Source organism: Cimex lectularius, unplaced genomic scaffold, assembly GCF_000648675.2.
Source record: "Cimex lectularius strain Harlan isolate CLEC.00 unplaced genomic scaffold, Clec_2.1 scaffold62, whole genome shotgun sequence".
In the NCBI taxonomy this organism is placed as follows: domain Eukaryota; kingdom Metazoa; phylum Arthropoda; class Insecta; order Hemiptera; family Cimicidae; genus Cimex; species Cimex lectularius.
Window position 1 is genome coordinate 1762955 of NW_019392785.1, and position 71404 is coordinate 1834358.

The 71404-nt window shown below is 36.4% G+C and overlaps 4 protein-coding genes across 7 annotated transcripts; 3 read left to right on the plus strand and 1 right to left on the minus strand.

Moving 5' to 3' along the window:
• Positions 1-9061: 9061 nt before the first annotated feature.
• On the plus strand, positions 9062-15263 carry LOC106666295 (collagen alpha-1(V) chain-like). Its single transcript, XM_024227840.1, has 24 exons — positions 9062-9142; positions 9214-9477; positions 9653-9817; positions 9882-9956; positions 10016-10126; positions 10185-10320; positions 10384-10508; positions 10563-10760; positions 10823-11128; positions 11186-11347; positions 11400-11444; positions 11502-11555; positions 11612-11764; positions 11825-12076; positions 12132-12293; positions 12371-12532; positions 12587-12803; positions 13030-13190; positions 13263-13694; positions 13760-13975; positions 14032-14440; positions 14493-14677; positions 14834-15049; positions 15112-15263. The coding sequence occupies exons 2-24, from the start codon at positions 9265-9267 to the stop codon at positions 15253-15255; spliced, it is 4299 nt and encodes a 1432-aa protein (XP_024083608.1). The 5' UTR covers positions 9062-9142; positions 9214-9264; the 3' UTR covers positions 15256-15263.
• Positions 15264-16663: 1400 nt separating this feature from the next.
• LOC106666412 (DNA-(apurinic or apyrimidinic site) lyase) lies at positions 16664-24489 on the minus strand. Its single transcript, XM_014393600.2, has 7 exons — positions 24151-24489; positions 19913-20210; positions 17739-18032; positions 17544-17670; positions 17333-17476; positions 16926-17250; positions 16664-16851 (listed from the first exon to the last, which is right to left on the minus strand). Exons 2-7 carry the CDS (start codon positions 20087-20089, stop codon positions 16734-16736), a joined length of 1185 nt encoding a protein of 394 aa, XP_014249086.1. The 5' UTR covers positions 20090-20210; positions 24151-24489; the 3' UTR covers positions 16664-16733.
• LOC106666426 (up-regulated during skeletal muscle growth protein 5) lies at positions 24089-31147 on the plus strand. Of its 3 annotated transcripts, none has more exons than XM_024227831.1 (4): positions 24089-24111; positions 27903-27996; positions 28060-28155; positions 30997-31147. In XM_024227831.1, exons 2-4 carry the CDS (start codon positions 27922-27924, stop codon positions 31072-31074), a joined length of 249 nt encoding a protein of 82 aa, XP_024083599.1. In that variant the 5' UTR covers positions 24089-24111; positions 27903-27921; the 3' UTR covers positions 31075-31147. The 3 variants fall into 3 exon arrangements, with proteins under 3 accessions (XP_024083599.1, XP_014249105.1, XP_014249106.1); XM_014393619.2 differs by lacking the exon at positions 24089-24111 and adding an exon at positions 27740-27765; XM_014393620.2 differs by lacking the exon at positions 24089-24111 and adding an exon at positions 27740-27765 and having other exon boundaries at positions 27903-27978.
• A 741-nt stretch (positions 31148-31888) lies between these two features.
• Positions 31889-55319, plus strand: LOC106666373 (histone-lysine N-methyltransferase EHMT2). 2 transcript variants are annotated; one of them, XM_014393537.2, is made up of 16 exons: positions 31889-31964; positions 37898-39097; positions 39222-39278; positions 39342-39376; positions 40358-40806; positions 43489-43680; positions 43741-43808; positions 43870-44090; positions 46317-46648; positions 46730-46936; positions 46996-47140; positions 49864-49975; positions 50035-50206; positions 54239-54317; positions 54379-54557; positions 54613-55319. In XM_014393537.2, exons 2-16 carry the CDS (start codon positions 37954-37956, stop codon positions 54761-54763), a joined length of 3543 nt encoding a protein of 1180 aa, XP_014249023.1. In that variant the 5' UTR covers positions 31889-31964; positions 37898-37953; the 3' UTR covers positions 54764-55319. The 2 variants fall into 2 exon arrangements, with proteins under 2 accessions (XP_014249023.1, XP_014249022.1); XM_014393536.2 differs by lacking the exon at positions 31889-31964 and adding an exon at positions 32078-32359.
• The last annotated feature ends 16085 nt before the right edge of the window (positions 55320-71404 follow it).

The window sequence follows — 71404 nt, forward strand, 5'->3', positions numbered from 1 at the left end:
ACAATCATTGGTGACTACATGGAACGAGCTTCAATTGTTTGGAGTGGCCAGCATGTAGTCCCTACTTAAACCTTATCGAAAGTTGTCGAACGGGGTAAAAAGTCGCCCAGTGATGCAAGAGAATTTGCAGGAATTAAGATTGGCGACAATACTAAGGTACTGGAGGTTTCTCAGGAAAGCATGGATCAGGTCGTCATCGTGTCACATATCAGAGAAATGATTTTGTCATCATCGACATTTTAACGCTGTTGAGATCAAACAAAAAGTTCAACAAGTTAGTAGTGTATGGAGTCGAACAAGAGTGAGATATATCCTCTCTATATTTTCAATCCAGAAAATATGGAAGTAGTGGTGTTATGGTTTGAGCAGGCAACGGAATGACGAAAAAACCTGATCTTCATCGAGGGTTCCCTAACAGCTGAAAGATACATTGAAGATATGTTATATAAAGATGGGTTTTTTTTCTAATAAGTACAAGGCGATCAACCGCTTTGGGTCATTTTCCGCCTTAAAAACTTTCAAGCCGGGTGGTGAGTGGGCCACAGCGGAACCCCCCAATAGCGGAAACCAGGGCCCCGGCAGCATCACACGACCCGGACACCCCTTCACAGCCTCCACCAGATGGGCACCTAAACCGCACCCCAAGACACCTCCCAACAGTGGATTACAGATTATTGCATACTAAACTTGAATGATTTTGTATTAAATTATTATATTATTTTATCTTCATATTTCCGAAATTAGTGTTTTTAAGGAAAGTTACTAGTTCGTTTATTTGGTCGAAGTCGTCACCAAGCGAGTCTTTGATGTTGGTTGGAATTTCCAACCGATGTCTTTCTGCTACGTATTTTTTGCAATTTGTCAAAATGTGTTTAACTGTTATTCTTTCAGCGCAAACATCACAAAGCAGGGTCTCTTTTTTTGCCATGAGGTAAGCCTACAATGACCAATTCTGAGCCTAGCAAGGACAACATCTTCATGCCTGGAACCTCTATGAGATGAGGCCCAAGGTTTTACACTGTTTTTTATCTCCCTAAGTTTGACATTAGAAGTCGTTTCCCACTCCGTTTGCCATAACTGCCAGGACTTTCTTTTATGCCAAGATGCCACATCGGATTTTGGTTTTTTGTAAATTTAACTCCATTAAGGACGGCCTGCTTTGCCAATTAGTCCACCTTCTCATTGCCAAATATTCCGCAGTGTCCAGGAATCCACATGAAAACTACTCTATTTCCCTTATTTTGCAGAGATTCAATGGTAAATAGGATGTCTTGTATCAATGGATGTACAGGAAAGTTGTTTTTAAGTGCCAATAGCTCTGGCAAAGAGTCAGTACAGATGACAATCGTTTCCCTGGATGGGGCTAATGTAGTTAAGCATTTCGCTATTGCTATAATCTCAGCAGTGTAGCTGCTACATATAGATGGTAGTATATATTGTGCCTTATTATTATAAATGAAAAAAGCAGCACCTGTCCCTACATCATTTTTTGAGCCATTTCTAAAACATAGTGCGGGATTCGAAAAGTTATCTATTATTTTATAAAATTCTTGACTGTACATGTAGGGGGGAGTACTCTTCTTAGAAAATTTAGTAAGGTCTAAGCATAGATTAGGCTTTGGAAGCAGCCAGGGAGGTTTAGGTGAAATTCCAGTTTTATAGAGAGGGGGGATCGTAGCATTTATTAATTGTAAATGAGCAGCCACTCTAGATGGAAAATGCTTTCTTTGAGGGTATCTTCAAACGGAATAGAGTTTTCACTTGGAAAAAGGGACAATAGAGGGAAGGGCATGAGAGAATTTTAACTGCAAAGTTCAAATCAAGTCTTAATCTTCGATGTTTGAGGGGCAATTCTCCAGCTTCAGGATGCACACTAACAGATGGACTAGATCTAAATGCACCTATGGCTAGACGCAAACCTATGTTTTGTATCGGTTCAATCATGGGCAATGTTCTGTCACTAGCAGAGCCGTATGCACAACTCCCATAAACCAGTTAGAGCGAATGAGACATCGGTAGATTTTTAGCATGCTAGCTCTATCAGCACCCCATGTCGTTCCACTAATAATTCGGAAAAAATTGATAGAATTCGAGCATTGTGCTTTCAGTGTTTTCAAATGTTTAGACCAGTTAAGAGTACGATCGAAGATTATTCCTAAATATCGGACAGAATCAGCAAAGTCTACAGTTGTGCCATTAATTTTAAGTGACATATTAGTATGAGGCCTTCTCTTTGCAAAAAGGAGTGGTTTAGTTTTTGACAATGAAATCCTGAAACCATTTTTGGTTAGCCAATCGGAAGCAACATTCAGAGCTTCCTGAATATTTTCTTTCATTATACTTAGATCTTTCCCTTTAGATAGATAACAATGTCATCAGCATAAAGCATTATTTATTCAGATATCGTGAGATGCGGTCGGGTGTGATGTAGGTTTCAGAAAAACATTTTCTTTATTGTGCCAACGTTTCGATCTTTTATTGAGATCATCTTCAGGGCCTGGGATTTACAAACAATGTTTACATTTAACAATTACATTTAGGATGTGGAAAAGTGAATTTATACAATGCAAAATATATTTTATATTCAAACAAAGTATTTTGCATGGTATAAATTCACTTTTCCACATCCTAAATGTAATTGTTAAATGTAAACATTGTTTGTAAATCCCAGGCCCTGAAGATGATCTCAATAAAAGATCGAAACGTTGGCACAATAAAGAAAATGTTTTTCTGAAACCTACATCACACCCGACCGCATCTCACGATATCTGAATAACTATCGATTAACGGTCACTAATCTCTACACATAAAGCATTATCTGAATTGGTAACTTTATTTTTTTAGTTATATTATTAAGTCCTATGCAGAACAACATGGCACTAAGAACACATCCCTGTGGCACCCCATTTTGTTGTTGAAGTTGTTCCTTATATACCACTAATTGCCGACGGTTTCATTTTTATGTATGACATTGAGGATCGATGGTGGCTACATGAAACGAGCTTGTTTGGAGTGGCCAGCTCGTAGTCCCAACTTAACCTTATCGAAAGTTGTCGAAGAGGGTAAAAAGTCGCCCAGTGATGCAAGAGAATTGTAGGAATTAAGAATGGCGACAATACTAAGGTACTGGAGGTTTCTCAGAAAAGCATGGATCAGGTCGTCATCGTGTCACATATCAGAGAAATGATTGTTTTGTCATTTCGAATGTATCGACATTTTAACGCTGTTGAGATCAAAGGCATTTCTTTGGAAGGTCGCACAAACTTGATCCTCGTCGAGGGTTTCTTCAACAGCTGTGCCATACATGGAAGACGTGTTATCAGAAGTTGTTCCTTATATGACGCTAATTGGCGACGCTTTTATTTTTATATATGGCAATGCAAGGCACCATACAGCTAAGGATCGTTGGAGACTACTTAAAGCGGGCTTCAATTCAATGTTTGGAGTGGGCAGCATGTAGTACCGACTTAAACCCTATCGAAAGTTGTCAAAGGGGGCAAAAAGTCGCCCAATGATGCCAGAGAATTTGCAGGAATTTCACAGCACTACATTCAAAATCTAGAAGCCACGTCCATGCAAGGGTATCTGGCCAGGGTGCTTAACATTCCCAGAAAAACTGTCCCAAGGGTCTTCTATCGCTACCATGATACTGGAGGTTACTCAAGAATGCATGGATCAGGTCGCCATCGTGTCATATCGGAGAGATGATTGTTTTGATATTTCGAATCTATCGACATTTTACCGCTACTGAGATCAAGCAAAAACTTCGACAAGTTAGAAATGTTAATGTCAGTTTACTCCATGTAAGGACTCCATGTAAGAAGACTTTCAGAAGCTGGATTTCGTTCGAGAAAGCCTGCCACTGGTCCAGAACTGACAAGTCAAGGTTTTGTTTGAGGTCTTTTGACGCCCGAAAGAGAATATGGATACGAACAGGAAAGCTTTGTATCCCCGCTATATTTTCACTCCGGAGAAGCTATGGAGGTGGTGGTTTTATGGTTAGGTCAGGCATTTCTATGGAAGGACGAACAAACTTGATCTTCAAACTCTAACAGCTGAGCTATACATTGAAGATGTGTAATCATAAGAAGTGGTTCCTTCTGGCTATGGGTTTTTTGGTAACTAACTGGCGATGGTTTTTTTGTGCATGGCAATGCAAGGTCCCATACAGCTAAGGATGCTTCAATTCAATGTTTGGAGAGGCCAGCATCTAGTACCGACTTAAACCCTACCAAACACCTTTGAGACGAGTTGTCAAAGGGGGTAAAAATCGCCAAATGATGCCGGAGAATTTGCAGGAATTAAGAAATGCGCTGTTGGAGGAATATGACAATAATCCATACTGCTACATTCAGCACCTCATAAAATCGATGTCATCGAATGCAAGCGGTGATCTACGCAAGGAGAAAATACTCGGTGCTGAATTGAATATTTTCTTCATTAAATCCATTATATTTAGTGGTCTATTGACCAAATTACTTCTTTCAATTAATTAATCTTTTTATGTAAGGTTTTGGCTGAATTGAAAGCAAAAATGGCAAAAAGGAGGGAAAATTCAAAAGGTTGTAGGTTGTAATGGGGAGTTGGTGCCCGAGTGGATGAAGTCACGATAGCTCAAGTGGTAGAGCAGCGGCGTATTTAGCCGAAGGTCGGGGGTTCGAATCCCGCTCTTGACATTAACTTTTTCATTTCAGTCAAAACCTTACATAAAAAGGTTAATTTTCTTCATTATTTCCATAGCAACATTTTTTGGAAAAATGGTTTCTTTCAGTTTAACTATTTAGCTACATCTTATATTTTCCTTTATCCAGTAAACAAACAAAAACTAAAAATTTAACTATTGAAAGCATTTACTTATATTTAACCTATAGACTATAGCCACATTTTTGCCTTTAATCTAGTTTGAAATAAACAACAAAATACTAGTGATAAATAATTGGTTATTTTGTCTTTGAGTATATTACTGATTCACAGAGTTCTGTTAAATAAGAAGTTTATAAAGCGAAATAAGCAATTTTATAAATAAATGAACAGTGTCCGTACCGAAAATATCGGCTTTTTCGTCAGTCATAGTTAGAACAATCCAAGTCCGGGTGCCATGTCTTTGAGTTGATTTAAGTTCTTAATACCAATAGGCAAGATCACCACAAGTTCGAGGAGTGAATGTGTGTTTTAGGATTTCGTCTTGAGCCGTACAGGAAGAAGAAACATTCTTTACAAAATGGCCGCCCAGTGCACCTAGAAGTTTTAAAAAATTCTATGATAATATAATATCAGTACAATTCAGTGTTATTTTACACCTTTAAATTTCTCTGAAGATTATTAAACGACAAAATACGTAAAACTAAGAGGAGGTACTGCAACGAAAACTGATCATTGATCAACAATGATGTAACACATCATTTGAACTCAGAAATAAAGAGCAGTTCAAACATTGTTTTTCGGGCTAAAAATACAATTGTTTATTAATAAAAAATTAACTTTGTCTGAAACCTTTATTTTTGTTACGGAGACTTCAAAAGTGAGTGGTATTTACGTTTTTATTTGATCAATGAAGCAACATCAACAAAAAAATGAATTAGTGAACGCTTTTTTTAACATAACTATGAAGTTAATGATTAAAAATTGATTTAAACTTAAAATATATTGTGTGGTGATTAGTGACCGTTAATCGATATTTATTTAGAAATCGTGAGATGCGGTCTGGTGTGATGTAGGTTTCAGAAAAACATTTTCTTTATCGTGCCAACGTTTCGATCTTTATTGAGATCATCTTCAGGGCCTGGGATATACAAACATTGTTTACATATTACAATTACATTTTGAATGTGGAAAAGCGAATTTATACAATGCAAAATATATTTTATATATTCAATCAAAGTATTTCTACTCACTCAAAGTGTTTGTCTTCTGTGTATGAAATGACACAATTACACAGAAGACAAATACTTTGAGTGAGTAGAAATACTTTGATTGAATATATAAAATATATTTTGCATTGTATAAATTCACTTTTCCACATCCAAAATGTAATTGTAATATGTAAACAATGTTTGTATATCCCAAGCTCTGAAGATGATCTCAATAAAGATCGAAACGTTGGCACGATAAAGAAAATGTTTTTCTGAAACCTACATCACACCAGACCGCATCTCACGATTTCTAAATAAAAGTTAAAATATATTTTTTAAACTGAAAAAATTCCCACCAGTAACATCATTTTCAAATTATTTGCTAACGGTCAAATGGATTTGTTAGAAACGGAAATTAAATCATAGGGAAGAGGAATAGTTAAAAATGGAATAGAACGAAAGATTTATTCATTATTCTGCAGAACAAACTATGAGTCTTTCTGCATGACTTTTTGGGTGTGTGTACACATTCAGATTGGCTTGCCGCTTGTTTGAAACTTTTTCCAAATATCCCGTCGAAGATTAAACGAATATTGAAGCGTGGCTCATTTAGGAAAATCCCAGCTCGCGTCAAATTTCACCGGATTTCACCGCAGTATGTTATCTTCAGGACTTAATTAAGCCGGCGGCATCATGAGCTTTCCGTTAGATAATCAAGCAAGGATCAACGAAGTTGTTCGCCAATCATTAGACTTTCAGATGGATTTACGTCGGCGGTGCTTTTAACTAGAATTTAATTACAAAAAAATATACCCGGATTATTGACCAGCACTCAGCGTATCCGAAGATTTGTTTACGATGCAAAGTCACGTTTGCAAGATACTTGAAAGATACAGGAAAACGTTTTTCCTTTCTTCGAGTGACGTCCATCTATTCTCTAAGGGGGTTAACAGAGTTCCTACCCTTGCAAAGGGCCAATTTTTCATCTCCGTTATTTGTTGGTCTTTTTAATGGGTCATTTACATAACGATTTCAATTCCACTGAGACATGCGGTTATTTACGAAAAAATGAGTTAATAAACTAAGTGTAACGTTCCAATTTACATGGTGTCGTTACGTTTCTAAATCACGGAAATCATCACACTTTGATCTCCTGAATTATTTTTCAACGAGAAATTTTAATTGTTTTTAATCTTAAGGATAACAAAATATAATGAACTAAAAAAAAAGTGATGGAATAAATAAGAAAATTATCTAACAGACATCTAAGCATTACGTAATGTGCCCAATTCTTATGTTGAATAAAAACAATCATTATGTCATTGGAAGAAATGATGAGGTCAAAACTGAAAATCAAGTTGTACTGTTAAAAATGCAGATTCTTTTGGTTCAACGATAGGTGAAATGTGTGGTTCTGCAATAATAGGCTCAGTTCCCTTCCGGGGTGATGATGTGATGATGATGATACTAGGAAGTGACTTTTTGTTCCCCTTCTGGCTTATTGCACTTTCCTAATTCCTTATTTCAGTACAATACAGTACTCGATCCTTCTCCTAAGTATTGCTAGGTAATTAACAGTTGTTGCTAAAATTCCATTCCCTTGGTTTTCTTTATACCTCAAGTTATGTCTCCTTTGAGCAGTTGCTTCGCTTTCGAAGATGACATAGGTAGTTGTTTCTTCCTTTGTTTCCTGACACCCATAATGTTATCAGGTTGTTCTCTTTCTCTAGATTTTGTAGATTGTGAATGCATACACTGACCAATTTTGATGTGATTTTTTTACATACTCATACTTTAATAGCTTCGATCTTACGAGGATTTCTTGACAGTGCCACTTTTAAGATTTTCTAAGGGGCATTGATGACATGTATTTTAGCTTGAATGTGCTTGTCAGGAGTGCAACCAGAGTACTGGTTCTGTTGTGATTATCTTCCAGTAATTCTTTTATAAGTCTTGCAGATGACCCTTTTATAAAGCTCTTCACATGCCTCATGCCAGGACTGTTGCTCTACCAAATTTTGGACTCCTACACATTTTTTGATTTTGGATCTATCCTGTTTGTGGCAAGGTGCTAGGCCACAGAAGTGCTCAGGACCTAGAGAATTCATATTGGCTCTTTTTTTAGCCAATATGTACACTTTTTCATTGCCCCTTTATCCCGAACGCCCTGGGTCAGGTCATTGGTGTCATTGATGATGATGAATATGTATACTAGGAAATTATTATCCTCCTCTTAAGAATGACTGCATCAATGACTGCCTCTACAATTATTTTCCTTGGGTGTGGTGGTTGCTTCGTTTTCGTCAATGATATGGGTGGTTGTTTCTTCCCCCTCATTGCATAACGTACAAATGGGGTCATCATTGAGACATGTTAGTTGTTTTTTCATATGCCAGTGACACTCATCTGAGTTTAGCCTTCTCTAACTGTAGCAGTGAGTTTGTCTGCCTAGGTGAGGGTTGTTTTAACATAAGCTTACCGTGTGTAGCACCTCTAGAGTTTATCTACTTCGCCTTTTGTAATTTTTAGACCCATCCTGTGTTTGTTTTTGTTATCCCAAGAATAAGTTAAGGGCTTGCAGATCCTCCTCTGGCCAGCTTGTCTGCCTTTTGTTACCCAAATTGCTAGACCAAGATGTCATCAGGTTGTTCTGTTTCCCCAGATTTTGAATGCATTCACTGACTAATTTTGATGTGATTTTTTTACATAATAGTGCTTTAATAGCTTAGCTATCTGATCTTATTTTTGACTCCTTTTTTTTTGGCCAATGTGCCCACATTCTCATTATCTCCCAAATGCCCAGGGTCAGGTCATTGGTGTCATTGAGGGTTTATGTTCCCCCAAGAACTGTAGCCTTCTAGCTTATTGTACTTTCCTAATTCCTTAGCACAATACAATCAGCACGATCCTTCTCTTACGAATTATTAGGTCAATTATTGTTGCTACAATTATGTTCCCTGGGTTTTCTTTGTATAGCAGTTGCTTCATATCCGAAGATGACATGGGTGGCTGTTTCTTCCTAATTATTACATAACCTACAAATAGGGTCCTTATTAAATACACCCATGTTAAGTAGATGTTTTCTCAGAAGCCAGCAACCAGTATATAGGAGAGTAGTTTTCCAGTCTTGGTGAGGATTGCTATAACATAAGCTTACTGTGTCTAGCATTAGCCCTTGCATTTCTATGTTTTGTTTCCTTGGTAAATGTAATTACTGTACCTTTTGAGGGATTTGCTTTAAGTTCTTGTTTGGGGGGAGTAACTCGATTTGGTGTGAGAATATGTGAAAAGTCAGCACTTTTAATATCGCCAGCTTCACCTATTTTAGAGAGAAGTAATCCAAACTTGTTGCTTTTTTCAGTGTGAAATAGAATTGCTGAAAATAATTGGCACACCAGATGCTGCATATGAGATGTGCAAAAAGGACGCTAAGGACTGCCAAGCCGAGCAAGGTGGCGAAAGGCCGGTTGTAACTTTTGAAGAAAGGCCGGTTGTTACTTTTGAAGAAGGTACAGAAGATAGTATTGAGGAGGAAAGTACGGAACATCCATTTTACCCTACCGACGTTACGACAGCTTTGCCCACTTATGAGTACAATGAGACGTATTACAACACGACAACACAGGTAAACATAAATGTAAGCAGTTAATTATAGGCATTTATTAGGAAGGATCGAGGGAATGAGCAGAATTAGAAATTCATCACATGGTCTTTAACTATGTAGAACAACAGGTCACCCTCAGATAAAGAAGTTTCACAATTTAATATCATCCTAAATTTATGGTTTATTTATTTTTCAGGGGTATGATGAAGGAGGAGAAGGAATTGTTGTTTTTGGTCCAAGAGGATACGCTGGCCCACCAGGTCCTCCGGGACCTCCAGGACCAAAGGGTGATCCAGGAAGAGAGGGTCTCCCTGGATCTCATGGTGTCCCTGGACCACCAGGCCATGTCTTCCTCATTCCAGTAAAATTCCAAAGTATATTTCTTAAGTGACTCCAAGTATTACTTCTTAAATTCTTATTTTTAGTTAAATTTCCAAAGTAATGATAAGGGTCCAGACTCACAAGCTGACCAGTTTAAACAACTCCTAGCCCAGCACATGGTATTTTGTGTTATTTCTTTGTTTAGTTCCATGAGTTTGACAGTGTTTATTGTTTTCAGATGTCCATGAGAGGGAGTGAAGGGCCTCGAGGACTGACTGGTGTCGCTGGACCTGACGGGCCCCCTGGTCCAGAAGGACCAAAAGGCGAGACAGGAGAAATAGGGGAAATTGTCAGTTTCACAAGAAATCCAGCATCATCCAATAATTATTAACATTCTTTTGTTTTAGGGACCAAGAGGTTTCCGGGGCCTGCCAGGCCTTCCAGGCAGGGAAGGGAGGAGAGGAAGGCCTGGTAGAGACGGGGAAAGAGGAAGTACAGGTCTACCTGGTAATAAGGGTGAAATCGGCCCTATGGGACAGCAAGGTGAACATTTACAAAAGACCAAATTTCAACAGTGGTCATTTTAAAAATCAATTATAATTGTAGGGATGCCGGGAGAAAAAGGGGAAAGGGGATTACCTGGTATTCCAGGTACTCCTGGCCTTCCAGGACATGATGGAATGCAAGGTGAAGAAGGTGCTCAAGGTCTTCCTGGCCATCCTGGAGAACTCGTAAGAACTTTGGGTTAAATGATACGGACCATATGATAACAATACTTGCTTTAGGGACCAAGAGGCTTTCCAGGACCGAGAGGCTTTCCCGGCATGCCAGGACCTCCCGGAATACCGGGATCTGAAGGTGGCCCTGGTGTGAAAGGGCTTGCAGGTCCATCTGGACAGCCTGGTGCACCAGGACAAACTGGTGCAATGGGAGCTGTTGGGCCTCCTGGACCTCAGGGACCCCTTGGCCCTCCCGGTCTTCAGGTTTCTTCATGTTAAATAAATTGCAATTTTTTGGATTATACATTTTAAAAATCTGTTTTTAGGGTCCCATTGGAAAACCTGGTTTTCCAGGTCTTCCCGGAGCTGATGGTTTACCCGGGAGGCCTGGTAACCCCGGGCCACCCGGATCTAAAGGTGAAACAGGGGTTGCCGGTATACAAGGTCCTATTGGATTTCCCGGGCCCAGAGGATTAAAAGGGGATGAAGGAAAACGTGGACTTCGTGGTGAAAAAGGAGATAAGGGTGAAAGAGGTCATGAAGGTGAAAAAGGGGATATTGGAACGAAAGGGGATGCTGGACCACTTGGGCCACAAGGATCTTCAGGCCAGGAAGGTTCAGAAGGACCAAAGGTATTCTATATCGAGGTGTACTACTGAAAATGAAAGCTAAACTAAACACAATTGTAGGGTATGGAAGGTCCGAGAGGAGAAGTAGGTCCACAAGGATTGAAAGGGGAGAGAGGAAAACCGGGGTCTCCTGGTTTTCAAGGGTACCCTGGTTCCCCAGGAGACAAGGGTGACAAAGGTTCTGAAGGGAAACAAGGTTCAACTGGAGAAAAAGGAGAACAAGTAAAATGATATATTATTTCATTTAATTCTGTATAATAAAAGCTTTTTTTAGGGCATTCCTGGGCAATCTGGCGAAAGAGGAGAACCCGGTCCTAGAGTGAGTTCATTTTCAAATAATAATTTTATTTATAATACTCAATGTACCTGTTTTTAGGGATACAGAGGATTGAGGGGGAAACAAGGAATGGAAGGCTTAGTCGGACCTAAGGTAAGTCTCATCCGTGCTCAGTACATCTAACATTTATAAAATGTGGATGATTGTAGGGAGACACAGGACAACCAGGTCCTGCTGGCCCACAAGGTGAAAGAGGACCACAAGGTATGGAGGGTCCCAGAGGATTCATCGGACCTCAGGGCCCTACAGGAACTAATGGTAAGGATGGCCATCCTGGTCAGCCAGGAGAACGTGGACCACCTGTAAGTTGCAATACAAACACGTCACACAATATACGTATAACAACATTTGAAACTTTTCAGGGAGAACCGGGTGCACCTGGCCCCCCTGGAGTTGTTGGTGTGATCGGACCACCTGGAAATGCAGGAGAACCAGGACCAATTGGAGAGCCAGGAGTTGCCGGGCCAGTTGGAGCACCTGGTGAAGTTGGACCTCCTGGAGAAAATGGAAAAGATGGCCCTCCTGGTCCCCCTGGGCCTCAAGGTAAACAAGGACCAACAGGATCTTCTGGTTTGCAAGGCTTCCCTGGAGAAAGAGGACTCCCAGGACTGATGGTAATTATTTAAACAAAAAAAAATTCTAAATATAAAGTAATCTGTCTTTGTTCAGGGTCTGCCAGGATTAAAAGGTGAGCCAGGCCCTCCAGGCCCTTCTGGTCCTACTGGTGATAAGGGACAAATAGGGGAACCTGGAAAAGAAGGACCACTAGGACCTGAGGGAAGGAAGGGACAAACAGGTCCTCCCGGAGTTGCTGGATCAAAAGGAGATAGGGTAAGAATAACACTGTACACCTCTCTCATTACAAAAATGTCCAATTTTTAGTATTTTTAAATATCAAAGGTGTATAGGGACCGATCGGCCAACCCGGACCAGTAGGAAGAGATGGCCTTCCCGGTCCTAGAGGACTGCCTGGACAACCTGGCCCACAAGGTCTGCCTGGAGAGGATGGTGACAAGGGAGAATCTGGTCCTCCGGGGGAAAAGGGCTTTAAAGGAACAAAAGGAGAGATAGTAAGTATTGATAACTATCCATTGATACAACAGAAATTAACATTTTAAACCTAGGGATTACCTGGCCCGACTGGAACTCAAGGATTAAGAGGAGAACCAGGTCCAATAGGGGCCCCAGGAGAAAAAGGACCTCCAGGTGAAATTGGACGACAAGGCGCCAAAGGAGAAGATGGACCCCATGGCCCACCAGGACCACCGGGCCTTGCTGGATCCCCTGGGCTGCCGGGTCCACCTGGAATCAAAGGAGAAGTGGGAGATGTTGGCCCAAGAGGTAACATTTTCCCAATTATTTTGAAAATTGAAATATTAATAGTTTATATTTAAGGCTTTCTACAAAGGATTCCTTTTATTAAGTTATAGAGTAATGTTTGTTGTTCTAAAATACAACAATCTTGGAGAAACAAAAGTATAAAAATATTTGTTGCTTAAGGAATTATTAAATGTTTGTATAAACTAACACATTGGAGAATGTAATCTTAATCTATTTGAATTTTCAGGTGCAACTGGGCCAGCAGGAAGCCCAGGAGAGATAGGTCCAAGGGGCCCAAAGGGTACTGAAGGGCCAATGGGTTCTCCAGGCCTAGAAGGACAACAAGGCCCAGTTGGAGAGCCCGGAAACCCAGGGCCACCCGGTCCTCCAGGTCTCGATGGTAAACCGGTAATCTCTACAACCTAACATAATATACTGCTATTAAAATTTATAATTTATTAAAAATTCAATTGTTTTAAGGGTGAAAGAGGTCTTCAAGGCCCAAAAGGAGATGAAGGAAAAATGGGACCTCAGGGTTCAGTGGGGCCAAGGGGTGTACCAGGACCTGAAGGCCCAAAAGGCAATGTCGGTCCACCAGGGTTTCCTGGGCCCCAAGGAGAACAAGGTTTGCAAGGGGAGAAAGGCGATGTTGGTCCTCCAGGGCCAGAAGGTAAAACAGGAGAGCCAGGACCTCCTGGGGAAGCCGGTGAACCGGGAAAACTTGGTCCAATGGGCCCAGCAGGGAAATTAGGAGCTGACGGACCACCTGGCCTTCAAGGAAGTATGGGTCTCCCAGGAGACAAAGGAGATCAGGGTCCACCTGGTCCAATTGGTTTGCAGGGTCTTATAGGTCCTTCAGGCGAAAGAGGCTTACCTGGAGTACCGGGTCCTACGGGTAGCACTGGTCCTGCCGTATGTTCATTTTGATTTTATTAATATATTGTTTAAAAATACAAATTACATATTATAATTTTTAGGGGGAAGTCGGATTACCAGGAAGACCAGGATTGGATGGTCCTCAGGGAGCTATTGGAGAAGCAGGAGTAAAGGGTGCAAAAGGAGAAAGAGGTAGAAGAGGACCTAAAGGACACAGAGGTATCACAGGTGCTCAAGGATTAGTCGGCCCAATGGGCGAACAAGGGCCAAAAGGGGATCCAGGACCAAGAGGAAAGGAAGGTCCAAAAGGAGATCCAGTATGTTTTTAATTAAATAATAAATCTAAGCAGTTTTTACAATGATTCTTTTTTAGGGTCTACAAGGTATTGAAGGGATGAAAGGAATCGAGGGCCCTCCAGGTCTTCCTGGTCAAGAAGGTCCACAAGGATTAAAAGGATCTCAAGGTGTAGCTGGCCAAAAGGGAGAAACAGGACCACCCGGTCCTCCTGGGCCACCAGGTCCTCCACTCGATATGCCCATTTTGCCACCAGAACTGTTTCAAAATGATGGATTCAGATTTCGCCGAGATGCCTCATCTGCCACAACGGAGGATGGCCAATTTTTGAAAAATGAAATAGAATCTCCTAACTTCTTTGACGTCTACTCTAATATTTATTCAATGAGAAGGGATTTGGATAGGGCAAGAAAACCACCTGGTACCAAAGAAAATCCGTCTAGGTCTTGCAAAGATTTGTTCTTTGGATATCCACATTTCAAGAACGGTACTGAATTAACACTTCTTGCAACCAAAAAATTGACAAAATGTTTGTTTAGATTGGTACTGGATCGACCCGAACCTTGGAATGCCAGATGATGCTATATATGTCTTCTGCAATATGACAAACAGCGGTGAAACTTGCATCTATCCTGACATACATTCTAGTCAGATGCCGAATATCCCCTGGCGCAAAGACGGAGAAAAGTTAGACTGGTATTCAAATCTCAGAGGTGGTTTTAAGGTATTCTACATCATACGAAGTTTTTAAAACGTAGTTTGGCCATTTCCAAACATCCTGGTCTATTCTCACTGTCATTAGTAACAACCAAACTACAGGATCATGTTACAGACTTCAAGTAAAAAACCCAGAACTTTTTGTAATGTTTGTTCCTTTTAGATAACATATGAAACTATAGGAACTGTTCAAATGACCTTTTTGAGGTTGTTGAGTGAAAAGGGTTTCCAGAATTTCACATACACATGCATAAATTCAGTCGCCTGGTACAGCTCCAAGGATTTGAACTACAATTTGTCAATCAAACTGAAAGGAGAAGATGACACCATCTACTCAAATTCTGGAATCATGCCGAATATTTTGCTTGATGGTTGTAAGGTAATTGAAAGAAGAAATCAATTGTTATTTTGTTTTAATTTTTTTTTCTTTTGTAATTTTAGAATGGCAAATCAAAAAGTGAAACCATTTTTGAGATACTGACAGACAATCTTGAAACTCTGCCTGTGGTAGACTTCTTCCCAGTAGACTATGGCCTACCGCACCAAGCTTTCGGTTTTGAAGTCGGCCCAGTCTGTTTTAAATAATTTTTGAAAGTTGTAAATTATTTCCTGTAAATACAGTTTTTAAGAAGTTTGTCTACTTCATACTAGTCATGATTTTTTTCTATGTTTAGCCTGCCAAACATAGATCAAGATTTGGAATAACGCCAAATTCAATTAAAAACTGCTAAAAGTTTGTCATGTTTGAAATCCAAGCGAGATAAGCGGGCATTGAACAAGGGGGAGTTCTCGATATCCGATCGGGCTGAAGTCCTAAGAGGTTAGTCTTCAGAATATTGTCGGCCATATCTGCCAGCTTATCTTTAAGGGCGTCTAACTCGCCCTCCATTTTCTCCCAAGTTCCAAATTCAGCATCCAATGTCGAACAAATATGGGTAAGAATGCAAATGTTTTCAAGAAAGAAAAGAAAGTTTTTTCGTCTCCTCTCAACAAACGACAGTAAATCCGGCCCGGAGGACCACTTTATGTTGGAGAGGGGGGGTGTTTGTCTTTCTCGCACAGCTACCCCTCCGTTTCAACAATACCAGTCACTGTTCCTGGAGAAAAGGGGGAAAAGAAAATGGTAAAGAAAATAGAAATGATGCAAATTTAAATATTAAGAAAACTACAAATTTATTGAAGAAAGGATCTTAGGAAGAAACAGAGAAAAGGGAAACTGAATGGAGAAACTCTCCCTGTACAATACATAAAAAAATCAATTTATTATATAGCATACAAACAAAATATAAGTACCTGCAGGTTAAAGTTAAATTAAAAACAATGATTACTGTTATAAAATAAATCATAATATGTCCTTTGAAATCAGACCGATTTAAATGATTCCACCTGGGTAAACAAAATTTTAATGATATAAGCGAAATGTTTTTGGCCAGATTTTCACGATGCAGCCTATAACGATGAACAAAGGCTGGTGATTATATTCAATCTCCAGAAGGGTCTGCAAGCCGTTTTTGGTTGAAAATCTGCAACCAAGAAAAATGTTTTTTCTTCTCCTCCTTCTCAACAAACGACAGTAAATCCAGCCCGGAGGACCACTTTATGTTGGAGAGGAGGGTGCTCGTCTTTCTCACACAGCCACCTCTCCGTTTCATTGATGTCAACGATGATGATAATTGATGGATCGTATCGGTGTGAGGGATGAAAAAATCCCCGATCGACAAAAATTCTATATATACGATCGTCTTCGAGCGTGAAAGATCTGGATTGAGCCGGCGGCGGCCCTTTGACCCTCAAGGCCGGTACCCAAGGTTAAAAAATAATAAATAAATAGACTCTGTTGTTTATTTCAAAAAATATTAAAACTAAATTACAGATTCTTTCTTCTTTTACTTTGAAGATTTTCTTAATTATAACGAAAAGAAAGAAAAGGAGAAAAAAGGTTTAAAATTAATAGGGAAGGAAACAAAAAATGAAATAAGCACACCTACGACAATAACACGAAACTTACAAACAAGACATTTATTACATAACATTTATCAATAAAAACACTCAAAGTACTTATTCTAAACATGAACAAATAATGTTACAGGGCAGTGATCACTTCCATAGACTTTGTTTCTTATAACATTGTCACATACAGAAGGTAAAAATCTTTTGGAAACAATAAAATAGTCCAGTCTCCTGAAATTAAAAATAAATAAATAAACATATAAAAAATAATATTTTAAAAAGAAAAATGAATTTATAAATATTACCATCCAGTATTTTTAGCACGAGCATTTGACAGATAAGTCCAGAAGGTGTAAGCGCCTTTTTCCTCGGGGTAGAAATGCCGGAAAGTGTCGACGTAACCATCTTTTAAAAACTCTGTCATGCCTTCCCTTTCTTCCGGTGTGAAACCAGCGTTCTTTGTATTTCTTGCCGGGTTTGCAAGATCAATCTCTGCGTGAGCGACATTCATATCGCCACAGACAATAACTGGTTTCTGTGTGTCCAGCTCTTTAACATAATCCTTGAAATCGCTATTCCACTTGAGCCTTTTTGGAAGTGTTTTCAGGCCATTGCCAGCGTTCGGTACATCTGAAATTAATGTTTTTAAATTTCAGCAAAACGTGATGATTGAAACAAATTTTCTGCGTTTTATAAAAGAAAAACTACTCACAAGTAGTTATCAAATAAAATTTTTCATATTCAGCAGTTATCAATCGGCCTTCATTGTCGTGATCTTTTTTCCCAAGGCCGTATGTCACTTTTACAGGTTTTTTCTTGCTAAGAAGACCAACTCCAGCATACCCTTCTTTTTCACCTAAATCACAGAATTAAATTAAAGATCAAACCATTTCATTTTTTTTTTTTTTCCATGCTGTACTCACCCATGACCCAATATGTGTAATATCCCAAGGTTTTAATCTCTGGAGGGAGCTTACTTTCTGAACACTTGGTCTCTTGTAGGCAGACAATATCTGCATCTTCTTTTTTAATGTAATCAATGCCATTTTTCTAATACAAACATTTATTTTTTTACCGTGTAAATTAAAAATATATAATTATTGAAGTTGAGTATTTACTTTCACCCAAGCTCTGATTCCAGCTACGTTCCATGTGGATATCTTTAAGTTCCATTTGTTCCCGTCTGGTGTTGTCTTTTCACAGTGAAAATCCAGCTCTTTCAGTAATGGTTTTTCATCTTTCACAGGTTCGACCTTTGCCTTTTTCGATGAAGGCTCTTCGGCCTTGTTTGCCCCTCTTTTCTTTCCTTTGCCCCCTTTGTCTTCCGGCTTGGGAGAATCTTCCTTTTCACTGGAGCTAATGTCATGCTCATTTTCCTTTTGAGGTTGATCGTTTTTGGGTTTTGCTGCAGCCTGGAATTACAAAATTAAATGTAAATTATATTAATTAATTGCTCATAGTATCGAAAGAAAAATTTTCCAATAATTTCTTCAAATAAAATCAATGCAGCTAATTAAAACTCGATTCCGACTAATATAAATTTCCGTACACTTTTTTCAACATAAATCATCTCCACATTTTCTTGTAATGTACGATATGTTTTTACGATTTGCACAGTAAGTAGAAGAACGTAAAAACTAAACTTTAATGCGATGGTTTCTTAATATAAGTTTAATTAAATATTAAAACATTACAATTTTTTTTATTATTCAAAAGCCTTAGAGGTCAACCAATCAATTTTTTAGTTGTGTTTTTTTGGCACTCTCAACACGACACGCAAGGATGGCACAATTACACAGAAGACAAACACTTTGAGCCCTGAAGATGATCTCAATAAAAGATCGAAACGTTGGCACGATAAAGAAAATGCTTTTCTGAAATTTACATCACACCCGACCGCATCTCACGATATCTGAATAACGTTTTAGTTTTTGATGGACACGGATCGTTTGAGATCTAGTAAAGTTTACTTTTACTTTTTTTTTAATATTTTGTTTACCTATTTATTCTCTATTGTCTTTTTATTGTCTTATAAACTTTGTACAATTTTATATAAAAAAATTTATAATTTTATTTAAAACTTCGTCTCATCGCACTTTAGATGTGAAAGAAGCGAGTAAAATTCTCCTTGAACACATCTTTTTTTCCATGAGTCATGAACCCAAATTCTTCACCTTCTACGATGATTTCTTAAACAATTAACATCTTCTTCCTCTAAAGCAAGCTCTATCATCCCTAATTCACTATTTTTAAAACTTCTTAGCATTTTTTCTCAACGAAACAATTTATGCTTCGAACGGTGTAGCTTTGAAGCTACTGTACTACTGAATGTGTTGTCCAACATGGTACAGACATGTGGGGTCTTCCATCACAGTCACCGCTAGTGGGCCGACTGCGATGCGGTGCGGGCCAGGGTCATCATATGAGGTCCTGTCTTAACAGTTAGGCTGGTGCCATACTAGACGGAATGCGACTGATGTTTTTGTGATGGAAATTTCGTGATGAAAAATCCACTCAGCCCGAACAAGCCACATATACAGTGGAAATGAACAGAATGACTTCAATGACTGTTTGTATATACAGTTGATAACATGACTCAGTTGATCATGTACGATTCAATGAAACAACTTTTCATTTTGTGTATTTACAAGGCAATGGAGAAGCAGAAGAGAAAGACACATTTCACAAATTGGATTCATCCATTGAATACGAAAAGGGTATCACTTGATTAATTACACTGTCTGTACGGGGAACTTCGACATTATTCCAATACTAGGAGGACTATAGAACTTCCACAATAAATTGGTCCAAGTCTATCCCAGATCAGCTTCACTTGCAGTTTGTGTGCCCAACTGCCTATCTCTTCCGTTCTAAGCTTGTCCGTCGACAGAGTGGCGCACCCCATCCACTTTGCACTGTTTAAACAGAACCCAGTGGAACATTCCGTCAACAGACGCTGGTGCACCAACAGAACTCGACAGACATTGTGACTGAAATTTCTGCTACGGAATTGTTGTCTATTGCTGGCTGTGTTTTGAATGTAAGCTTATGCAGAGGAAATTTCCTTCATGAAAACTTTCATAACGTTCCATCTAGTGGCACCGGCCTTAAACCTGCACATGTCTAATTTAGTTCAACCAAGGTATAAAATCCTAAAACACGGTACAAAGGAGGGCTTGAATTACTGACAAAAACATTCAGTTGATTAAAAACAACAGACAACAGGTCCTTCTGTCTTATGACTTTTTCCCATTATTATTACATAAAATCGTTAAGTATGAACGGAATTTACCTTTTTTCCCTTCGGCGGCATGCTGAGAGCGGTTGTGAATAAGGCGAAACGTTCAAATGGGCTGCTGAGAAAGCGAGAAAAGCGTCTTGAGCTTTTTGAGAGAACGAGAAAAGCAAACGAGAGTCGTTTGTGAGCCGGGTCGAGGTTCGGCAGCTGCTGCAGTGGCGCCAAGCTCATTGGCCGCCGTGCTCCTCTCTGATAAGGAAGTAGACGTAAACGCTCCCCTTTTCTGTCTTCACCAATTCCCGATGAGTGATCATCATCGTCGCCGCGATGCCGTACGCTAATGTCGGAATCCCTGAAACCACATGAATTTGTCCGAAATAAAAATTTCATCACAAAACGGGGAAATTTTTTTTCTTCTTTTTTTAACAAGGGTTCGCAACAGCAGAGGTCATATAAACCCTCGGGGTGCCGGTGTTTTTGAAAAAAAGCCCATTTGTAAGTAAGTCGGGTTGGAATGCAGGGACGCTGGATTCGAACCCGGGACCTTTACCTTACAGTGATGAGCGCCGTGTCAGCGCCTAAACCGTCGCGGCCACCGACGCCCCTTGGAAATTTTTTTAAACTGCTTGAAATACGTTTAATCGTTTTTCCCACCGACTAGGGATGTGGATAGGGATAAAAGAGGTGGCCACAAGGCTTCCACCTGAGTAGATCTATTGTGCCTCTAATTTTACAAATTACTGGCTGGCTTCGATTGTTAATGAACCTTTCCTTGCCAGCAGCTAATTGTAGGATATTGCTTGTGGCTTTTTCTCTCCTAGTTGTAAGAATCTACACCTATATAGACCCTCACAAAAACATAAAACATTCTGCGGTCTCCTCTTCTTCGTAGCAGTATCTACACAGTGTTTCTTTTGTCAGTACTTCTATCCGGTGCAGGTGCTTTCTTAGAGGACAGTGCCCTATCAGGAGTTCAACCAGAATATTGGTTCTGTTGAGGACCTTCCAGTCAATATTCACATGGACCATTTTTTTTTCTTAATGGATACCAGGGACTGGAGGAGTTCCCTCTGAGCACTGCAGCTTTAGGGATGGGGGAGGGCTCTCAACACAAATGTGAACTTGAGCCCCCGTTGTACAGGTGTTCTTCCATCGATGAAACTCATTTTTGAAGGGGGTTTGGTCCCTGAGATCCGATCCCGCCCCTTCCATTGATGAGTGGAAATTTTTTTCAATTGCGGCCACCGGTCCCCTTAGGCGTCAGAAAAAGTCCAGAGGCGACAGTGGGGATCGAACCCACGACCGCGGGATCTACTAACCGAGAATCTGACGCCTTAACCACTCGGCTACCGCGGCCCCCCACATGGACCATATACTGTCTTGCAGATCCTCCACTGAACAGTGTGTCTGCCTTTTCTTTACTACTTTGTGTCCTGGTGTCAAAGATATCATCAGGTGATTTGAGTTTCCATCATGGCCATTAATACGTTTTGGAGCCACCTGTATACCACATCATTGTATCTGATGTCCTCCTGATTCTTTTTGTCCTTTGTAATCTGTTGAGACTTTATAGGAGTTGTACACACTGTTTCCAGGATGTTCTAGTTCCATTTCTAAGAATAGGTGCCTGATTTTATTCATTATTGTTGTGTGTCCAGAGTGTTTAGTTCCCATCCAGTTTGATTGTTTCTGAAGCTAAATGAGCTTCTCCATGCTTCTCATTGTACAATATAAATATTTCCAATAGGTTTATCAGTGTTATTGAAGAGATTGTTTTCATCGCCTCTGTGATACATAGGTTTGCCAGAATTTGTATGCTCCATGTTTGAGAGCTTGTTTTTGATTACCATAGCCAATGAACCATTTTCAGTTTTAGTCCCTAAGATTTGTTTACGGTTATTCTTGTGGTCATTAGCTATATTTTTTGTTATGTTGTACTACAGGTGATGGTTTCAGGTTATCATTTTATCAAAACCATTGTGATTAGTGGTCTAATTGACCAAATTGCTTCTTTCAATTAATTATTCTTTTTATTTAAAGTCTTGATTGAGGTGAAAAAGTTCATAAAAAGGACTTCACAAAGTCATGATAGCTCAAGTGATTAGAGCAGCAACATATTGAGCCAAAGGTCGTAGGTTCTAATCTTGTGACACTAACTTTTTCATCTTAGCCAAGACCTTAGATAAAAAGATTAATTAATTGAAAATTTTTTATCAAAGATTATTCCTAGGTATTTAACCTAATTTTTTAACTGCTGCATTTCATTATAGAAGCATAGGCCTTGTATTTGTTTCTTTTCCTGGTAAATGCAATTAGAGTAGTTTTTGAGGGGTTTGCTTAAAAGGAGACTTAAAAGTCCTCATGGTGAGCACCATTGCTCTACCATGTTTAGTGCTTTTTCGGTGAGTTCTTTTAATGTTGAGGCAAATTTTCCCCTGACTTGCACCTCGGTCTTTCAAGCTAAAATACTTGTTATCAACACTTGTACCTAAGAAAATCTTAAAAAGAGGTTATACTCGCAAAAAAATCCTCATAAGTCAGATAGTCAAGCAGCAATTTAAGCATTAGGATAAAATACTCAGTGAATACATCAGAAATCTCCAAAACCTGGGGAAACACAACCTGATGATATTTGGGCACTAGGTCAACAGAAAAAAAAATTGGGTAACAAAAAGGAGATACATTGGGTAGAGGAGGATCAGTAAGAACATGTTATAAGCCGTGAAGTTATTCTTGGGTTAACAAATACAAACACAGAATATTCCATCACAGAATGGATCCAAAAAACAAAAGAAGTGGATAAACTCTAGAGGTGCTAGATGCAGTAAACTTATGCTAAAACCCTCACCAAGGCTGGCAACATTAAGAGAAGGCTAAACTCAAGAGGAAAAGTGAAAGGTCACCGTCACTACCAACTTAAGGTCTTTGCCCACTAGAATGTATCATACTAGGACCGTATCAGGCACGAAAAAAAAACGCTCCGGTCACTACTATGCCCACTGCAAGGGATGAACCGCGTTCTATACCCATATGCTTCAGGCTCTGTCGTACATTTCTTTTTTAAAAACTTGTCGTTTGTGAACTTTTGTTTTCTTGTGTGAAGTGAATTTGTTAAATAAAGTATGGCTATTAGAAAATTATCTATACAAGAATTGACCATGATTGCCATTATTTTGGACGAGGAAGAGGAAAACAAAAAAACACTAGATGTTGTAAATTGTACAAAAACTCGTAATTACGAACATATTCTATTAGTTGTTCATCCTCCATTTTTATTATGACACAAACACTCACAATATAATAGAACACAAACACAGATCTCTTCGTCAAATGCAAAGAACTTGTGTGGAACGGGACAGAATGCAGTAGGGTGGATGCGCACAATGGTCACATGTCATAAAGGGAGCGGGCTGACACCTGCAAAATATTCTCGGCAGCCGATTGTTGACTAAACGTTCATGGTATGCTACAGTGTTGGCCGGTGACGGAACGGTGTAGTGGGAATTTTCCAATACTAAATGATGTAAAGAATATTTATTTGCGTGTGTCGGTTACGGTCCTAGTATACGTTCTAGTAGGCAAAGACCTTTAGACAGAATGGATCCAAAAAACAAAAGAAGTGGATAGACTCTAGAGGTGCTAGATGCAGTAAACTTATGCTAAAACTGTCATATTCAGTGGAACATTAAGAGAGCTAAATTCAAGAGGAAAAATGAAAGGTCACTACCAACTGAGACATCTGCATAACATGGCTCAATGACGACCCCATTTATAGGTTAAACAATGACGAGGAAGAAACAGCCACCCAAATCATCTAGATAGACATAACCTGGGATAGAAAAGAACAACGAAATTGCAGCACGACAGTCAATGACCTAGCACTTATTACAAGTATTGAGTCGATTGTAATGAAATAAGGAACTAGAAGCATGCCAATAAGACAAAAGGAAAACAAAAACCGACTTCCCAATGGTTCGGATCCTTGGAATGATACTAAGCTCATTATTGCATAAACACCCTTTTCACTTATGGCAGTGTAACTTTTTTTCTTTTACTTTTTGGATTGTAGATTCTATATTATGCAATTTTATCATAATCTAATTGTATATTAAAATTATTATATTTTTGAATACTTCAATGACGTAATTTTGGAAACTGAGCTTTCGTTGATAAGGAATGGTACGTGTTTTATAAAATAAAAACAATATTTTATAACATTTTATCCTCGTTTAAGAAACTTTTTTTTTACTTATGTACGTATTTATTAATTCTATTATTTAAAAATAAATTACCTAGATTCATTAACTTGACAATTCCCATGAAGGTGTCTTCTATAGACAAATCCTGGTAGGGACGTTTGGTACAATGGTACTTGATATAAGGAAAGCAGCCCGTCCTCAATATATGATAGTTCGAAGTACCGACTTGCCAGTTGAAGTGTGACATGCCGATCTGGTCGTTGACTACCGACGAGTACTTCACGAAGTACGAAGTCCAAGACGGCTCTTTGGCCTGCCTAAGCCAGGCGGTTAACACTTCCGACGCTTTGGGCCCAAACATCTCACTTTGATTTTATAAAAACAAGCAAATTGCCAAAGAAAAATCTATTTTTAAACGTGCACTGATTGCATGGAAGAGAGGGAAAACTAGTTTTTAGTTCAACAGATTAGAAAACCATAGAAAGAAAAAACAGCGCTCTGTTGTGGAAAACATGCTAAGCAAGACAGTTGGGTTTAGTATCATACAATTTTCGGATTATTTTTATGAAGCTATAATTTTTGTATTCTTCATTAAACGATCATCACTTATTAAAATAATAAGCTTAGCATTGTGAGGAGCTTATTTAGAAAATTTAAAAAATCAGCCTGATTAGATCCTCTTCACGACCTATGTACTACAACCAGTAGTGGTCAATTGTTCATCTTAATTGTAGTCTACAGTTCCTCATTAAGCTTAAGGTGTTTTACCAGATTCCGAAGCTTTTTCAAGAACTGTTTGAATCCTCTAGGCATGGGGTTTTCCTCTCCCACGAATAGGTGTTTCAGATATAAGCTGTCACACTAACAGGGGACATTTGCCGTCTCTTCTTCTTTCACTATGAGTATACACTTATCTCTGGATTCTGCATTAGTTAGCATTCCAACATTTTCCAGTCCTAGATTTAGTAGTTCTGCGATGATTAATGGACTTTTTCATGTGCGTTTGTCCTATGCTACATTCCCATTGAACAGAGGACTTATTTTTTACCCATTTTCTGATGAAAACCATGGTTTTGGCAGTTTAGTAAACCACAAAAGGGTTCAGGACCAATAGATGTCCTCATCGAAATTGGCCCAGTTATTGGCTTCTTCATTGCCCCTCTGCCCTGTGTGACCTGGTATCCAGACATTGGTAGTTTTGTTGTTTTTCCCAACATCTGACAGGGCCATAATCCTAAATAACTCTGAACTTCACGTTTGGCTGTTTAATCTCCTTGGCTGTGTGTATTCTTCAGGCCCTAGTTTTTCCTCTTCCAGGATTAGGAATCTCAGCCTATATAGGCCTTGCACCGACAGAAGACATGTTCCACTATTTCTTCTTTTTTTTGGCAATATTTGCACAGGCTTGTTTCTGCCACTCCGAGTCTAAACATATTCCTCCAGAGTCTGCAGTATCCAGTTAGCAGTCCAACTATTATACTAGCCCTAGTACTTCCTAGATTTAATAGTTCTGCTGTTAGTTTCTGCGATGGTCCTTTGATAAATGTTTTCACATGTTTCTGTCCCGTGCTACATTCACATTGAGCGGAGGATTTATTATTAATCGATTGTTTAATGGCTCTGCGTTTTTGGTAATTTTGTAAGGCACAAAAGGGTTCAGGGCCAATAGGTGTCCTCATGAAATTTTCTTAGCCAATTTATTGGCCTCTTGGTTGCCCCTGTTGTGTCCTTGCACCCAGACAAGGGTAATTTTGTTATTTTCTCCAATATCTGACAGGGTGAATGCAGTCCCAAATGACTTTGTACTTTACAGTCAACATGGCAATTGCCTTCAGAGCTGCCTGGCTGTCCAAGTTTACGAGGCATGACCATGTGAGCTCTATTGTTAAAAAGTTCTACTCAAGCCTGCATTCTCTTCGACATTTTAGATTTTTCACTCTACAGAAAATGAGTTCTTATTAAATCCCTAATTCCTTTATTCTTTTACTGTAGCGCTATTTTTTCCTCAGATTCTCAATCGGCTTCAAATTGCTTATCATTCCTGCTATGGTTTCATTTTCGATCTTAAATCAAGAGGTCATGTTTCTTCTTGTATTAACGTCTTCAGCAATTTTACCATTCCACATTCTTTATCGAAATGCACCAATCATATCCTAAGCCTTCAACACTCCTAGAAAACATTAGCCTTAAAATTCAAAATTGCAGGGCTTCTTTGCTGGCAAGTTTTAGGTTCATGGCATCTGAGTTTTTAGAAACAGCATTTCTCTCTGCCTTTTTTCCTCATTTATTTTTCTTTCTGCTTCTTCACTGGTTTGTTTTAATTCATTGGCATCTGAGTTTTTAGAAACAACAAGAATCATCTCATTTTTCATCCCCCTTCCTTTTATTTGTTTCCTTTTATCTTCTTTTTCTTTCTGCTTCTTCGCTGGCTTGTTTTAGTTCCATGCCTTGGAGTTTTAAGAAACAACATGAATCATCTAATTTTCTTCTCTCATCCTTGTTTCCTTTTATATTCTTTTTATTTCTGCTTACTTACCAGCTCATTTTAGGTCCATGGCATCTGAGTTTTTAGAAACACCGTTATTCATCTAATTTTCTTCTCTCTTCCTTTTTCCCTCGTTTACTTTTATCTTCTTTTTCTTTCTGCTTCTTCGCTGGCTTGTTTTAGTTCCATGGCCTTGGAGTTTTAAGAAACAACATGAATCATCTAATTTTCTTCTCTTTTCCTTGTTTCCTTTTATATTCTTTTTTTTTCTGCTTACTTACCAGCTCATTTTAGGTTTTTAGGTCCGTGGCATCTGAGTTTTTAGAAACATCATGAATCACCTCCTTTTCTTCCCCTTGTTTCCATTTATTTTCTTTCTCTTTCTACTTTTCTTTCTTAATATGGTTTCATCTTTCGATTGCAAATAATGATATTTTAGAGGTTGTATTGTTGCCATTATTGTTTTGTATATTATTTTTATATGTTTTATTATTATTTTACTAAGTTTATAAAACTAAATCTATTTCTATATGCCCATGCAGGATAAAAGCCCTAGAACCATTAAATAAAATAATGAACCAATATAATCAAACCTTTTGTATTTGATTGCTAATTTTAAACTTATGTTGAGGTGAGCGGCCCCAGAAGTATTTGTTTATGGCACTACTGTAAATGTCAGCGATTCTTACAGCTTACTTTTGTTTGATTAAAAAAATATCTATATTTCATAGATTGCTTTAATATATATTGCAATTTATAATAGGGGTATAAACGACGTTTGTAAGACCGTGTTAACTGGAATAGAGCAAGATCGTGAACGACACCTTCTTTTCTTAGCATGTGCTAAAATGCTAATGCTGCGCGTGGCATTTGGTAGAGATGGTGTTTTGACTTTGAAAAACATAAAAGACTTTCTTTTATGCCACGCTTCCACATCGGATTTTGGTGTTTTTGTAATTTTAACTCCATTAAGGATGGCCTTATGGATGGTGAACCGATACAAAACACAGGTTTGCGTCTAGCCATAGGTGCAACATTTTCGACCTAACATCTAACATTGGCGCTGGCCTGTTAGATCGAACAACGTTAACTAGCCGATTCTTACAAGTCTACGTCAACATTTTTCTCGATCTAACAGGACCTAACAGAGAACACAAAGATCGTGAATACCCCTATTAATTTAAATTTAAAGAAACTGATAAAATGAACAAAAAATGGCCGTGGTAATTACTATCATTACGTCTAAAATATTTTCAATTTTGTGTTAAAGCAAAATAATCAAATTTTGCAAGTCGTTAGTAAAATAATTAGTTATTAATTAATTAATAGTATAAATATTTATCACTTTCTCTCTGATAAGGATGGTTGTATGGTGAATAATGATGATAGCAGAGACTTTTTCTCACGGGAGGTTCCTTTGTAGTTCAAATTCACAGGTTAGTCAGATAATACTTGTAAGTTAGATGCTTAGTTATAATTATAACTTAGTTTTAAATGCTAAAATATTTTTTCCGTAGTTAGAAATGGCTGGGGACAAGGGACCTCTGGACGAATCCCAGTTAAAAGGCTTAAGCAAATATTTCAACAGTGTCACCGACAGAGGGAGAGCGAATGTAAAGGAAAATTTACACAGATTTTTGTTTTTTGTATATTTAAGCATATTTTGTACTCGTCGATTCGTATTTTATGTGAGACAGATTTTTTTCTTTGAACTCTGTTAGAACGTTCAATAGGGTTTTGATCTTAACTTGCTGTGCAAAGTAATTGCAATATGAAAATGCCGATAATGTTAAACGATTGTTTTGTCCATATTTCAAATGCCCTGAATTGTTAGAGGTTGTAAACGTTTATAATTGTTCTATATTTTCCCAATAATGGTATATTTTAGACAGTGATTGTTTTGGAGCAAAATGGATTTTTAAAACACCACAGTGCACTAGTAGGTAACAGAATGTCACTGGCTCTAACGTTAAGGGCACTGTTGTCGGCTGCCCACCACCACTTTTTGGAAAAGAGTTCTTTTCTCTCAAAGTGCTCCTAACCATCCCTACGATAGCCATGTGTGAGACAAGTGTGGCCTATTCCTTGTTAGAATAATTTTTTTTCCACAGACATAGTTTGACCGAATCTTTTATATGTTTCAGTCAATTCAGTCCAGCTGCTTTTTTTTTTTAATATATATTTTTCATATTTGTTCTTAATATAAACTGGGCTGATTGGTGTCCCCAGGTTATGCAGGGTCACCGCGGTTCTTTTTGCCGTCTTTTCTGCATTTTCATTTACCAATTAAACAGTTTGTGATTAGAACTATCGTTTTCAACTATTAAAATTTTAAAGTTTAGACCTTTGGTACAAGTAGAATTATTGAAATGCTTCAGTGCGTTTAAAAAGGCTCATTGCGTTTAAAAGGATTTGGTTTTGACTTAATCTACAGTCTGTCAGGCCTAAAAACTTAATATGTATTTACCTCATTTGTCCAAAATTGGTCATATCCAATTTTGCCCTGGGGGTGCAAATATATCAAAAATTATTATTTTTTATTTATTATTGCAAGATATTATTTACATTATGAAGCCTATGCCCTGTTAATTATTTTTTGTAAAACATTGAGAAATTAACGTACAGGGTATATCAACTTGGCTAGTCCACCCGTTTAATTCAGAAACGATTAATTTGAGCAAAAATTGGTCTTATACAAAACTCAAGTTAATTTTGGCTAGGAATCATGTGGTAGTGACATAACTTTCTCATCTAGCAGGAAATTGTCACCAACTTTGTTATTTTAAATAAGAATCTTTCATTCATTATTGTTAAATTCAATTCTGAGGGCTTATTTTATGCCACTTTCACTAGAAAATTTTGATAGGATCGAACATTTCTGGGTTATGCGTGAGGGATTATGCTTTTTTCAGCAAGTTGGCCCACCCCTTTTATTTCAAAAATGATTAACTTTAGCAAAAATGGTCTTACACAAACCCCATCAACGACAAGGTTGGATCCTCATATCTATTTGCAGATGAATGCCACTATCACTACAGTATATATAAGTAATAGTGGCATGCATAACAATGGGTTGAAAATCAACATAAAAAAATTAAAAAAAAAACAAAAAAACAACGATACTAAATTTGACCCCCTATCTTTAAATATTGGAATTTTCTTGGGAAGCTTGTGTAAATGAACTCACACCAAAATTAGTGTTACTGGTGAGTTCTATGAGCTGACACATTCATAAAACTTATGTACGATTGTAGTACTTGTGTAGTTTTTTTTTGGGGGGGGGGATTTAGAACCCAATTTTTTTTGCATTGTGAGCATTGTAATAAGGCACTCTTGCCATCAGCTTTTTGTAAATAATAAAATCACATTGTCTTGTTTATGCACTTATATATAGCCATTTTCATTATATCTATTTTTAAAAAAGACCCTACTAATTTGACAATTCATTTTTTTGATATTAATGGAGATCATGGTTGAGGATAGAGCTTCAGAGATGTTGCTTGCAGGTCATTGGAATTAAGAACTAATGGAAGATCATTTATATATGTGGAAAAGAGTAAAGGTCCAAGAATGGAGCCTTGGAGTACACCAGCTGAAATTGAGAGAGGAGGGGAGTTAGAATTTGATGCTTTAACTCTCCGAGTTCTCTCAGACAGATAGTAAAAGATGAAGTTAGTAGCAGTAGACAAAAAACCAAAAATATCTTGGAAAAATCAAACAGAATCAAAATAATACACTTATTATAATCAAGCCTAGGCGAATATCTGAGATTTGGAGAAGGGCTGTCTTACAACTATGAAATTTTTGAAAGCCAGATTGAAAAAGGGCTTGGAGTCAATAAATGAGGATATTTGTTTAAATAAAATCTCGATTGGTTTAGACAGTGATGGAAGAATAATAATAGGACGGGCACATTGCCTTTCTAATTGTTGTTTGACCTTTATTAAAACTTTTTTTAAAAAATTTATTTTAACAACTATCCAAACTTATTCTAAAACCTGGCTTATAGTACGACAATAAACTATTCTGTAATGTTTTGTAATGCAAGTATTCTGAATTGTTTTGTATGATAGGGGATGTGGTCCAATGAATGTTTTGTGTTGAAATTATACCAAGCTTTCTGCATTTTTATTTCACTTTCCTCTGGGCTCTACAACGGATATATAAATTTTTTAAATAATTACTCAGTTATGTAAGCGAAAATCAACGAACATCTTATTTTGCAACTTTAGAATCTGTAAGTTGTAAAGATAAAATTATTGTTGATTTTCACTTGCACAACTGAGTACACATGTTGTAGAAGTCTTGAGGAAGGTGAAATAAACCACCGAAAGCTTGGCATAGTTTCAACACACGACATTCGTTGGACTACATCCTCGATCCGAATTATATTGTGAATAGTAGCTGATCGATCACCTTTACATTATAAGTATTCTGATTTTTTTTTTTTTCAGGTTGCCAAGGCTACTTATGCTGGCGTCGCCCTGATAGCTCTTTATTTCTGGCTCAAGCCCAAGAAAAAGCAACAGTAGAAAAATACCATGTCAGTTAAAAGAATAAATTGTATTCTTCTTGTATTTAAGAATTAAACAATAGTAACCCTTATTTATAGTAGTTTGATTGTTCAATCCCAAATTATGCCTGTACCTTTATCTAAAGAAAATAAAAATAAATCATTGTAGAATTGTTGTGAAAAAGGTTGATTTCAGTTGATTGTTGTGTTTTATAATATTCGATTGAAAAAATACGTTTTTTTTGTAATTTTGTGTTATTGGAAAAAATAAATCTGAGGAAAAAAAGGGAAAGAGTTTCTTTTCTTCCAGTCCATGGAAAATAACCGAACGGCTTTCTTATTTTAATGGAGGGCCGCGTTTCTTCATGTGCCGAGATGATGATGAGGGCGACAAATGTCGAAACGTAGATTAGAAACGCATAGACGTCGGGTCTCATTATTTCTGCGAGTTTTGATAGGACGAGTATCGAGAAAAAGTACGAAAAAAGGAAAACCTAAAAGAAAAAAGGTAAAGACTTCTTCTTTTTGTTAAATTTAAAAAAAAATCCGTCGCGAAGAAATAAATCGCCGTCGGGTTTTTTCTTCTAAAAATATAGCAAAATAGCTAAAGATCCTTGGAACGTCTAGCTCGTTCGCACGTTCAAAAATACGGAAAAAAGGACTTTTTCAAAATTAGCTAGGATAAAAAAGAGAGTTTCTTTTCTTCCAGCTTATGGAAAATAATCGAACGGCTTTCTTTTTTTAATGGAGGGCCGCGTTTCTTCATCTGCCGGGTTGATGATGAGAGCGACAAATTCCGAAACATAGATTAGAAGCGCTTAGACGTCGAGTCTCTTTATTTCGCTCCGAGTCGCGATAGGACGAGTATCAAGAAAAAGTACGAAAAAAGGAAAAGCTAAAAGAAAAAAGGTAAAGTCTTTCTTCCTTTTGATAAATTAAAAAAAAACTTCGTCGCGAAGAAATAAACCGCCGTCGGGTTTTTTTTCTTCTAAAAATATAGCAAAATAGCTCAAGATCCTTCGGGCCGTCGAGTTCGTTCGCAGGTTCAAAAATACCGAAAAAGGACGTTTTTTTCTTTTCTTTTTAGACTTGCTAGGCGTAAAGATAGGCGTTTTAAGAAGGGAAAATCGCAGAGGAAATAGGACGGCGCGATACTGCGATACGCCGATACTGGTATGGTAAATTGGGAAGTGGCCGAGTGGGTTTGTTGTCCGCCGCCATGAAGGTCCGCTGAGGCCGTCGCTGCGATTTCTGTCCCGGGAGACGGACGGCATCTGGACCGGGATCATCGACTGAACGACGAGGTAATTGATTTTAAGGTCTTTTCAACTTTTACTCGATCGTCCGGCCGACTTTTTTTTCTTATTTCCGGCCTTTTTTCGTGCCGGACGGCGAAGCCCACCGAGGTTAGGCTACTTCCCTAAGTCTATCCTATGCCCTTGTTTTGTCCCGAGTTTCTCCTGGAATATTACGCGTTTTTCTTTGTCTTCGAAAGCCGGGTTTTCTCTGTTTTATAGCCTCTCTTTCCAATTAGAGAGGCAATGCTTTGTTTCTCTTTCCAACTTTTTATTTATTAATTTTCATTAGAAATAATAAAACATCCTGTTCTTGTTTCCTTTATTCCATCTTCCATTTCAAGCAAAGCGACACTCATTTTAATTACAAACTTGTGATTTTAATTACAAGGTAAATTTTATTAAAAAGAAAGAAAATTTAAGAAAAAACCTTACATGAAAAACTCAACAGAATATATAAAAAAATATATATACAGAAAATAATTATAAATTTCTATTTAATGTGTTTTTCATAAAAGATTTTTATTTAAACACTCCATACTGTTTAAGTATTATATATATGATATTCCCTCTGCCCTTTTTTAAAATATATTTCTTTAAAAAATATAACTCCAACAAAGTGAATAAGAAAAGCACAACGATACAATTGAGTAATTAAACAGATAACCAAAACATGGCTTAAGGATTCCTTTATACGTTTTCATTTGATTTTAACTGAATGCAAGGAATCGTGAAATAAATATTTTTCATCGGAATAACGATTCAGCAATGTCATCCTCGGTAGAGGGAAGTTTGGTCCATATTCTGTTCGGCAATGTGGGACAAAGAACAATTTATGGTTCTGTAGGCTACGGTTACTATGGATGCGAATTCCGATGAAATTTTGTTCTGACGAGTACGGCCGAAATCCTTTTCCGAACAAGGTTACATTGTGCGCTTTATGATATTACGTTTCTGCCTCCTAGCAAAATGAACGAACGTGTTTTAAATCGGTTTAGTGGTTTGACCAAATTACTTCTTTTAACGAGTTATTCTTTTTGTGTAAGGTCTTGGTTGAGATGAAAAAATCAGTGTCACGAGCCGGATTCGAACCCATGACTTTCGGCTCAATAGCTGCTGCTTTAACCACTTGAGCTATTTTGACTTTGATCCATTCGGATTCCAACTCCCCTTCTCAACCTACACGCCAACAACCTTAACGAGTTTTATTTTCTTGAAAGTCTGTTGATTAACCTATCATTGATAGGTGGTGGGAAAACAGAGCATGTTAACCAGTTATTTTCCATGATAAGGGAAAGTTTCAAATGTTATGACAAGATTTGTGTTGATTTCTTCACCAACTTTCTTCTACTTTTGCCGATATTTTTTGTTGTGATATTTTTTGTCGTTCATGTCCCACAAACACCGATTCTCAAAAACGAGATTATTCAGTTTAATGCCAGAACCCACGAAATATTCCAACTGGTTTGAACGCTTGATGGTTCTGATGACATCGTGCATGTTCTCACATGCACTTCGCTGCCAAAGTAAACACTTTCATTGGAAAACAAGTATTTGTTCGGATGAACTCAGGACAAAATTTTGTCAGAATTCGCATCCATAGTAACCCCTAGGCTTATTGATCGCTGAGACACACAGTGATAAATGCTATTTTTGGATATCACCATTACATAATTTCCAACCCCATTAGGTCAGCAGAAATATGGCAGGAACTAGGCGACTCCAGACCAAGCCAGTTCAATCTTGACAAATAATTCAGATTTGCAAGACCAAATCTGAAGGTCATTATCCTGGTTGCTTTCTTATGTTCTTTTTCTGACATGGAAAGGGGACCGCAAGATCCCTGCATATTCCAGATGGCTTTGGACGAGGGATTCATATAATATTTTAACTGTCAAGTAATTTTTAAAATTTTCAGAAAACCAAGTTTGCATAGAGCCTTACCTCGAATTTAGTTGTCATGGTCACTGAAATCGCCCTTTCTATTGAAAAGTAATTCAGATCTGCAAGACTAAATCTGAAGGCTATTATTCTCTATAATTCTATTATTTTTTAAATTTTTATTTTTATTTTTTTCCCAATGTCGCTAATCTCACTGACACGGAAAGGGGACCGCAAGACACTTGCATATTCCAGATGACTCAAGGGTTTGATATAATATTTTAATTGCCAAGTCATTTTGACAATCTTCAAAAAACTTAGTAATAAAAGCAAGTTTGTGTAGAGCCTTACCTTGAATTTGCTTGTTATGGTCACTGAAATGCCCTTTCTGCTGAAAAATAATTCAAACCTGAAAGCCATTATCATGGTTGCTTTCCTTTGTTCTTTTTCTAAGTTGCTAATCTCAACGACAAGGAAAGGGGACCGCACAACACATGCATATTCCAGATGGCTATGCACGATTCGAACCCAGGACTTTGCAGTAATGAGCACCGCACCAACGCCTAAACTGTTGCGCCCACTGACACCCCCTAAAAAGATAAAGTTTAAAATGATCTTGATGTCCTAGACCAGGGCTTCCCAAACTTTTCAGCCAGCGGACCTCTTTTACCGAACAAAATCCAAGACCAACGAAAAAAGACCCTTGCATTCAAGTATTTAAAATTTGATACTTATAGTACATGTGGTAAATTAAAGTTTTATAAATTAGCATTAGCCAAGTCTATTCCTAAGTAGGTGATGGAGAGGGATATCACTATGAAAACAAACGTTAGATTGACATAACTTTATTTACAAAATCCGGAACACAAAAATCAAATTGGACAGAACGGAATCGATATATGAAACTCGAGCCAATTTCAAAAAGTGTAATTTGAGCGTTAATAGATTAATGGGAAGAGTGAGATTGTTTTAGCCTGCACGGTTTGGATATGTTCGGTTTAATTTTTGATAGAGAAGGATGTCGGGGTCAGCATCTTGATAGCTTCGGTATTTATTGATAGAAAATTCGCATAGCTAAGTTGTGGCAAATGGAAAAATTACACGTTTTGCTTTTTCAACGAGCGGTTGAAATTTTTTGTTTTCGGACAGAATAAAAAATGGGGTATGGATCAGGCTCGAAAGTAGATTTCAAACATTCATATTCCTTGAAGATAGACTGTTTTGTTTTTTCAAAATTGAAAACCTGTTTGGCCACCCATTCATGGTCTTGCAGTATTGTATCTAGAGTTGATGGGAATTAATGATCAAAGTACATCTTCCAACTTCGAAGTAGATATTTCATCAATCGACCATATGCTCCAGTTTTCTTTCTTTTACAAAGTAATTTAAAACAGGAAAACATTCAACTTCTTCCTTCTCAACAGATTCAACCCAAAACTGGATTTTTCTTTTGAATGCGTGAACTTTGCCATTAGCATCGAAAATTGTGATACTCTTCCAGTTCAAAAAAAGCTCATCTGATTCATTTTAATGAAAATATCTAATAAACTCGACAGTATACATTCCCATCTTTGAAACCGTTGGCCAATTTGAAATTGTGGTCCAATCTACAGAAATAAGACTTCAGAATGTAATTCGTGTAATTGTAAAAATGCTTAAGCGCAAGTCAGACATCCTCACTTTTGTATGGTGAAGGCTTCCCATAACGGCACATAATATTACGAAAAGTCTCGTCTTTATTGGCTGATACTTGATATAATTAATAATTTGAATAGAATCATCCAAAACTTATCTAAAAATAGCCTGGCATTTGCTTCATAACTAAAGCCTGTCTATGAAGAACACAATGACTCTGCTGCAAAATAAAAACTTTCGATTATTGTATTCATTGTTATTTTTTTAATTTTATTTATTTATTCCCTGTTTATTTTTGTGAATATTACTTTTTATAAAAGTTCCTTGTTTTAAAAAAAAACCCTAGTTAGGGTCTGCAGACCGTGGTTTGGATAGCCCCACCCTAGACTTTGGTAATCGCTGTTCTGTATATAAAGTGGAAGGTTTATGGGCCGACAAACAGCTGAGGTCATCGCCGACCCTCCGCGTGTATTCCTTCTCTTTCCTCTCTTCTCGCGTATTTTGTATTGAACCAGCCATTTGAGCATTTCGATCTGGTTACTGACTCTCTGCTTTTACTTGTATATTACGTCATTATTTTAAAAAGCTAGCCTCTTGTTAATACCTCAGGTTGTCAATTTAAGAATAGATACACAACATACAATACGTAACATATATATATCGCCACAAACATAGAAGTCTGGTCACATTCACTCCCCCAAAATACTCGATATTCCTCGGGGCGTTGTTGAACCCACTCCATTCTTGCTAACTTACTTTTACTCTCCAGACGTCACACACTCACCCCAGAGTACTTGATATTCCTCGGGGTGGGGTAAATAACCCCTTCCTTTCACGCTAATAAATTACATTTGAAAAATGGCAAAAAGGAGGGAAAACTCATAAGGTGCGGTTGAGATGGGAAGTTGATGTCTGAGTGGATCGAGGTCACGATAGCTCAAGTGGTAGAGCAGCGGCGTATCCAGCCGAAGATCGTGGGTTCAAATCCCGCTCGTGCCATTAACTTTTTTTTCATCTCAACTAAAAACCTTAATTAATTGTAATGTATTAATTGGCCAAGCGGACCACGAAATTATTGAACTAATAAATTACATTCATCCTAATATATTAACATAAACACCACCCAACACGACACAAACACTTCAGACACAACACAAGCACAGCACAAACACACATAAACTATATACATTTGAAAATCCCTATAGCCCTGAAGTACCGGTACAACGATTTGTGCCCGCTGCTGCCCCAAGACCACACACAGGTCCGATGACATTCCAAAATATTGCCTATAAACGTTGAGCCTTCTACAATTGAAAAGGTGCTCGACTGTTACTCTATCCTTGCATAATGGGCACCTATGCGGTCGCTTTCCTGCTAGAAGGTGCCCGTGCGTAATTCGTGTATGACGCTTGTATCGCTGTTCTAATTTATTAATTCAATTTCTTCTCTATGTTGATGCCATAGTGGAACAATTATAAGATGCTGGGTAGAAAATAAATTGTCTTTTCCACAAAAGGCTATTCTTGATAGGCTATTTGCCAAGTTCATAGTCGTTCAGACATCCACTTCTGAACTTATAAAAATGTAAAAAACCATCAAACCACTTTGTATAAAAAGTCACTAAGAAGTGGGGTCTATATTAGACCAAAACGGTCTGACGTAATAAATGTCTATTGTGGAAAAGATAATTTATTTCCTACTCCATCATCTTTTCATTAAATATGCTCTTTCTCCTCTGCTTTGAGAATTAGGAATAATTGTGCTTTGCGGGTTTTCCTTGTTGATGGGATGGCAAAGATTAAATTCCTTGAACTCCAATTGATGTAATTATGAATTTTATTTTATGTTGGAATTTATTATTCTTTTTTGCATGTGTTATCCTAAATTTTTAGTCGGATGTGGGGTAAAAATAAAAACAAATATGTTTTAACTATTTATTTACTTCTCATGGTAACTATGTTTAAATCAGAATTTTACATTATTTTTTAAAGTCTCAAATTTTTGTCTATCCAACTGATATTTCTATTACAGTCGGTGCACCTAAAGATGGAAATCTAGTCCTGCTAACAGTTGAGTTAAATTTAAACATGATGGGTGAGTTCACTCTTCATCTTGATGATTTGGATGATGATCTTGGTGAATTTGAAGGTCCCGGCTCAGCAAATAGCGAAAGCGACAAAGTCGACAGCATACTCATTAAAAAGATACTCTATGAAATGAAAAGTGAGTTTAATAAAGCGACAGGTAATGCTAACGAAGAGAAAACAGAGCCCAAAGAGAAGGATGACGAGGAAGAAGAAACAATACAAGACGAGAATGTGCCAGAAGTGCAAGAACGAATAAATAAAAATAATGAGGAAGAGGAAGAAAGAGATGAAGAAGTAAAAGAAAAAGGAGGAGTTGAAGAAGAAAAAGAAGATAAAGAAGATGAAACAGTAGAAAATGAAAAAGAACATGAAGAATTAGAGGAAAAAGTAGAAAAAGAAGAAGAAGAAAAAGAGGAAGACGAAGAAAAGGACGAGGAAGAAGAAAAAGATGATGAAGGAAAAGAAGAAGAGGAAGAAAAAGAAAGGAGAGTTGAGGAAGAAGGAAAAGCAGTGGAAGATTCTAATGAAAAAGATGAGAAGGAAGAAGAATTAGAAGAAAAAGTCCTTTCAATGGATCATGTTGAGGGTGTGAGCATGTTTCAGCAAGAATCGAAGGAAGAAACGGATAGTTCTCAGACTGCGACTGTAATAATAGAAGAACCTCCAAAAAAACGCAAAAGAACCAGGAGGACAAGGCAGTCCGTGGATTTAACATTAATTAGCGACGAGCCATTGGAAAAAAGAACTCGTAGGCATGTACGTTACTCGGAAAGATTTGAAGAAATGGCCGTGAAACGATCGTCACGACGCACTTCGAAAGATTTTTCCCGGGAATCTGTATTGCAGAATGCGATCGCTCGAAAAGAGAAATCGTTCAGTTCTCTTAACCCGCCTGATGACAAGCCACAACGCAGGTCGACAAGACTGCACGAAGAGCCTCACAGGCCACAGAGGAAATCGATCAAAACACGATCGCAAGGCGATAGTGAGACTTACGGAACTGACCTCAAACGAGGGTCAAGAGCGACTTCAGAAGGGAGTGACCTGGATGATAGCTCAGTTGAAGATTTCAGACACCATCGCTACTCTCAGAGGTCAATGACTGGAAGGCATAAAGAACCCAACAATTCCAACATTCTAGAAGGTAATTTAAACAAAAAAACCTGTTATGTTTTATTTATTTAATTGGTTTGTATTTTTAGAAATTATTGTATAAAAGGAATAGTTCTACTTCAGTTTTTATCGTTAAAGCATTGTTTGTTTTACAGATGATCAATACTCTATATCTGAGGATGTAGATGCCAAGCCAAAGATTCGTGAGACTGGTAAGTATTTTCATTGTAAATATCTATGATTTATTATGTGTTTTCCAATTATTGTTTTTTTAGGTAATGGCATGGTGGTTAAACATCATCCGCTTTTGGTAAGTATTGTTTTTCTTTTAGTATTTAATGAATTTATAACATATTAAGTTCTGTAAAAAAAAAATTTTCAAAATGTTTTTACATGAAGCAAAATTTGATTAAAACTTGCCGTAAGAAGGATTCAAATAGTTATTCTCAATATAAAATGCTGCAAATTTGATGAGCAGTACGATTTTTTTTTGTGAAATTTCTCTTTTCTATGCGGTGATGGACCTGTAATTTGATCATCACTGATCATTTTGGTCTGCCTATCCTTGCCAGTATACGGCTAAATGCCGAAAATCTCTGACAGGCCACCCAGCAAGGAAAGGCAGGGCAAAATGGTAGATGGGAAAAGACCAGATTATAGTACCATTTTTGTGATTATTCGAGGAGAAAAAAAAAGAAAAAGATAATCCTTTGTCTGCTAAGGATGCGTATTTTAACAATTTATGTTCAGAACCTCCTGTTTATGTTGAACAAGTCATTGTTATTGTTCTATTCTGCATTATCAGGAATGTTTGTAGTGAAATAACATTAAGATTAAAAGGGCTGAGATTGTTTAACCTTTGGAATTTCATGTATTTTGTTTTCAATATCTCTGAACGTAAAATCTTAGAAAATATTTTGTTTTTATGATTATATTTTCCGTTTATAAATGATTTCGTGTATGCTTTTAAAGGAACATTTTTTCTTTGCGAAAAAGAAAATCCTGTACAGTTCAACCAAACAGTCCAAAAACTAGATCTCCCCTCGATTTTCTTTATCTTTTTTATTTACTTCCAATTTGAAGGATTAGATAATTCATAGATAGCCAGAAAGTTTTTTTTTTTTTAATTTCTTTGCTAGAAATGGAAAACTTATCTCAAACCCTGGTTAGTTAATCTTAATACCAGCTTGACAATAAGAATATGAAATTCTTGAAAGATTTTTAAATAAAATAATTTCCAATGGAATAAAAATCAAATTTAATATTTATTATATCTTTTTCAATATATTAGCATTCAGAATGGCTGCAGAATCGTTCGGAGTTGTGTGAATGCGAGTCTCTTACAATAATGAGGCCAAGCCAAGGGAGCTTACAACTGTCAGATATGTGCCAAGCTGTGGACTCGTTCGACGATAAATTTTACATCTGTTGTAACCCGATCGCTGCCGAGACAGTGTTGCTTCGCCCGTCCAAAAGGACGCCGTACATGCAGCTCTGTCAGTTGCACATCCAGCGCCTTTTTGGCCACAACGCTTGCCCGCCCTGTGGCACGTTCTGCACCCAGGGGATCTTCAACATCTGCATCAACCACCACGTCTTTCATAACGATTGCACAGTCAGCAAGGAGGTCTTCACCTCATGCCCTCATTGTTCTACCGACAAGTTTGCACTTCATCGGCTCAGAATGGAAAACCACAAATATCCATTGTTCCTTCCTATTCAAAAACCCATCAACAGAGAGTAAATACACTTATATCTTTTTATTAATTTACAAAAAGTAAATAGTATTGACATGTGAACTGCAGAACTCTCTTTCAATCTCTTTGATTTAGGAGACTTTTCCCTTGCTCATACCTTTAAATTTAATACGTACAACAAAGTACTTCTTTATTTTAATATTATTATGAATAATAACTATAATTTGTTTTACTCCCATACAAAGTTTTATGAGGCTTATAGATTTTTAAAATTGGTACAATCATTCTTTATTCTGACATAAAATTCAGACTTAAAATACATATAAAATAAGTTCTCTTACCATTTGTAATAAGAGAAAATATTCAAATATTGACTATGGAGTTCTGCAGAAAATTTATTTCTTGGTATGCTCCTCATATGCACAAGTGGTGAATTTAATTGATTCAGCCAAAAAAAAATTTGGACTCAGAATTAAATACCAGGTAACCAGAAAAGTTTGTGTGATTTTTTTTATTTACAGTAATAATCAATATTTCTATGATTTTTACATAGGGTTAGATGTTTGCGTTATCTATTATGCAATACTATAAAAATAACGAGTCAATTCATAAAGAAAAAGTGTCTTAAATAGTTGTCAGTAAATTATAAAATGTATTTTTCCCACGGCTTCAAAACCAATAATTCATGCGTGCTTATTGAATGAATTTCAGCTCGGTACTAGGGCGGCCGAGGCAGCTCGTAAAATTTGCATTGCAATCGGTGATGAAACAATGTATATATATTATGCAGGGTGGGCGACCAAGACCCGAGGGGTTAATGCCTGGGTAGACTCATACCCCATCCCTAAAAGGTCCGGGACTTGGTCGGCTCACGTGTCCTGCATAAATCTCTTGAACTTGTTCACAAACCCCATGATTTTGGACCATTTAATCTCGGGGAGTGATTTGGTGATGTCCTCTCCTTCAAAAGTCTCGAATCTAGACCTAGCGTACGTATCGCACTCTGCGAGGTAGTGCCGTGCCGTTACTTCTTTTATTTCACAAAAATGGTAAAAGGGGTCTGGTAGAATACCCATTACGAAGAGGTGTCTTCTCATTGGGCACACTGATGAAACAATAAGTTAGCGCTCTGCCCAAAAGTGGTTTGAAAAATTTTCCTCTGGGAATGAGGAGATTGAGCATGAACTGGTAGACCTTCTCTCTTGAATAATGCTGAATTGGAAGCTTTGCTTGATTCGTGTCAAACAGTCAGGAGCTTGCCGGTGTTCAACACAATGAAACCATTCGCTCCAGCTTATATCGACCTGGTAAGACTTGGAAGCTGAGTAAATGGATTCATAAATTGTCTGACGGTAACAAGCTTCAGTGACTAATCATCACTGCTTTCACAGTAAAAAGTAGACATGTTTTTTTGACCGGCTTGTCATATATGACAACAATGGATCCTGTATCGGGAGGTCTTACCATTGACTATCACCAATGAAAAACCAAATGTTCGCCATCAAAAGGCTTTGTGTTTAGTGGAGTACAACAGGCATTGTGCACTACGAACCAGGTGGCCAGACCATCAACGCAGAAATGTATTGATTATCTCTTGTCCTAGTGCAGAATCAACGAGCTCTCGTGAATGGAAAAGGTGTAATTGTACCAAAGCGAGACCTCTTACAGACAGAACAATAAAGAAGATGATAATAAAGTTTTGCTGGAAAGTACTACCACACCCTTGGTATTTTCCAGATCTAGCCCCATCTAACTCACATTTTCTTAGCAATGGACAATCATGCACAATCGGGAGTTCGATAATCATAGATGGAAAATGAGCTGAATTTATTTTTTAAGCACTGGGCCTCAAACTTTTGTAAGAAGGGCAAAACTGGGGTAGTAATTCGATGGGAGAAGATTTTGATGATGATGGAGACTAGTTTGTTAAAAAAAAATATTTAAAAAAATTAAACTCATTAAACCTGCACAAACTTTATAGGTTACCTGGTAAATAAACAATACATAAAACTACACTTTACTTAAATATCATTGAATTGTTATTATTTATTGTTTTTATTTTATTAAGAGGGTATTTTAAATAGAAGGTATGAACCCTCGGGGAGCTTATACTTACCTCTGTAAGTATGTCGGTTTTGAATGCATGGTCGCTGGCTTCAAACCATGACCTTTACCTTTTAAGTGGGAACACTCACCTGATGCAACACTACCTGAAGCACAACCTGATGCAAATCCAATGTCCAATTTTCCATAAGATTGCCAAATTAAGCGAGATCAAAAATTAATTAGTTTTTATTAAACAAATAATTTTAAAGGTTGGGCAGAAAATTGATCAAAGCAGTGGAATGCTATTTATTGATAGAATGAATTTAACTAACAATTTATTACATGGTTAATAAGTAGAAAATTAAATATAAACAATACATGTCCACCACCGATTTTGGGGGTGAGAAACTAGTTCAAGTTTTAATATGTTTCTTAATATGTAATTTACATTATTATAAAAGAATATGGGATATAAAATGCTTGCACTTGGTTTTAAAAATATGCAGTTCTCTTGAATTAAATTCTGAATTTTAACTAAACAACACTAAAGTGAGCATTCAAAAAGTTTCAATACTCAATTAATAGTATTCAATTCAATGGTACTCAATTAACATAAAAAACCACTATTTTGTATAACCATGAAAATGATTAATTTTAATGTATAATAATTTTTGTTTAGACGAATGGCAAGGATATCACTTCAATATGGTGAAAAACTAAACAAACCAAAAAGTAGAGAAGACAAAATTTTGCATGAGGATAGTTTATTATTATCTAATGGGAGAGTTATAACTGCAGAAGGAATCCCGTTACCCGAAATAGAACAACTAAAACATTACTTAAAACAACCGATCGGTCGTAGTGATGTCAGGTAGTAATCCTTAATTTTTTTACATTTTATGGATGGTATAAAGATGATATAATTTTGTAGGTATACATATCGAAATTTGTATCAAGCTGCAAAAGCAGGGGACGTGGAGAAAATATTAATAATGATTGGTAATTCATAATTATTTTAGTTGTAATATTTTCACTGGTACTATTTCAATTTTTTATAAAGCTGAAGGTATGAACCCGAACCGGGAGCCGGGCTGTCTCGGAGCACTGCATGCCGCAGCAGGCAGCGGGTTCCTAGCTGCAGTGCACATTCTTGTACAGGCCGGTACAAACCTCGATACGCTTGATAAGGGCCAGTTCACCCCACTCATGGCCGCTACGCTAAACGGCCACAATCATATAGTCAGATATCTAGTCAAGGCTGGCGCTTCGTTAACTGTACAGGTAATATAAAAGTGGGATGTTAACTGTTCAATGTAAAATTTTAGAAAATTTAATCACCTCTTTGTCAGCAAAGACTACTCACTTGATTATATCCCAGCTAATACACAACTCATCTATTTCAACATGCTATTTTAATATAAACCAAATTAAGCGAGATCAAAAATTCATGTTTTTATTAAAAAAAAAAAAAATAAAAAAATAATAATTTTAAAGGTTTGGCAGAAAATTGATCAAAACACCGGAATACCATTTATTGATAGAATGAATTTAAGTAACAATTTATTACATGGTTTCGCTCATTAAATTTAACTAAAATTTATTACATGGTTTTGCTAATAAAATTTAACTAAAATTTATTACACTGTTTTGCTCATAAAATTTAACTAAAATTTATTACACCGTTTTGCTCACAAAATTTAACTAACAATTTATTTCACCGTTTTGCTCATAAAATTTGACTAAAATTTATTGCATGGTTTTGTTCATAAAATTTAACTGAAATTTATTACACCGTTTTGCTCATAAAATTTAACTAAAATTTATTACATGGTTTTGCTCATAAAATTTAACTAAAATTTATTACACCGTTTTGCTCATAAAATTTAACTAACAATTTATTACATGGTTGTGCTCATAAAATTTAACTAACAATTTATTACATGGTTGTGCTCATAAAATTTAACTAACAATTTATTACATGGTTTTGCTCATCAAATTACACCATTTTTGTCGAGTAGCGTCAGAAGCGGACACTCATATTTTTTGTAGTTTATTTCAAACTATGTATATGCAATTTTGTAGTTACAATAATTACAATATGCTTATTTCAATTTATACCAAAATGAAATGAGATCAAAAATTCATGAGTTTTTATTGAAATTATTTAATTATGATTATTAAGCAGAAAATTTATCAATACTTTTGAAAAATACTTATCAATACTTACAATAATTTATCAATACTAATTACTTTATTTTAAAAAAATTAAATTTAACTAACAATTTATTACATAGTTGTGCTCATAAAATTTAACTAAAAATTTATTTAATGGTTTTGCTCATAAAATTTAACTAAAACTTGTTACATGATTTTGCTTATAAAATTTAACTAACAATTTATGTCATGGATTTGTTCATAGCATTTAACTAAAAATTTATTTCATGGATTTTCTTATAAAATTACACCATTTTCGTTGAAATTGAATTAGAAGCGGACACTCATATTTTTTGTAGTTTATTTCAAACTATGTATATCTTGTATATTTTGTAGTTACAGTAATTGATAAATGAGATAAAAAATTCATGAGTGTTTATAAAAATGATTTAATTATGATAATTAAGCAGAAAATTTAACGAAACACCGGAATAACTTTATTTAAAAAAATTAAATTTAACTAACAATTTATTACATGGTTATGCTCATAAATTACACCAGAAGTGGACACTCATATTTTTTGTAGTTTATTTCAAACTATGTATATGTAATTTTGTAGTTACAGTAATTACAACATGCTTATTTTAATGTACACCAAATTAAACGGGATAAAAATTCACGAGTTTTTATAAAAATTATTTAATTATGTGTGGTGAGTAGTGACCGTTAGTCGATAATTATTCAGAAATCGTGAGATGCAGTCTGGAGTAATGAAGGTTTCAGAAAAACATTTTCTTTATCGTTCCAACGTTTTGATCTGTATTGAGGGCCTTGTGTTGTCTGCATTTCAACAAAAAAGTTCTCTGGTTGATAGCCGATGTGAGTTTCTTCTCATTGTTGGCGATGTCCTTCAGAGTGCTTTTAGCTTTGTGTCCTTATGTAGTTGAAATTTGTTCATAGAATCCCATGTTCTTCGTTCTTCTCGTGTAGAAATGTGTGGTGAGTAGTGACCGTTAGTCGATAATTATTCACAACACAAGGCCCTGAAGATCATCTTAATAAAGATCGAAACATTGGCACGATAAAGAAAATGTTTTTTTGAAACCTACATCTACTAGAAAGTAGAAATGACTGCGGGTGACACAATGGTGTATCACTTAATTTCTACAAATTGTTGATATCTAGATGGTCGATTCATCTTATCTTTGTAATTTCTAAAAATATATCATTTACTTTATTTTTAAGTACCAGAGAGCTATTTTATGTGATAGGTCGGTTCCCCCATGGCAACCGAAATGGCCGAGCAAAGGATGCAGACAACCATATTAAATGAGCATTTTCTTGTTTTCCAAGGGTGTAGACGGAATGACCGCACTACATTTTGCTGCCAAACTTGGTAACGTGGAGGCTTGCCATATCATGCTGACGCTCATCAGCACACCTGACTCTCTGGTCAACATTGTCGACGATGGACGGTGGACCGCGCTCGTCTGGGCCGCTGAGAACCGCCATTCCAAAGTCGTGAGGTATTTGTTGGAGAACCGGGCTGACCCGCACGTCCGGGATGGGGAAATGAACATCGCCCTACATTGGTCTGCGTACTCGGGAAGTATGGAGATAACCGAGGACCTTCTGAATTACGGCTCAAACATTAATCTTTCAAATGCCCATGGCGATACACCTCTGTAAGTTTGCTTTAAATTTTTTAACTTTCTCAAACATATAAACGAAATGAAAAATTGTAAATAAATGTTTTAACTTTCTAGTCATATAGCTGCAAGGCAAAGTGCAGATGAATGTGTGACACTTTTACTCGCCAGGGGTGCCAGAGTGGATATGATGAACAAGGCGGGTCTTACTGCAAAAGATTGTGTCATCAACCCAGACTCTTATTGTTTAACAATAATCGAGCTAAATCTTAAAATAAATAACATTAGGCTCAAGTTCAACAGTTTCCCTAGGATATTGTCCAAGTACGTTGAATTTTGTAATCCCTTTGACTGCCTTATGCTTATTTATCTTTGTTCATTAGCGACATCAGCCGAGGAAGAGAAAATTATCCCATTCAGTGCATTAATGCTGTCGATGATGATCCTATGCCAACCAATTACACCTACATTACTCAGAATTGTTTCACTTCGAACATTACAATCGACAGGACTATAACATCATTAGATGTAAGTTGAATATATAAAAAAATAAATAATAAAAAATAAAGAAAGTTGAATGCATTTAAATATCCGTGGTTTTTTTTTTTTTTTTTTGCGTTATGATCTATGCATATTAGCCATGGTGACAATTCTTATATGTGTGTTCAAATTGGGGGGTTATCGTGAAAAAAGGGCCAGAGGCGACGGTGGGAATCGAACCTACGACCGCGGCGTGAGAGTCTCTCATGCTAACCACTCGGCTACCGTGGTCCCCAAATATCCGTGTTGTATTACATTAAAATGTATAAATTAGATTTTAGAGGGGTCTTACTAATTTCTTGCTTGGTTCTCAAGCTGGGTTTCCACTGTGCGAAAATCACTTGTGCAACTGTTTCGCGAAACTTTTGGCACGAGGATGTTTCGGGGGAGCCGACAGCTGATGGTTTTTTTAGAGTGCATCAGTGTTTCACTTTGTTTGTTTCTCTCCAAGTAAACACACTTTTCTCGAGTTGAGAATGAATCAACAGGACTTAGTTTGACTTATCCGAATGTACCACAGCTTCCAATTGTCGGATGCTAAAGATAAAAACTCATCATAACAAGAACAAGAGAGAGGATGCTTGGAAGGAAATGAGCATCAAAATGGGACAAAAAAAAAAAAAAAAAAAAAAAAAAAAAAATGTATCGCTATGATAGCAAGGTCTGATGCAGCAGTTATACACAGCATACTTGTCTTGCACAACTGATGGCTCACCTTGTTTCGCTTTTAGGTTGCAAAATGTTTTGCCTTCATAGAAACAGTTAACCCGAGATGGAGTTTTGCGAGTAATTCTCATTAATTTTAAATATGTGAAAAACATATTGTGGTGTTTGTTCTTTGAACCTTTGAACATGATACTGGGAGTTCGATATTAGGGCCTTGTTACAAGTGGAAAAAAAAGAATTTTTTTTTACATTAGGCTGGGTGGGATCAGCCGGATACAGATTTAGCTGAGGGGTGACCTTGGCTAGGTTAGAGCCAGAGGACAAGGACATAGACAAATTTGAATTAAAAAATGACAATTGTAGTCTTTTTACTTTTCTTTTTTCTTTCGATTTCCCAGCCCTGCAGGCTCGAATGAGTAGATTTCACGTGTGCAAGGAGTGCAACGAGCTGCGGCAAGAGGGAAAAGGACCAGAATTAGGTTCAAACTTTTATTTTTACTCAAATTTATTTTCTGACCATTTAGTTTTGTTATTTTGAAACATCTATTTTCATTTTCTTTAATTAATTAATTTTTTTCATTGTTACACTTCTTATTTTTTATTTATTTTTTTATTTAACCGTGAGTGTTCACTATTACCCAGGAAAAACAGTGTGGCACCCGATTTCTATAAGAGAAAAGCCGTCAGGAAAAAATCTTCACTGAGCCCCAGCTGTCCAGAGGCCGGGCGGTTTGTTGATGGTTTGATGAGGATCCCATAACACCCTGGATGACATGAGAGTACTTTTTACAATGCTCTGCTGTCATTTCTGAAAAATTAAATTGAAGTGCATCTTTCCATATTTTAGGATTTATTTATTTATTTTTTTCAACTATGAGGTTATATGAACCCTTCGGGGTGCCGGTGTTTTTGAAAAAAAAAAATGCTTAAGTATATCAGAACTTTACCTTACAGTGATGTCACCTTGTCAGTCTTACCAATTGTGACCCCCCCATTATAGGATTTAATACAATACTTCCTGCCCCTTTAATTGCTTGTGCAGATCTGAAAATGTAGCTCGTTTCCATCCTTTTTCGTCATGTTGCCATACCCTTCAACTTTTATTGTGAAAAACTCCGTGCATTTCTTTTCAGTACAGCTTTAGTCTTTCGCCAGTATCATAGAGTCAAACTTTCTAAAAATTTTTCTTTAAGATTTCTAAAGAAATTTTTACAGTCTGGGAGGGGTAAAATTGAAATACACCGGCTGCACCGAACGGTGTTAAATAGGTGTGGAAATTTTTTATTAATAAAAATATCTAGCTAATTTCATACCTGGGGGCTGCGGTAGCCGAGTGGTTAAGGCGTCAGACTCTCGGCTAGTAGATCCCGCGGTCGTGGGTTCGATCCCCACCGTCGCCTCTGGACTTTTTCTGACGTCTAAGGGGACCGGTGGCCGCAATTGAAAAAAAGTTGACACGGCACTCATCAATGGAAGGGGCGGGATCGGATCTCAGGGACCAAACCCCCTTCAAAAATGAGTTTCTTCGATGGAAGAACACTGGTACAACGGGGGCTCAAGTTCACATTTGTGTTGTGAGCCCTCCCCCAAAATATGGAGCCAGGGATAAAGTACAGTAAGCTGACACAGCTCAGCTGCAGTGCTCAGGAGGGAACTCCTCCAGTCCCTGGTATCCAAAAAAAAAAAAAAAAAAAAAAATTCATACCTTGGAACCAAAGGTATTGGATGTTCACCAAGGTGGTTTTATCCTTCCATTTAAATGTTAGTCCTTATTTTCATTCTTTTTTATTTTGAGTACGTTTTTCTTTGCACTCCATATTATTATTTGGTGGAGGGCACTTTGTGGGGATTTTTTCTATTTACAGTCTATAGAAAATGTTCTCATCTCTTTATATTTTTGTACAACTTAAAAAGTACAAGTAGTCTTCTTGATCTATTGTTACTATTAAATAAACATGCCGTTTTTAAATTTCTGTTGTTTAAAACTAGTTCAAATTTTTACATCAAACAATTTGTGTTTAATTAGTAGTTTTATGTGATTTTAGCCGTGCAAATGCGATGACATGTGTTACACGTCAGGCTGTATGTGTGGCAAGATCAGTCGTAAGTGTTGGTACGACAACAAAGGGAAGTTGAGCAGTGACTTTAATTTTGAAGGTAAGTCTTTTTTAGTTTAATTTCGGTAATTTCCGTCCTGTAACTATTTTTATTTGCAGATCCGCCGATGCTGTTCGAATGCAGTGAGGCCTGCAACTGCAACATTATGATCTGCAAGAATCGCGTTGTCCAGAAAGGCATTAAAGTCAAGCTACAAATGGTGAAAACTAAGGATAAATCGTGGGCTGTTATAACTTTATGTCCAATCCCAAAAGGTTCATACGTCTGCGAGTGAGTTATAATTAAAATATTAATTAGTTCACAAACTATAATTTTATTAATAAAAAATGTAAACATTTATTAATAAGGCCAATAGGCACACCTTAATTATTCATTTTTGTGAAACTTCTGTAAAATCACATTGAAACTTATGGAAACTAGAACAGTACCTTAACAAAATGGCATATTGTCTTGCTTTAATAATGCCCAAAATGTTAATTAGACTCAGAGACAGGAGGATTAATTTTTTAGCTTATATGGTCAGCTCCCTGGCCTTGAATTCATGATGGTGCTTGAGGTTGGTGGCGAGAACGCACGGTGCTGATTGGCCAAAACTGACGCTCTGGCTCCTTTCCATCACTGAAACTCACAGCTGTGTGTTTGAAGTTTCTAGATTGAATCAGCTTGTAAAAAAACTAGAAATTTAATTTAGGACACCTCAGCCTGTGCAAAAGCAAGATGAAAATATAAATTATGCATTCGTTGGAATGAGGAGGCTATGGGCCACACACAAGTAACCAAATAGAAATTATAAATGGTGGGGTGAGTGTGGAGTTCAATCCTTTTTAAAAAAGATGGTTCCTACTCACATTAAGTTGTTTCGCAACAATCCGGATTTCGAGCCCTTTAGCTCATCGTCAGGTTGAAGGGTTTCCACAAACACGTCTCTCAACATGAATTGCAGTAGTGAACCCTGCTATCGCGACGTTCCAATGAGGAGCTGCGTTTTTAATGGCGTTCAATTTAAACGTGCGAAAAGCGGGAATTATAACACAAATAACAATTGTAATAGTAAATACTGTAAGAAATTAATTGTAAATTAGTGATTAAAGATTAAAAAAACAAAAACAAAATAAAAATAAAAAATAGAATAATACCTTAATATTATTAAATTATTATAAAACATAATAACAATTAGAATAATTAGTTTAATTATTTGGACGTTTAATATTATTTATATACATATTTAAAATAGATCAAAATCTGTTACGTTATTACTGCATTTATCACCATGTTCAATTTTACATTTTTTAATTTCAAATTTTTCAAACCAATCTAGTTCTCTCCCTTTGTTGAAACTATGTAACACTGTTTTATTTAAATTTGAATTGAAATTATGTTTTGTTTCTTTTAGATGGTCCTTGAATTCCGAAAATTTGTTCGATTTAGGCAAACGTTCTTTTACTCTCGTTTTTATTTCTCTACCGCTTTGACCTATATATTTAATATTACAGTCATTACAATTGAGTTGGTAAACCCCGCTTTTCAAGTTGTCTACCTTGTCTTTAGGTTTTGAAAGGATGTTTTTTAGTGACCCCGAACTTCTAAAAGCTATTCTAAAACCTTCTTGTTTAAAACCTTTTAAACTGTGCGAAAAAATCACTTACACTACTAAATGCGAGAATTACTTGTGAAACGCCGTCTCGTTTTAGCCATTTTCACGAGGTGAATCATCGAGAAAGACAAGTGTGCTGGTTATAACTCACAAACTGAATTGAGACTGATCCCTTATTCTAAAGCAGCTGGCAAGTCATGTAAAAATAATGAGAACAAAAGTGGACTCAGCACACAGCCATGCCTTAAGCCAGAAACACACTTACCCGATGCTACGCCATGCGACGCTACCCGATGCTACCCTACGCAAATCCAAACTCTGATTTTCCATAAGGTTGCATTACCCCTGTGCACATCTACTCGATGCTATGCGACGCTACCCTACTCTACGCTATGCTATCCCCACTGTCCAGATTTTCGTCGGGTCGCATCGAGTACTGTCGAAGACAAAAGAACCGGACACTCATATTTTTATTCAAACTACATGTATTATTGTCGTTATATTAAGTACAACATACTTATTTTAATATAAACCAAATTAACTGTGATTAAAAATTAATTAGTTTTTATTTAAAAAATTAATTTTAATGGTTTGGTAGGAAATTAAAACACCGGAATACAATTTTTTGATATAATGAATTTAACTAACAATTTATTGTACTCGCTTCGGCAGTACATATACTAAAATTGGAACAATTTATTACACTGCTTTGCTCATAAAATTTAATTAACAATTTATTTCATAGTTTTGCTCATAAAATGTAACTAACAATTTATTACGTGGTTTTGCTCATAAAATTACACCATTTTGTAATCACCAGGTAGTATCAGAACAGGACACTCATATTTTTTGTAGTTTATTTCAAACTAAGTACATGTAATTTTGTCGTTATATTAATTACATTTTATTTTAATGTAAACCAAATTAAACGAGATCAAAAATGCATAAGTTTTTATAAACATTGTTTATTATGATGGTTAGGAGTAACTTTATTTAAAACAATTAAGTTTAACAAACAATTTATTAGATGGTTGTGCTCATAAAATTTAACTAACATTTTTTTACATGGCTGTACAAGGTTTTGCTCAAAATAGTGCATTAAGAACAAAAGAGGGATTGTGATTGTGATTATTGTGACAAACGTTGTGGACTGTACATGACATGTACTTGCGTCAGATAGATGTGCACACCCCACCAAAATGTGGCAAGGCGTCGGGTAGCATTGGGTAGCGTCGCATGGCGTAGCATTGGGTAGTGTGTTTCTGGCTTTACTCCTAAGTTCACAAGAAACCTGTTCAAAATACCGAAAAAAATAAAATGGACTTGTTTACATACTAACTAAAAATACTAAAATGAAGTAAAAGATGAAACACATACATTTAGTATTAAACTAAAATTAAGGTGGAAATTAACACATGAAATCCTTCCGATATCTCCAAGCACCAGGGTATGAGTATCTAATTCGTTCACTATTTGAAGGAATTTTTTATCCTTCCAACACAACAACACCAAAACATGAAAAGCGTATCTCACTCAATAATCTGTTACATTTAGTGGTCTGAATGACCAAATTATTTGTTTCTATTGATTAATCTTTTTATGTAAGGTTTTGGTTGAAATGAAAAAGCCAGTGTTACAAGCGGGATTCGAACCCACGACCTTCGGCTAAATACGCCACTGGTCTAACCACTTGAGCTACCGTGACTTCGATCCACTCGGACACCAACTCCCCACCCCAACCTACAACCTTTCGAATTTTCTCTCCTTTTTGTGGCTAAATACACCACTGCTCTAACCACTTATCAAGTGCCCTTGATCACCTTCGGGGTGCTGGTGTTTTTGAAAAATGCCCATTTGAAAGTATGTCGGGTTCGAATCCAGCTTCCTTGCATTCGAACCCAGGATCTTTATATCTTACAGTGATGAGCGCTGAGTCAGTGCCTAAACCGTTGTGGCCACCGACGCCCCTTTCTCCATTTTTAAAAATATAATACAGTACGCTGTTTATTCTTATTCGTCGTTAAATATGTGCCCATAGAACAATGGGGGTAACATCATTATATATTGTTTGTTAACCAGACCCATTGACATTGTTTTTACGAAATTCACTAATTTCGTGGTCCGCTTGACCAATTAATATATTAAGATTAATTAAGGTTTTTAGTTGAGATAAAAAAGTCAATGGCACGAGCGGGATTCGAACCCACGATCTTCGGCTTGATACGCCGCTGCTCTACCACTTGANATACAAATGAGTAATCCTGTAAACGTAAACAGAATATTTTATATAGATTTTTTTTAATGAAAACTTAAAATCCTGCATTATTTTCCGGACAACCCAATAAAAACCTTAATTAATCGTAATTGTTTTTATGCCTTATATGTTTTATTTTTCATATCACAGCAAATCTAAGCAAAATTGTCATTGCTTATTAGTTTAAATAAATTCCATGTATCATACAGTGTCTGTTTTATGTTAAAATAAAATTTGACATGCATGTCTTCTTTTCATTTCAATCCAATATGTTAAAAGCAATTAGCTAATAAACGTTTTATGTTAAATCAACGGCGGCCTTGACACTGCCCTGCCTAATTGTTTGTTTAAATGATTATTTTCATGTTTACAGTATCAGGAGAATTTTTAAATATCTCTTCTATATTTCTATAATTTGATGTCTGAATTTTGTGAAATTGTTTGTTTATAATAGGTATGTAGGGGAAATAATTTCCGATTGTGAAGCAGATACGAGAGAGGACGATTCTTATCTGTTTGATCTCGATAACAGGGTAATTTGTATAAAAACAAATATGGGCTGAACAAGGGTTGTAATGTTTTTAATAATTCCAGGATGGTGGCGAATCTTACTGCTTAGATGCCAGGAAATACGGTAACATAACACGATTTATAAACCACAGTTGCCTACCAAACTTATCCCCTGTGAGGGTCTTCATTGGCCACAGGGACCTCCACTTCCCTCGAATCGCCATGTTTGCCGCTCGGGACATCGAACCCTACGAGGAATTAGGGTAGGTGCGCATTTTGTAATCGGTGCGATGTTTGTTCAAATAAACGTTGTTTCAGATATGATTACGGTGAGAAATTCTGGGTCATTAAAGGCAAATCGTTCACGTGCAAGTGTAAAGAAGAGATGTGCAAATACTCCGAGGACACGATTCATGAGACGCTCGAGCGGTACAATGAGCGCATGGAAATGGAAGAGTCACTTACTTGAAATTTACGTCTTTCAGCATCTAATTTTCCAAATCGACTCAATCACTAGGCAAATGTTGTCATCAATTAAAACAGGAAGGTTTTTAATTTTTTTATTTGTTAACACTTTCTGTTGTACCTGTTTTGTTGTATATAAAATTTTATTTTATTTTTGAAAACCAAAAATAATTCTTAAATTGTGAATGGTTCTTATTCTTTGCTTATAAATGCAGTTTTCATGAATTGTTACAATTTAATATATGCGTGATTTAGAAAAAGGTCCATTAATCACCAAATTTGTTGCTCATGATCTCTTTATTTTGCGACCTATCTGTTCAATTTGTTGATCAGAAAATTTATTGCGGAATCGTTTTCTGGACATTCTGTTCTAAGACTTATGTTGAATTCCAGAAGCGTGTTCATTTTGTTACCTTTTTTTAGTTTGTAACATGAACTATTATTGTTTGTAACTGATAAATTCATGGAATATTCTATTGTACTAGTTATTTAATTTTATATAATTTTAGACAGTGTGTAAAAAGGTTGTTCCTTGGAATAAATTATTAGTCATTTTTAAATTTTTTTAAATCAACTTCCTATTCTATATGAACTTTAAAAAGTTGTATGGACATTTTGGAATATTACAATCCTGTTTAAACACTTAAGATCAACTGAAAAGATTTTCTATTAAAATTTTCTTTCAATTACCATATAAAATATTTAAAAAGCAATTCAAAACTGAGTACATATTTTCATGATGACTTAAAACTTGTCACATTTTCAATTGTAATCTTGACCTCATATTAACTGGAAAAGTAAAAGTGTTAAGAGATCAAGAGGGCATTTTAAAAATTGCTTAATGACCTAATGTCCCCCTTTAGCTAATTGCCTTAATGATTTGGCCACCCTTGTTCTCTTAATTATTGCAAGGATATGTTTGATTTACTATGGAAAAAGACAGATTATTATTTAAATTGTATAAACTTGCGGCCAGTCTTAATCATTTGAAAAGACGTTCAAGGACTTTGATTTAAGAAGATAATAACGATTGTTTCTAATTATTTTAATTGCCTTCTCTCTAATCCCACAATATATTCTAATCAACCAATTAAAAAAGTCTATTCTGTTTTTCTTCTTGGGAATAAATAAAAAGACTCATCCGATTCAACCAAATCTTCAAGGTGTTGAAAAACACTCGAGTAAAAATAATAATTCCATTTGAGGGCATCAGTGGCTGAAACAGTTGAGGTGTTGACACAGCGCTCTACTGTAAGGTATATTATTATTATTATTTTTTTTTTTAGACCTGCGCCTTTATTGATTTATCGTCATTTGCGGCTTGAACCAAATGCAATTTTACATAAAACGATTGCTACTACGACACAACTGCCCAATGAACCAGGGGGCATATGTATTAAGTTACGACCACAGGAAGCATCATCCCCATACCTTAAATTATAGAAAGATGCACTGTAATTCAATTTCTGACACTGTAAAGCAGTCTCCTGACAGGATGTTTGGGTTCTTTCTCGGACCATTGGCAATCTCTTGGTGCCTGAGGCTCAATGATTTTCCCGGGTTGGCTTCTCTCTTCGAAAAATCAAATCACAGTTTTTCCTGGGAAACTGAACCCTTGGAGTAATAAAAAAAATGCAACAATAAAAATAAAATTAAACTATTGGAAAAAAATTGAATAAATAAAAAACTTGGTCCAGGTCCTTTCCCCTTTTGTCATGGCTCATTCTTCCCCTCGCACACCCAAACTACTTAGTACTTACTCAAGCCTCTGGGACTGGGAAGTCAGAGTACAAAAAGAAAGCCCCGCCCCCCCCCCCAAAAAAAAAAAACAAAAAAAAAACAATCAAATCCTTTTTAAACGCTTAAACTTGTCCATGCCAGTTTGAGCTCAAGCCTATCCTCTCCTTGATTTAGCATGGATTTTTCAAATGAGATTAGGCTTGAAAAATTTTTTTTCCTCCCTTTTGATTGATCGGCCAACAAGAAATTAATAGAAATGTTTTTGAGTTGGGGTGAGTACGTCCAACTTTATGGGAAAGATAGTCCTACTCACAGAAGTATGGTAATAAATACTATAATAAAAATAATTTTCAATTAAGAATTAATTTGTATGTAAAATATTATTTAAATAAAAGTCTAAAATTTGGTGTAAATCAAAATCTGTTATATTGTTATTATTAAAAAAAAATCAAGAACTAAGGTCGTTTTTGTTAACATTATTTTATATTTATTTTGTATTGCCAGTTTTTTTTTTCAGATTAATTCTTTCAGGTATTAAGTAGTATTAAATAGTAAACGGGAATGATCTATTTAAAGTAGTAATATCTGTTATACAGGAGGTTAACATCCAACTACTCAGGTGTCACAGACAAGTGATCAAACCTATTTACAATATTTTTTCGTATTGTGATTGATTAATTAAAAAGCCATGATTTTCAAACCTAAAAAATTTCTAGCTTGGCAAATACGAATTGGACACCTTCGCCGATTCCCACAATCTTTCTAGGAATCTAAGTTCCCAATGCTGCTTCATGATTACATCAACAAAATAAGAGCCCTTGTTTCACATAAATATGATTACATTTTAATGGAGACTAGGGATTTGTTCCATTTAGGGAATAGTATAAGATAGAAAAAAATCAACAACATATTTTTACTAAATTTATTTCTTACTTTCTCTTTCTACATATAAACATATACATACATAATATATTTACATGTCTTATCTTAAAGACATTTGAATCAATATTTTTTTGAAATCACTTAATGAAAATGAGTAGATTGAGGTTTGAAAAATTGGCTGTTGATACTGACCAGTGAATTTTTTTTTTGCCAAATAAACTTGGTTTGTCACAGACAAGACCTGACCAACCCTAACCAACAAAATCTATTTGGAAGACATTTTAGTTTAAGTAAAGAAAAATCTCTTCAAAATAGGTTGAATCAGGTTTTAACTCAGCCAATAACCCCAGAAAAAGTTTACAAACATTCTAAGAAAAAGTTTTTCTCAATGAAATCCAAATAGAGGTGGCATTGAATTTAATTAGATCAAAGTGGAGCAAAATTTGAAACCCTTACTCCCCCCCCAAAAAAAAAAATTAATTATAGATTTAAATTCACTAATTTCGTGGTCTGCTTGACCAATTAATATATTACAATTAATTAAGGTTTTTAGTTGAGATAAAAAAGTCAATGGCACGAGCGGGATTCGAACCCACGAGCATATCGCGATGGGAAGTTGGTGTCCGAGTGGATCGAGGTCACGATAGCTCAAGTGGTAGAGCGGCGGCGTATCAAGCCAAAGATCGTGGGTTCGAATCCCGCTCGTGCCATTGACTTTTTTATCTCAATTAAAAACCTTAATTAATTGTAATTAATTATAGATTTATTTATGATTACACCCAAACCCATAGGGTCCGTTATTGTACCAAGCAGGTTCCATCTATTTCGTAGATGATGCAGCAGTCTTATGCAAATATGGAGTCATCCGATGATAACAAAAACACCCAGGACTACATTTGCTACCTGTAAACCTGGTGCAAGAAGAAAACAAGCAATTTTTACATTCACCCTGTGCCGAAAAATTATTATATCGCCACTTTAGAAAAGGTAAGGTACCTTGGAGTATTACTCGACAAGAAACTGGGATGATGTGACCTTATCCACCAATTGGTTGTCCAAATTCGAAATCAAATGGACTAATTGCATTCTTCTGGAAAATGATCCTATCCTCTCTCCTTATAAAATGACTTTTTCATTTGACACTAAGTCAACCGATCACAATGTACTGCAGAATATGGGGTTCTGCTGCGGACTCTCATTCTAAGTTGATGAGGGAATTCAGCTTTTTCAATGGTAATTAACTATCAAATTTAATAAGCTATAATTGTTTCAATGAAAATAATTGATTAGAAACATATGAAATAAAATTAATTTTAACTTTAGGAACTTGATAAGACCATTTAGTTCTACGGGAGAAGTTTTTTTTATGGAAGTTTCTCCTGAATTTCAATAAAAAATTTCGATTTACAGAAAAATATTGAGTGTTAAAGTGAGTTTATATTTTCGAAGATCGTGGCTAAAAAGTTTAGCAAGTGGCTTTTTCTGTTCGATTTTAAAATATATTTTAGCGTTTATTCTCGCCTTGAATGTTTTTTATTAATTCGAGGTATGGCCAGGAGTGTAGAGTTGGCAGGAGCCATTTATAATTACCACAGGTTTCATTAATTATCCGAAAATCTTAAAATAATAAAGGCAGGTGATGCGAGATAAAGAAGAGGATTTCCTCCAGGTTTAGATGTCAAAGAAGGAAAAACCGACCGAATCTATTGTCTTTCTCGATTTTTTCGGTAAAGCTGTCGAGAGTTTGACAGATTGGTGTTGTTTATCCGGGGGATTTTTATATATTTTTTAATCGCGGCATCATCCTCCTAAAAAAAATTTGGTCACTATCCATGACACACCAACCGTGGCCTCAACTTGTCAACTGAACTAAAGCCAGGTCGGCTCTTGACGCTTGTTTTATAAATAAATCCATTCATACGTGTGTGTTTCGTTTCCAGTTTATTATTTTTAGCATTTTAAGGCCGTTGATTCATCGTTGTCGACGTTAATAGAATGAAAAATATAAGCTAATATTAAAAGGTTAAAATCTTTACAATGATCATTTGTCTACAAGCCCAGGCGATCGTATTAATTCAGCAGTCAGTTGTTAATGTAATGAGTCCTTGGGATTGAAAAAATGTGTATCATCAACAAGAAGTAATTAGTGATATTAGTAATGGAAAGTCATAAACCGATGACCGTTGGGCAAACAACTATCATACTTTTATGAATACCCTGAGTGGGGCCGGGGTTATGGGTTGAGCCGATGGTCGAAGTTCGGATTAATGCCGTTGAGCCAGATGTTGATGCAGCGGGAGTCGGTAGCGAGCGAACGGACTTGTGCAGCAGGCAGCCACATCAATTAGTGACATTAGTAATGCAAAGCCATAAACCGATCACCGTTGGACAAACAACTATCGTACTTTTATGAATACCCTGAGACAGGCCGGGGTTATGGGTTGAGCCGATGGTCGAAGTTCGGATTAATGCCGATGAGCCAGATGTTGATGCAGCGGGAGTTAGCGAGCGTCGGTAGCGAGCGAAGGGACGTGCAGCAGGCAGCCACATCAATTAGTGGCATTAGTAATGCAAAGTCATAAACCGATGACCGTTGGACAAACAACTATCGTACTTTTATGAAAACCTGGGAGGGGCCGGGGTTATGGGTTGAGCCGATGGTCGAAGTTCGGATTAATGCCGATGAGCCAGATGTTGATGCAGCAGGAGTCGGTACCGAGCGAAGGGACGTGCAGCAGGCAGCCACGTCGGCTGTTGAGTGCGAGAGATGATGCTGCGAGTACCCTTGTTGATGTAGCTAGAACTTACGGCTTGCTCCGCTGGTTGAGAGTACTAGCTGAGACATCATCGATGAATCTGAAATAAGCAGGATGAGACCCTGCTTACGTACAGACTACAGAGCTGCTTCAAGCTCAATAGTTGCAGCGTGGTAGGCAAGACGAAGCAGTTATGAAGCAGTTATGATACATAGTGCATAAGCTTGTTAACCACAGATGGTCGCCAATGTTAATATTTCGTCCTTGTTTGTAATGTTGAAGGTTCGTGAAGGTTTTCTGTAAGGGGAGTCAAGGAGTTTGATTTTCAGTCACGGTTCCTAAACAATTTTGTACGTTCTTTGTATCTGCTTTTTATTTCATTCTGTCTGTCCGACATATTTGTCTCCCCACTCGCCTGTTATAGCATACATGCCATTATTGTTGTGTGTTAGTTTTGCCAATGTTTATCATTATAACTGTAGTTTCTTGTCAGTTTTAGTGATAGGTCAAAGAAATTGATACTGAACACGTGGGGGGGGGGTCTGTGATTAATCTCAATAGTTGGTTTTGTATTGATTGTTGATTTTGATGGCGTTTCAAATGAGAAGTCCGCCGCAGAACCCCATATTTCGCAGTACATCAGGATGGATTGACTTTGGACACGTAGAAAGCATTTGCGCAATTCAACGAAGGGTTTTGGCCAGAAAAGATTGGATTCGACAGGAGTTGGATGCTTTGCCTGAGCCTCAAATTACCATACGGTAAGTCCACGTAGGTTTGAGTAACGTGTTGTACATTTGTCTTTTATGTTAAGGGATAGTCTGGATGGCCTAAGAGTCGAGAGAAATTTGTATCGTCTGTTAAGTACTTGTCTAGTCTTTAGTCCTTAAAGTCTAGTTTGGGGATTCCATGTAAGGCGTTTGTTGATGTCCTAAGTAGCGAACATAGTTTGCGGTAGGTGAGGAACACGGTTGTGATGTGCAAGAGAAAGGATTGCTCGCCGAATGTGAAGTTAATACACTGGCATTTATTTTTATTTGTTGTTATCATTCATTTGTGTAGCCAAGATTCAAGGACGGTAATGTGAGACTGTAGAGAAGAAAACGGCAAGACAATTGTTTGTAGACAAGGTCATCTGCAAAACAGGGAAGTATTGGGTGATTAGGGATATCATCAATATATATTAAGTAAATACAAATAAATCTTATTTTCTTCCATAAAATCCTCCATAGCACCATGGACTGTCCAGTCCTTCATTCTATTTCCTTCAACGTCCCAAATTATACCGCTAGATCCTGCCAAACCTTCCACATTCCTTTCCTAAGAGCCGATTTTCTCAAGTTCGCTGGAATTAACAGAATATTGAAAGATGCCAATAATTCACAAATAGATTTTTTCAACTACTCATTCTCCGATATTCAATGACAATTTTCCGAGAAATTTTTCCAAAATTAATCGCCAGCAAGTCTTTTCTTTTTTGTATTTTTTTTTTAGTATTTCCTCTTAAGCAATATTATTCTCCGTTTTATATATATGTATATATNTACTGCTATTTCTATTACCTACTATATTATATTTAATTTAGTTTTCAATAATGCTAAGTTTAACCTGTTCTCATTATCATTAATAATATATTTGCAATTGTAATTCAATTAGTTTTTTCAATATTTTTAATCGTAATATGTTAATATTATTAAGAAAACTTATGTACAATTTAATTTCAATCTATGTATATTATTATTATTATTTGGAGATGGTGAGATGCGGTCTGGCGTGACGTAGGTTTTAGAAAAACATTTTATTTATCGTGCCAACGTTTCGAACTTTATTGAGATCATCTTCAGGGCCTGGGATTTATAAACATTGTTTAAATTTTACAAATACAGTAGGATGTGAAAAAAATGAATTTATACAATGCTAGAAATTTTAGATTCAATCTAAGTATTTGTACTCACTCAAAGGCCCTGAAGATGAGCCAAATAAAGACCGAAACGTTGGCACGATAAACAAAATATTTTCCTAAAACCTACGTCACACCAGACCGCATCTCACCATCTCCAAATAATCATTAACTGTCACTAAACACCACACATTTCTGTGAATATTTTTTACTATTGTTTTACTTTTTCTTATAAGTATTAAATGGGCTCTGCCCGTATATAAAATAAATAAATAAAGGATTGGCCCAAGAACACTACCTTGGGAGACTCCTGTTATTGAATTCATTTTCTCACATCATCTTCAATGTTTAGCGCGTTTTACATGTATGACAGAACATATTATATCTGCGTAGCCCAATCCTGTTGAGTGATTGGTTTGGACTAGGAATCATAGAAGTATCGATAGTACTCCTCCTTGTGGGCATCCTTGTTAATGCTATTTATATCGTCTTATGAGCAAGTTTAGTATTTATTTTCCGCTTCTTCCGATATTATCCAAAAGCTTAAACGACAAGTTGAAAGCTTTATTTGGAAATAATACAATTCCGTTTCTACAAGTCGCCAATTTCAGAATGTTACAAATCAATAAAATAAAATTAGCCAATCGATCATCAGAGAATTATGTCGATTTTTACATTTTTGTTTTGTTATCTACGATTTTGTTAGGTGAAAAAATGAGGTTACAACTCATTAACATTTAATTTGTTTTATTTCTAATGTGAAAAGTGTTCAGCGCCATTTTAGACTTCTGTAGTTAGAAAGAGAAATTTTTATTTCTATCGATTTCTTTGTCCTGTTTTATTTTAGGATTCACGAAAACATATTTTCTTGCAGGTCGAGTTGATTGTACTATAGCCGTTTTGCATTGTGGAAGGGAATTCACAAAACTCCCGTGAATTTGGCCCGCTGGGATTCGAACCGTTTTCAGTTTCCAATTGCTGTGGGAAGATTGAAATGGCCCTGACAACGGAAATGGACGATTTAGCAATGCATTTCCTCATTTTACTCACAACCGGACCGGGGGGAATATCTTTTTATTAATCCCTCGCAGATTAATTGCCTCAGACCGCTTGAAAAAACACTTTCAGCTTCACGCTTTTACTACAGATGTTACCAAAGTCTAACCAGTCAAATTAATTTTTCTCAAGCAAAAGCTGTTCCCTGCTGGCATTTAATCCGCAAAGTGTTTTAAACACCTCAACTATATAAAAGCAAAGATGTGATAAATATAAAAAGTCCTGAATAAGAGTGCTAAACCTGTAGGTTCCAGTAATCCTGATCTCTCTAACCTGTTTGTGGTAACAAGTGCAACTAAAATCTTGAAAAATTTTATAATTTTTTAACCGTAACAAAATTACCTCAAAGTGAGTTCGGGAACTTGAAGGGATAGGACATGAACAAGCTGATCAAATATATAAAAAAGGGGTAGTTTTCTCTCCCATGGGACTAGAACCACTACTAGATGCACCGGAGTGTGTGTTGGAACTGGAAAAATTGGATTGAGAAAGCAACAGGTCTGAGGTAAGCTAAGAAATTTATAAATCTCTCAAAAAAAGAAGGAATTCCTCCCTCGCAGCAGGCAGGATTTGAGGAAAACAGACCTGTACAACGGACACAGCCTTTGTAACTACCACCTAAAGAAGACGGGCAAAGCAGATGCAAAAACATGCCGACTGTCAGGAGGAACCGGAGTCATCACAAATATCCTATGTGAATGTTAAGCATCAGCGCGCTTAGCCCGGTTACGGTACAGCTATTTCGGTAAGGAAATTCTCATACCAAAAAGGTACGGTCTTATAGGAAAAAGTCCACTTTCCAAGGTGTGGGTATAATATATATAGGTCGCACTGGAGGAAAGGCTTTTTAATATCTTTTTTCAACACCAAAAAAGATTCTCGTTTATTAAATTCACTAGTTTCGTGGTCCGCTTGGCCAATTAATATCTTATAATTAATTAAGGTTTTCAGTTGAGATAAAAAAGTCAATGGCACGAGTGGGATTCGAACCCACGATCTTCGGCTTGATACGCCGCTCCTCTACCACTTGAGCTATCGTGACCTCGATCCACTCGGACACTAACCTCCCATCTCAACCACACCTTTTGAATTTTTCCTCCTTTTTGCCATTTTTCATTTGTCGCCGAGAATCAAATTGATTAAACGACATTTGAAAAAGTTTATCTTTAATCCATTATATTTAGTGGTTTATTGACCAAATTACTTCTTTCAATTAATTAATCTTTTTATGTAAGGTTTTGGTTGAAATGAAAACGTTAGTGTCACGAGCGGTATTCGAACCCACGACCTTCTGGTCAGTCAATACGCCGCTTATCTAACCACTTGAGTTCTATCCACTTGAACACCAACTCCCCATCTCAACTTACAACCTTTCGAATTTTCCCTCTTTTTGCCATTTTTCAGTCGTGTAACCAGGATTCGATTCTCGGCGGCAAATGAAGTAGCCACGGAGTGTTAGTGAGGTTATACTTCGTTTTATTTATTAAATCCATTGTATTTAGTGGCCTTTTGACCAAATTATTTCTTCCAATTAATTAATATTTTTATGTAAGGTCTTGGCTGCGATAAAAAAGTCAGTGTCATGAGCGGGATCGAACCCACGACCTTCGGCTCAATACGTCGCTGCTCTGCCACTTGAGCTATCGTGACTTCGATCCAGACGGATTCCATTTGTCGACGAGAATCGAATCCTGAATACACGACATTTGAAAAATGGCAAAAAGAGGGAAAATTCGAAAGGTAGGTTGAGATTGGAAGTTGGCGTCCGAGTGGATCGAAGTCACGATAGCTCACGTGGTAGAGCAGCGAGCGTATTTAAGAGCAGCCGAAGATCGTGGGTTCGAATCCCGCTCGTGACATTAGCTTTTTCATTTGAATTAGCTCTACCACTTGAGCTATCGTGATTTCGATCCACTCGGACGCCAACTCCAACAATTATCTTTAATCTGTATGCAGTCAGAAATAGTGTTATTAATATAAGTAACCTATTCTAAATGAAATCGAAAAAATAATCGTGGTTAAAACCAGTTTAAAAACGAGATCGAAAACGAAAACAACCCAAAGTATGAATTAAATTACAAAATATTTCAACCCCGTGCCAAAATAATAAATAATCTGGCGGGGCGTTCCGATGATAGCACCTGGCCGAAGCTGGCCAGACCTTCTTTAATGAAGGCAAGTGTTGATTTTTACGTAAGAGGGCACTTAGTTAATTGCCGGAGGAAAATATCGTTAACGAACAATTACGTGTTATTTTCTACTGATACCCGTCGTGATAGTGATCAAGAAGTGGACTCTTTTACGGTCTTCTACGGAAATTCTTTGTTTCCATTAATTCTTTTCTATTTTGCCTTGGAAGCCAATTGGCAAACCGGTCTTTTGTCCAACGCCAAACAACTACTCTTCCTCGAGCGACACTTGAAAATTGGATTTCCTAAAATAAAGTGTACAAACTGATGATATTCTAATTATCAACTTTTTTATAACACTGGCTGAAAAATTATGACCGTATTTACCATTATTATGCACAATTGAAAAGAAACTCTTTTGCTTATTGACCAGACTGTGAAGTTAGGACGAGTCAATTAATTGACATAAGAAGATTGATCAGTTATTATCACTTTAGAAACGTCATATCAACTGAATATAGAGTAAAGTTGGTAATTATCACCTAAAAATCCATTCAACATATTAAATCATCAATCCTTGTTTCTTTTAAGCTATTTGACTCACTGTTACCGAATATGCTAATATTATATTATTAATAATATTATTTATATATTATTCGATTTATGTTTTAGTGGTCAATTGATCAAGTTATTTCTTTCAATTAATTATCCTTTTTATGTAAGGTCTTGCCTGAGATAAAAAAGTCAGTGTCATGAGCGGGATTGAACCCACGTTCTTCGGCTAAATATGCCGCTGCTCTACGACTTGAGCTATCGTGACTTCGATCCTCTCGGACACCAACTCACCATCTCAACGTACAACCGTTCAAATTTTGCCACTTTTTGCCATTTTTAAATGTCGTGTAATCAGGATTCTCAGCGACTTATGAAGTGGCCACGGGGATCTGTTAGTGAAGTGATATTTCTTTTACTTATTAAATATTACTCCATTTATTTTTTAGTGGTCAATTGACCAAGTTACTTCTTTCAATAAATTATTCTTTTTATGTGAGGTCTTGATTGAGATAAAAGAGGATCGGAGAGGTTCGAAGTCACGATAGCTCAAATGGAATGGTAGAGCAGCGGCGTATTTAGCCGAAGGTCGTGGGTTCGAATCCCGCTCGTGACACTGAATTTTTTATCTCAACCAAGATCTGACATAAAAAGAATAATTTATTACCATTATAATTTTCAATATTATAAATATCGCCGATTTTTTCAGTCACGAATTGGATCAAGTGTTGAAGAAAACAAATTCAGTCGTTACTGCAAGCTTTCGACCATAAGGTCATCATCAGAGCAAAACAATCTTAAATATGTGTACAGATAGACATATTTAAGTTTTTTTACAGGCGATATCAAATTTCCCTATAGACCAACTCAGTCCTAATGTTGCCAAGGACTGAGACTTAAATTAAATCTTAAATCAATCTGTGGACATATTTAAGAGTGTTTTTCCCTGATGATGACGTTAAAATAAGTCAAAGGTTTGGCAGTAACTAAATGTGCTTTCTTCATCAAGACCATATCTTGATCCAGAGTGTTAATGACCTCTTATAATGACACAGTTCCGAGTTATAATTATGGATTAAGAGGACGATATAATTTTTTCTCTTATGAGTACAACGAAAATGAAATTTTGAAATCTGCCACATTTATCCGAATTGAGAACGGAATTAAAACAAATATCATTATTTTCAGATCTGATTTTAACATAGTGCATTGATCTAATCGCGGAATTTCTCAATTCACCTCTTCCTCCCATAATAACAAAAAATATTTGTACATCGTTATTTTCTTAAGGTACTGAGACATATTATATAAAAATAAATAATTTTTCAGTAGGAGTTTTAAAACTCAATAACTAACTTGAATATTATAGATAGGGACCGCGGTAGCCGAGTGGTTAGCATGAGAGACTGTCACACCGCGGTCGTGGGTTCGATTCCCACCGTCGCCTCTGGCCCTTTTTTCCTGATAACCCCCAATTTGAACAACATATATAAGAATTCGTCATGGCTATTATGCAAAGATCATAAGGCAAAAAAAAAATTATAGATAGATGTTCTTACTGTATTATTGTATAGAATAATTCCTTCAATTAATTAATCTTTATGTAAGGTATTGGTTAAAATGAAAAAACTAGTGTCACGAGTGGGATTCGAACCCACGATCCTTCCGCTAAAAACGCCCCTGCTCTACCACTTGAGCTATCGTGACTTCGATCCACTGGGACACCAACTCTCCATCTGAACCTTTGAAAAATGGCCAAAAGGTGGTAAAATTCGAAAGGTCCGGGTGGATCGAAATCACGATAGCTCAAGTGGTAGAGCAGGGGCGTATTTAGCCGAAGGCCTTGGGTTCGAACCCCCTCGTGACACTAGCTTTTTAATTTCAACCAATACCTTACATAAAGATTAATTAATTGAAAGAAGTTATTTGATCAACCGGACCACGAAATATAATGGGTATAGAATTATTATTACATAAGCTGGTATTTATATATTAAGTTAAAACTACTGTTTAGTGGACAAATTTGTGGATATTTAGAACGTTACGGAAAACCATTTCTGTCCAAAATATGCCAGTGAGATATTTTGCAAATCGGCGGAAACTTCGACACTTTAAAATGATTCCTTTTCAGAATTTGTCGACGTCCCCGTCAAGAGCGTCTGGATCTAAAATAGACAGAAACGGCCTTGTCCCTCCTCTAATTAATCTTTCCTCAAAAGCCAATGCGATAAATTAACGTATCAAGTCAAGAGATATGGAGTTTAATTTGCCAGCGACGTTCACAATGCAGAACATCAATTGTTCAAATTGCAACTGGGAAGTCTTCCAGAACGATCGCACGATTGCGGATCCGATTAAAAACCTATTGTTTAAGTTTTTGGCAATTGAAATCGAGCCGATTTTTTAGTACATTGCTTAAAAACTACCTTTAACAATCTATAACAAAATTATAATTATCTCACATAAATATATCACATAATACCTTATAAATACACTGAAGGGCAAAAAAGTGGCCACACTCGTTTTTTTTAAAGAAAATATTTACAATAGTTATAATTTTTATTTTTTTTTGTTTACTGAATATTGTTAAAATTTAAAAAAATAATTTGTAGTACATTATAACTATGTTCAAGTAGGTAACAAGTAACAGTGAGCAAGGCAATATATAAAAATGTGTGGTGATTAGTTACCGTTACATTCCACACATCAAATATTTTTCACATAGTCTAATTTCCCAACAATTTACCTTTCCTTTTCCTATTTATCCCATTCTATATAATCCTGAAAGGATAATCTGGCCGAAACATTACCAATAAATTTTTCCCTTCGTCGGCTCTTTTCACCTCAAAGAAGCCGACGCCTTAAACAAAAATGTCCAAGCAGCCATCAAAGCACTAAGCTCAAATACCATTAGTTCAAGGATGGTGCTGAACTGCAAAACCAAATTAAATATNAAAAAAGGCAAAAAGGAGGGGAAAATTCAAAAAGGTGGGGTTGAGGTGAGAAGTTAGTGTTCGAGTGGATCGAAGTCACGATAGCTCAAGTGGTATAACAGCGGCGTATTTAGCCGAAGATCGTGGGTTCGAATCCTGCTTGTGGCACTGACTTTTTTATCTCAACCAATATCTTAAACACAGATTAATTAATTGAAAGATGTTATTTGGACAATCGGATCACGAAATCTAACGAATTTAGTAAGTTAAATTAACTATCTTCACTCAAGCTCTCCGTGGCCATGTCGTTTGTCAGAAAGTAAGAAGTCACGTAGCTCAAGTGGTATTTAGCCGAAGGTTATGGGTTCGAATCCCGCTTGTGACACTGACTTTTTTATCTCAACCAATACCTTAAATACAGATTAATTAATTGAAAGATATTATTTTGTCAATCAGACAACTAGTGAAACTATATAACATTGTAATACCAAGGAAATTCTTTTCTGAAGACAAATGTTGATTTAGTTGTCCTAGGTTAATAGCTCAAAATTCATTATTTTACACTTTCGTGAAACCTGGATTTCTCATTCTTAAACACCAGCTACGACCCGTTATTATTAAATTCACAAACCTTCATTATATCTTGTACTTAGTGTGCAGCATAAACTTGTTCTAAAATTAAAAATAAATATATTTAACAGTACTACTTATGGCCGAAAATTCTCTTCATCATGCCAAGTCCTTATGCAGTACAGAATAAATTTTAGTAAGATAAAGTCAGGAAAAACTCTTGTACCAAAAAAATATAAAAACAGACCTTGAATATGTACAAAATTGGTGAAAGATATACCAAATTATAAATAGACTCGCACATATTTGTTCGTAAATATTCATTATGAATGACTGAATCTACAGATTGATTAAAAAAACTTTCAAACGCAAAATTAAAATTCAAAATTATTAGTCGTGTTGAACTTCGATTTTTTGAAGTTGCCACTGGGTACAATGTTGAATTAGTCGACACATCATTTTACTAAATTACGTACATAAATAAAAAAAGCGTATTTTTTAGAATTTTCAAATTCCTCTAGCAAGGGAGGGTACGGTGCGATCACTGATTTCAATAAACCTTTTTTTGGTGATATTAGATCGTAAAATATTTGGCTCGCGTCCGAGCGTTCTTCTTGCCAACGGGCCCTAGGAGCCGAGTAAAAAATATTTTAAGTAATTTATATATTTTTTGATGGCATTCTTCATTTTTTCACGTGTATTTCTAAATTATTATATACGATTCTAGTTATTTTTTAACAAAAAATATGAGAATAATATGCACGATTGTATTAAATCATATTCGATACATAAAAAGTCACTAAAACGAAAAGGCAATTCCAATAAAAAAAATTAAAAACAAAACATTTTTGGATTAAAAATCCTTTGGTTTTTAGCTTTTAAGTGCTTTTAAGCATTTCAATATGAATTTTTATTGCAATAAAATACAAACATTTTTTGACAGGGTAGGAAATTCTTTCCTGACGATGTCCAGTGTTCACTTAAAAATTCATAAAACCGGATTTTATACCAACTCAATATTATTGCAATATTAAGATGAATGTTTCTTCTTTCAACTTCTACCAACGAGCTTTATTTTAAATTTTAATTTGAAATTTAAAAAGAAAAATGAAAGCAACAAAAATACTTATAACTAGGGCTGTGATTTATATGCAATAAAAACAGACAAATATGCACATACATATGTAAAATATTTGGTAAAAAATGCAATTTAAAACTGAAAATATGCGAAAACTACCATGGGGAAAAATAAGGAAACCTCAAATTAAAGGACATAATTGTATTGTAAAGAGAAACAGTGGCAAGAGGAACATCACATTGCTAATATTAACAAAGAAAAACGCATAAAAAAAAGTTTAATTTAAAAAATCCGTCGTCTGATCTATCGAGACCCAGATCTGTCCATTTTCGATTAAGTCTCTGATTTTTATGGAGTGTTTCATTGCAAACAAGATCCAGGTGAGATTTCCTGAGGGTGCGTTCGTGGGGGAATAGTTTTCCCTGTGTATATCTCCAAAAAAACCATTGAATTCAGGGTGGCTGAGTTTATGGATGGGTATGTTTATGTCAGCTCTAAAGCACGACAAAAATCGGTATCGAAACCGGACTTTTCAGACCCAGCTCTTGTGGCAGCTTGTGTCACAAAGGTTTGTTGAAACTTAGACTTCCTACCTCTATTTTTCTTGTGTTTTGCAGTCTTTATGTGCTGTGTTACGTGTAGCTGTTTATACAGGTTTATCACAACAAACACAGTATAAAACGTCTGTATAGCCCTTAAAAATTTCACTTGAAAACTCACGCATATACTTTTGAACAAGATCTTTCGTCTTTGCAGTGACTTTCGACATTTTAGGAGTAGTCAGTTCACAACACACGAATAATGTTTCACGATGGAAACGCATGAGAGACTGGGTAAAACTGAGAAGTATGATGGTAGGGAAAGAAGAGAACTGAGGTTGTAATATTTCTATTAAACTATTCCAAGAGAACATTTACAGTGGTACAAACACTATTCCTTTCTCTATTTATTCCAAGAGAAGCAATGGCGACTGAAAGTTTGCGGAATGCCGAGGACCAGCAACTGATCCCTCGTTCATTATGTGGAAACGGAAGAATGGGAGTACGTAG

Excerpts from the sequence above, each read along its gene's own strand:
- LOC106666295 (XM_024227840.1), top strand. The coding sequence starts at position 9,265 with ATGTGCAAAAAGGACGCTAAGGACTGCCAAGCCGAGCAAGGTGGCGAA. Across the intron at positions 12,533-12,586 it reads AAGGAACAAAAGGAGAGATA|GGATTACCTGGCCCGACTGG; the intron begins GTAAGTATTGAT and ends TTTTAAACCTAG. Across the intron at positions 14,678-14,833 it reads ATCTCAGAGGTGGTTTTAAG|ATAACATATGAAACTATAGG; the intron begins GTATTCTACATC and ends TGTTCCTTTTAG.
- LOC106666412 (XM_014393600.2), bottom strand. The coding sequence starts at position 20,089 with ATGAGCTTGGCGCCACTGCAGCAGCTGCCGAACCTCGACCCGGCTCAC. Across the intron at positions 17,477-17,543 it reads TTACACATATTGGGTCATGG|GTGAAAAAGAAGGGTATGCT; the intron begins GTGAGTACAGCA and ends TCTGTGATTTAG. Across the intron at positions 17,251-17,332 it reads ATTTTATTTGATAACTACTT|ATGTACCGAACGCTGGCAAT; the intron begins GTGAGTAGTTTT and ends CATTAATTTCAG.
- LOC106666426 (XM_024227831.1), top strand. The coding sequence starts at position 27,922 with ATGATGATAGCAGAGACTTTTTCTCACGGGAGGTTCCTTTGTAGTTCA. Across the intron at positions 27,997-28,059 it reads AGGTTAGTCAGATAATACTT|TTAGAAATGGCTGGGGACAA; the intron begins GTAAGTTAGATG and ends TTTTTTCCGTAG. Across the intron at positions 28,156-30,996 it reads CCGACAGAGGGAGAGCGAAT|GTTGCCAAGGCTACTTATGC; the intron begins GTAAAGGAAAAT and ends TTTTTTTTTCAG.
- LOC106666373 (XM_014393537.2), top strand. The coding sequence starts at position 37,954 with ATGATGGGTGAGTTCACTCTTCATCTTGATGATTTGGATGATGATCTT. Across the intron at positions 39,279-39,341 it reads GCCAAAGATTCGTGAGACTG|GTAATGGCATGGTGGTTAAA; the intron begins GTAAGTATTTTC and ends TTGTTTTTTTAG. Across the intron at positions 43,681-43,740 it reads ATCGGTCGTAGTGATGTCAG|GTATACATATCGAAATTTGT; the intron begins GTAGTAATCCTT and ends ATAATTTTGTAG.